Source organism: Cicer arietinum, chromosome 4, assembly GCF_000331145.2.
Source record: "Cicer arietinum cultivar CDC Frontier isolate Library 1 chromosome 4, Cicar.CDCFrontier_v2.0, whole genome shotgun sequence".
Classification (NCBI taxonomy): Eukaryota; Viridiplantae; Streptophyta; class Magnoliopsida; order Fabales; family Fabaceae; genus Cicer; species Cicer arietinum.
In genome coordinates this window covers 26,322,785-26,375,845 of record NC_021163.2, presented here as the reverse complement: position 1 = coordinate 26,375,845, position 53,061 = coordinate 26,322,785, and the positions used below count along the sequence as shown (strand labels likewise).

General features: G+C 31.1%; 5 protein-coding genes across 6 annotated transcripts; 3 read left to right on the top strand and 2 right to left on the bottom strand.

Moving 5' to 3' along the window:
* The first annotated feature begins 762 nt into the window (after positions 1–762).
* LOC101493311 (protein FAR-RED IMPAIRED RESPONSE 1-like) lies at positions 763–2,544 on the top strand. The gene is made up of 2 exons (XM_004497644.4): positions 763–2,059; positions 2,130–2,544. Exon 1 carries the CDS (start codon positions 801–803, stop codon positions 2,043–2,045), a length of 1,245 nt encoding a protein of 414 aa, XP_004497701.3. The 5' UTR covers positions 763–800; the 3' UTR covers positions 2,046–2,059; positions 2,130–2,544.
* Positions 2,545–2,838: 294 nt separating this feature from the next.
* LOC101493633 (uncharacterized) lies at positions 2,839–5,392 on the bottom strand. The gene is made up of 3 exons (XM_004497645.4): positions 5,194–5,392; positions 4,333–5,096; positions 2,839–3,221 (listed from the first exon to the last, which is right to left on the bottom strand). Exons 1-3 carry the CDS (start codon positions 5,390–5,392, stop codon positions 2,859–2,861), a joined length of 1,326 nt encoding a protein of 441 aa, XP_004497702.1. The 3' UTR covers positions 2,839–2,858.
* Positions 5,393–12,088: 6,696 nt separating this feature from the next.
* On the top strand, positions 12,089–13,016 carry LOC101507504 (NDR1/HIN1-like protein 3). The gene has a single exon (XM_004497608.4). The coding sequence runs from the start codon at positions 12,262–12,264 to the stop codon at positions 12,889–12,891; it is 630 nt and encodes a 209-aa protein (XP_004497665.1). The 5' UTR covers positions 12,089–12,261; the 3' UTR covers positions 12,892–13,016.
* Positions 13,017–26,433: 13,417 nt separating this feature from the next.
* Positions 26,434–27,694, top strand: LOC101507813 (NDR1/HIN1-like protein 10). 2 transcript variants are annotated; one of them, XM_004497610.4, is made up of 2 exons: positions 26,434–26,620; positions 26,743–27,694. In XM_004497610.4, the coding sequence occupies exon 2, from the start codon at positions 26,749–26,751 to the stop codon at positions 27,493–27,495; it is 747 nt and encodes a 248-aa protein (XP_004497667.1). In that variant the 5' UTR covers positions 26,434–26,620; positions 26,743–26,748; the 3' UTR covers positions 27,496–27,694. The 2 variants fall into 2 exon arrangements, with proteins under 2 accessions (XP_004497667.1, XP_004497666.1); XM_004497609.4 differs by having other exon boundaries at positions 26,740–27,694.
* A 24,066-nt stretch (positions 27,695–51,760) lies between these two features.
* LOC101493948 (uncharacterized) lies at positions 51,761–52,261 on the bottom strand. Its single transcript, XM_004497646.1, has one exon. The coding sequence runs from the start codon at positions 52,259–52,261 to the stop codon at positions 51,761–51,763; it is 501 nt and encodes a 166-aa protein (XP_004497703.1).
* Between the last annotated feature and the right edge of the window lie 800 nt (positions 52,262–53,061).

Genomic DNA, 53,061 nt, shown 5'->3' with positions numbered 1-53,061 from the left:
CTTATGAATTTTATAATGAATACAGTAAAAGAATTGGATTTGGTATTCGTCGAGAATATGCAAATAAAAGCAAAAAAGACGGGATTTTGACTTCGAGAAGATTCACATGCTTTAAAGAGGGTATTCGATGTGTTGACAAACGAGGTCACCCAGTAGGGGAGCATAGAGCAGAAACTAGAACAGGATGTAAAGCACGTATGGTTATTTCACTTGATCGGAAGATTGGGAAATATAAAGTTGTTGACTTTGTAGCTCAACATAACCACCCTCTTCAACCGCCAGAGTATGTTCATATGATTCGTTCTCATCGACACATATCTGAGGTACAAGCATCACAAATCATATTGGCAGATGAGTCTGGATTGAGACCAAAAGATTTTCATGAATATATGTCCAAGCAAGTCGGTGGAATAGAGACTGTTGGTTTTACAAGACAAGACCTTAAGAATTATCTTCGAACCAAAAGGAAGCAATCACTAAAGTATGGTGACGTGGATGCATTATTGATGTATTTCAAACAAGAAAGTGAAAATCCCTCATTCTTTTATGAATTTCAAATGGATGTTGATGAACAAATAACAAATATATTTTGGGCAGATGCACAAATGATAAATGATTATGGGTACTTTGGAGATGTCATCACTTTTGACACTACATACAAGAAAAATAAGGATTATCGACCATTGGGAGTTTTTGTTGGACTTAACAATCACAGGCAAACAATCATTTTTGGGGTTGCATTGCTATATGATGAAACGATTCCTTCTTTTCAGTGGCTATTTGAAACGTTTCTCAAAGCAATGGGTGGAGAAAAGCCAAAAACCATTCTAACAGATCAAGATGCTGCAATGGCTAAGGCTATTTCTTTAGTTGTGCCAGAAACATTTCATGGATTGTGCACTTGGCATATAAGACAAAATGCTCTAAAGCATGTAAATCATCTATATCAAAAGAGTTCACAATTTTGCTTAGAGTTTGAAGCATGCATAGATCTACACGAAGAAGAGGCTGAATTTTTGAATGCATGGAATTCTTTACTTGTTGAGCATAATGTTTCAAAAGATTCGTGGCTACATATGATTTTTCAATTGAAGGAAAAATGGGCATGGGCTTATGTTCGGAAAACATTCATTGCAGGTATGAGATCTACTCAATTAAGTGAGAGCTTTAATGCTGACTTGAAAAACCATTTGAAATCAGATTTAAATTTAGTACAATTTTTTACACACTTTAAAAGGGTTGTAAATGGAAAACGAAACAATGAGTCAGAAGCTGATTTTGAGTCAAGACATAAACTACCTAGATTGAAAATGAAGAAGGCTCGTATGCTTGTACAAGCCGGAAATGTTTACACTCCAAAAATTTTTGAGGAATTTCAAGAGGAATATGAGGAATATCAGGACACTTGCATAAAGGATTTGAAAGAAGGTTTGTATGTTGTTACAAATTATGATAACACAAAAGAGAGGATAGTAATGGGAAATCCTATGGATCAAAAAGTTGCTTGTGATTGTCGTAAATTTGAGACACATGGCATCTTATGCAATCATGCTTTGAAAGTTTTAGATGCCATGAATATTAAGTTAATTCCCCAACATTATATATTAAAGCGATGGACAAGAGATGCAAGGTTGGGAAGTAACCAAGATTGGAAAGTGAAACATGTTGAATTGGACATAAAAGCCCATTTCATGAAGCGATACAATGAATTATGTCCTCGAATGATTAAATTGACCAACAGAGCTTCAGAATCTCATGAAAGTTACGTATTTTTGTCCAAAGTTTATGAAGAGTCCAATAAAATAATTGATGATATGTTGGCAAAAATTTATGTGAATGAGGAATCAAGTAGAATGATTCATGTATCTATATCAATTGCAAATGATGAAATTGACAACAACTTGGACACTCTTGGTTGTGCAAAAGGCATAAAGAAGCGAGATTGTTCACATCAGAATAAAAAACGACCTAAGTCTTGGGTTGAGAAATTAGCTAGGAAGAGAAATAGATACTCACAAAAAAAAAAGAATCGCAAGAAAATTTAGTGCAATTGTTACCGGTAAGTTTTTCATCAATGTATTCAATTTTTTTAACAATATTCTTTATCTGACTTCTCTTATAATGTGCAGCAACCATTAGATAGGAACCAATTTTTAAGTGAAGTTGACACTAGAATTCAACATCAAGCTACAACTCAAATGACACAATCAAGCCAAGTTGATAATGGAATTCAACATCAAGCTACAACTCAAATGACACAATCAAGACAATCAAGCCAAGTTGACAATGAAATTCAACATCAAACTACAACTCAAATAACACAATTAAGTCAAGTTGACGCATTAAGACTTCACAATTTCTTTTAAACAATTTTTATGAGACTTTTGTTAGGCCGCATGTTCTATACATTAATATTTTGTTAGGAGGCAATTTTATGTTCAATCACTTGGTGTTAGTTTGAACAATCTGGTGTTAGTTCAAAGCACCAATTTATATAAATTATTTACTTTCATATATCATATAATCTCTTGTATTTTTACTTCATATTGGTTTATCACAAAACAAACATGAGAAGCTTTTATATCCATATGTCAGATACACGAGTTTCAATGTTATAAGGCGTGCATTTAATGAATGACGACAATTTAATGCTTGTATACAAAACCTAAGTAAAACCCGAGGACATCTACACAAGAATCATATTGTTCAATTCATCATCATTTGTAATCAATTCATCAAATTGTTCACTGCTAAGCAATTTGTTGACACATGATGTTAATCAACTGGAAAGTGTTGACAGAAACTAGGAATGAGTTGATTTCCCATCTAGGGGCTGCAAAACTGAACCATGATTATGATCAATCCTTCTTGGTGCAGTGTGCATCTGTGCCATGTTGGGTGCAATCATGATAACCCACACTGCGGAGGAAATCTCGAATTTCTTTAGCGCTGCTATTACTGGCCTGCAACAAACGCTCATCTTCCTCATATATAAGATAAGGAGCTCGGCTTCCCTTCCTTGAGAGTAGCTTGGAAGCTCCTTTGAGAACATGATATTCCCATCCCTGAACGTCTATTTTGAGCAGAAGCACACGCTCTGATGTTGGAATCACTTCATCAAGTGGAACAGTACGTACTTGAAAAGCTATTTCTTCATTGGACTTAAATGCCATCTTTGCTCCTGTGGCAGAAACCGCACTATTGTCCAGCCTACCAACCAACTGGTAAATTAAGACCCCAAAAAAAAAAAAACTACATCAGCACATGAATGACAAGAAGTAGCAGCATTGCATGATAAATGGTTTGATTTCCACCCTATAACCATTTCATTTCAAGAAATATAAACTCTTATGGAATCAGACTAGACAACAACTATAATCAAAACAAAAAATACAACAATTTTGTTACATCTTTCTCAATTTTCAAACTATTAAATATTTTATAACCACAATACACACTCCATCTTGTGCGTTATTCTTAAGATGCTTGCATCCAACATACTTGTAACATATCTAATTGCTTGCTATACTTGAACTAGAAGGAACTCTGAGAACATGTGGGAAAAAATAACAGAAAATAGATGCAGAAAATTACATCAAGTGCCAAGTGTTATTAGCAGAAGACTTTTCTTAAACTAGACAGTCAAATGACACTCTACGGTCAATCTTGCCTAGTAGTATTAAGATATGGAATGTCAAACCGGATGGTGAGGCTGATTCACCTTCAACTTTTAGAGAGTTAAGTGTAAGTGGATAAATTATCACACTAGAAAATCAAGGAAATAGGTTCTTATTTTCAGAAATTCATTCATCATTAACCAGACTTGTATGTTCTAAAAATCAAAACAGTTCTATTCTTTTTTTTTTGTTGCCTCATCAGAGCATTTTACACTACTTTCCTCTCCCCACTTTAGATGAATATTTTCTTCTGAGCTCATTAAATTAGGGATTTGGATTACAACCAGTAACTGTGTGCTGAATTTATTAATTTGGGTTATCTGATCTCAAATCAACCGTGAACATTATTTAGTAATAATTTAGTAAAGGTACTAGTATAATGTAAGCTGGCAATCTTAAATCAATGGCCGAGATTAATTAATGCATGTAACTACTACATTTATTTAGTGCATATTTGATCAATATATATTATAGAAGAATCCAACTACATACTAACCCAAGCTTCTTCCACAATCCCTCACTACATTTCAATTCACAAAATCACCACAAACTATAGGAACTAAAATTCATTTCAATCACAGCAAAAACCACAGTTATAAAACAATAAAATTAATTCAGCAAAAAAACAATAAAATGAAAAAACGAGAAATCTAACCTTATGAACCGTAATGTTACCAAGACGATCTGATGCTGCAGCCTCAAACAGAGTAACCAAATCCCCAACTCTATTAAAGTAAATCCCTTCACAAATCTTCTGCAAATTCTCAAAAACAGGCTCAAACGCCAGAACACGGAACCCCATAGCAGCAGCAGCAAAACTCGCCATACCAACATTAGCACCAACATCTACAACAAACCCATTCGTTCCCTCACTTTTAGCCTTCTCAAGAACCTCCTGAATAGTCACCGAGATATCAGGTTTTCGAAAAGGTTTCCCTTTGATTTGTGATGCTTGTACCTCAGATATGTGTCGATGAGAACGAATCATATGAACATACTCTGGCGGTTGAAGAGGGTGGTTATGTTGAGCTACAAAGTCAACAACTTTATATTTCCCAATCATCCGATCAAGTGAAATAACCATACGTGCTTTACATCCTGTTCTAGTTTCTGCTCTATGCTCCCCTACTGGGTGACCTCGTTTGTCAACACCTCGAATACCCTCTTTGAAGCATGTGAATCTTCTCGAAGTCAAAATCCCGTCTTTTTTGCTTTTATTTGCATATTCTCGACGAATACCAAATCCAATTCTTTTACTGTATTCATTATAAAATTCATAAGCCGTCGCCTCAGATTCAAACTTCATTTCCATGTGTGGTTGGCTATTGTCATTACTTTCTGGCACAATTTTGTCATGGATATTGTTCACCCATTTATCTACACAGTCAACTAGTGGATTTGATGATGGATTCATGTTTTCTGAGAATGAATGGAGTTATCCTATTAATATTCCTTGATTGAGGAGAACTTTCCACATTTAAATTTTCACATGAAGTTTCAACAGATTTACATTCACCATCATGTTCCACACTTTCTTTTTCTATTGAGCAATTAGTAGTCTGCTCATGGCAATCCCCATCATCCACTAACCTTGCTCCTTGTTTTAACTGCGGGGTCGAAGGAGCGGGATATTTATCACTCGCCGGAGATTTTAGTGATTCCGACAAAGCACTTGCCTCGGCATTGAATGCCTGATTAATTGAATTCAACCACATTAGGTGAACCACGCGAGGACGAAAGGTGAACGTGCGATAGGAGGGGCGGCGAAGGGAGGAAGGAGTGCGATAGGAGGAGGGGCGGCGAAGGGAGGAAGGAGTGCGATAGGAGGAGGGGCGGCGAAGGGAGGAAGGAGTGCGATAGGAGGAGGGGCGGCGAAGGGAGGAAGGAGTGCGATAGGAGGAGGGGCGGCGAAGGGAGGAAGGAGTGCGATAGGAGGAGGGGCGGCGAAGGGAGGAAGGAGTGCGATAGGAGGGGCGGCGAAGGGAGGAAGAAAAAGGGGTTTTATTTATGTTTTTATTTTAATTAATTAAAACAGATTTTTTGTATTTGATAAGATCTCAACCATTAAAATTTTAGTTGCCACGTGTCACTCATCTAAAGAACAAACTTGACAAGAAATGGAGGAAAAGAAATGGAGGGGATCTGAACTCCTTATAATTCATGGTCCAATGTGTCAACAGCTAAAGTGGACATCGAAATGAATTCTTATAATTTGAGTAAATTATAATTTTAGTATCTGAGTAGAGCATTTATATTTTAGTTTAATTTAATAAAAAAATTCAAAATAATCTCCTATTCATCCAAACATTATAACATTAACTTTTATGTTACATTTGTTAATTGAATGACCTATACATGTATAAGATAGTATAGTATGATGTATCATTCTCACTTCCACATGTATATTTAACTAGACATGGACTAAAATGAAAATAAATTTAAAATGACGTCTAAACAAACTCTTTTTTGTCAACAAATTCCCCATAAACATATTTAAAATCCAAAAAAAAATGGCAAGTTTGATTTTCTATGCCACTAAATCATTATCCCCCTTAAGAACAAAAATATTTATTTTTGTTCTCCATTAATTGTTGTCGCATTCAATACAATCTAAATAAAATTACTAATTTAGAAATATATTCTTTTACCAAATAAATAGCACAACATTGAGACAAAACCTAAAAACCAGTTAAGATTCGTTCAAAAAAGAATTCACAAATTCATCATATCCACACAAAAAAGAATCAATTTTTTCAAGACTTTGTCCATGATAGCAGTGGGTAGTTTGTTTTCTAAGATTTCAATTTTTCAATTGTAACTTCATCCATCTTTTATTCTCTCTACATTTGATACTCATCCCTTTTTTTCCTTCTCTTTTCCATCTCATATGGATTTTACACCTTCAAAAAGGAGAATACTGAAATTGGAAGACAAAAAGAGGAGAGAAAAGATAAAATTTTCTAAGAGTAGCTACAATTAGGAAGTTTTGGAGAGGAATAAAGTTGGAGAAACTAGCAAATGATGAAGCACTTCATAGACATTTAATAGAGAAATTGGGGGCACAATTTTTGGGTTAGAGAAGATGAAAATAAAATGAAAAAGATGAAGAGCTTTTTTGGAAACCATGTTGAATTTACTATCATTTTGGTCTCTGTCTTGTTGAATAAACATGTGGAAGAGACAGTAACACGTTAGATGTCATGTAATCGTTTATGACAACACATTAACAATCAGTTTTACATTTGAGACAAAACTGACAAACGTTTGGTTAAGTCAAATACTAATTTGAATTTTTAATTATGTAAGAGACTAAAATAAAATCGCAATGTACATTCAAAAACCAAGATAGTGGTTTATTATTTTTTTTTTTTACTACGTATATTATTACTATTATCTTTCTTTGGTATTACTTTTATTTCATATAGCGGAGTGATTATACATGTGTTAGTCTTGTATGTTATTAATATAAATAAGTATACATACAAAAGATACATTTGTTTTAAATAGTAATTAAAAAAAAAGTAAAAGTAAATTTGTTATTATTATTAGAAAATATATTTCTTTTATTTATGTGCCTAAACACGGTATATTTGATCATGTGATTATACATTACGTCAAAAATAGCATTTTACAACGCTTTTTTAAGCCTTTTACATATCTTTTAAGCGTTGTAGTATACAGTGTTGTTAAAAGATACAACATCGTTATTTAAAATAAAAAAAGTGTTGTAATAGGTATAAATATAGACCGTTCAGCGCTTCTCTTAGACTAGTTTTACAACGCTTTTATTAGAAAAGCGTTGTAATAGGTGCATATATAGCGTGCTTCTTATACTACTTTTACATTCTCAGTTCAAATTGGGATCAGTTCAAGTTCAAGGAAAATGCCCAGCTAAACGTAGCTTTTTCAAGTTCAAGTTCAGTCGAAGCAGAAAATCAGTATAAGCAGAAAATCAAATACAGTTCAAACTAAATGTTAAATGCTCACTTCTGGCAGGTCAAACAGATTGCTAAGCATAAATTACATGAAATTAGTTCTAGCAGTTCAAGTTACATGAACTTAGTATAAATTACATGATGAGTTTAGATTACATGGCTTATATAAAACACTTAAACACCTTAAGATGTCCTTCTTCTTTTCCTGGTGAGATTCACATGTGTTTGCCCTTTAATGATACGAAACGATTGATTTATCTAAATTCCCTCATCATGATCATCTCTAAGATGTAAACCATTATCAATTGAATCAACTTCACGTGGTTGTGATGTCGCAAAGAAAATATCATTACCAACATCTTCATCGTTATTGTTATCATCACTTATTTTATTGCTCGATAGGACAATGGACCATTTATCATCAGCATGATCAGTGGCATAAAACATTTGTTGAGCTTACGACGCTAAAATAAAAGGCTCATCTTTGTATCTCACCCTATTAAAATCAACAAGCAAGAACCTTGACTCATCAATCTGAACGTCATTATTATTATCGATCCACTTGCAACCTAATATGGGAACAAGAAACATTGTGTAATCTAACTCCCATATGTGTTCGATAACCCCAAAATATGATAGATTTGTATATATTAGGTTTTTGTCTTTTCCACTTAAGATATGCATCACTTTAGCTGCGAGAGTGACTCCGCTATTTTGCATATTGTTTTAATTATCTTGTTCTTTGTTATAAAGTGTGTAGCCGTTAATTACATAACCGGTGTAAGAAAAGACATGTACAATGGAACCATTTTCTAGCCACCTCAATCTCTGTGAAATTGAACCGGGGTCTATATCAAACTTTGAGTTAATGTGATTTTTTAGCCATGTTATAAAACTTCGATTGTGCTCTCGTGTTATCCAATTTTAATTTCTATTGATGTTCAAACTAGATAATTGATCCATGTGTATTGTAACATACAACTGAACCTCATCATCATTGTGCAGAACATATAATTGTGTATACTCCTATTTTGTCCATGATATAGTCATTACTTTCTTTCCTATTATCCATTCTCCTGTTATTTTTCCCGAATGATGTGACATAGGAAGCCCTATGGATTCAACATTGGATAAATATTTAGTACAAAATTCAGCATTGTCTTTGACAATGTACCGTTCAACAATATAACCTTTTACGTACCCTTTTAATATTTTCATATATCGTTCTATCGGATACATCCATCTCATATAAGACGTCCCATAAAGTTGTGTCTCCTTAACAAGATGAACACTAAGGTGAACCATTATATCAAAAAACGAGGGTGGGAAATACATTTCAAGCTCACACAAAGTAACAACAATTTCTCTCTGCAATGTCGGTAATTTCTGAGGATCGATCACTTTACTACAAATTTCCCTGAAGAAGAAACATAATTTAGCTATGGCTCGTCGAACTTTTTCAAGTAAAATGGAACGAATATACCTATTAGTAGCAAATGCTCCAATTGAACATGACAATCATGGATCTTCAAACCATTTAACTTGAGGTCTTTCATACAAACTAAATTTTTAATGTTTGAAAAGTATCCTTCTGGAACTTTAACTTCATGTAGAAATTTACATAAAATATTTATTTTCCTTTCTAGATAGAGTATGAGCGGTTGGAGGTAGATATGTGTGATTTCCTTTCTTTCCGAGACCCAATTCATTTCTTATTTCCATATCGACCAAGTCCAATCTTGCATTGATGTCATCCTTAGACTTTCCTGGAACATTGAGTAACATAGCAATAACACTATCAAATACATTTTTTTTCAATATACATCACATCGAGAAAATATCTTATATAAAATGACTTCCAATATGGCAATTCAAAGAAAATTGACTTTTTCTTCCACCTAATTTTGACAAGTTCTCCCGCAAAAGGTTTTCCAAATTTATTGATCAAACCTTGTACTTTTTAAAATATTTGATATCCAGTCAATGCTAAAGGAGCAATACATTTCTCTGATTTTCCATTGAGTGCATTTCTCCACCCACGATACTGATGACTAAAAGGTAAAAATCTACGATGTCCAAGAAATGCGTTCTTTTTACAGGGTTTCAATCGCATCCAATATGTACTATCTTCACATATAGGACATGCACACTGATCTTTAATGTTATATCCTAATAAATTATCATATGTTGGAAAATAATTAATTGTGTCGAACAACGTAACCCTCAAATTGAAACATTTTTTCTTATACTCATCATAAACTTCCACACTTGTCTCCCATATATTTTTTAAATCTTCAATGAAATGAGTTAAGTATACGTCGATATCATTCCCCGATTGTTTGAGTCCAGAAATTAACAGAGAAAACATCGTAAACTTACGCTTCATACCTAACCATGGAGGTAAACAAATCAACAAAATAACAGGCCACATGTTGTGTGAGATGCTTTGAAGATCATGTGGATTCATTCCATCATTAGAAAGTGCAAGTCGTATATTTCTTGACTCTCTCCTGAAATCAGGATAGTCGTGATTAATTTTTGCCCATTGTGGAGAATCTGCAAGGTGTTGAAACTTTTCATCTCTAATTATTTCATCTACAAGCCATGTCAAATATTTTGAATCTTCTTCACTGCGATAGATGTGCCTAAATCTTGGTATTATAGAAAAATACCACACGACTTTTGCTGAAGTAGATTATTTCTTCTTATATCTAGAGACATTGCATTTCGGACACGCCTTTAGTAATTCATATTCGTTTTGAAATAAAATGCAATTGTTAGGACACACATGAATCCTTTCGTAACTCATACAAATAGAGCATAAAATTCGTTTAGCCTCGTAGGTTCGATTGGGAAGTTCATTATCATCTGGTAACATATCTTTTAGGAGTGGTAATAGTTATATGAAGCTTTTATCAAACCATCCATTAATCGCTTTTAAGTTGTACAACTTTAATATCACCGACAATCTTGTGAATTTAGTATAACCATTATATAATGGTTTCTCTGTATCATTTAACAAACTCTCAAACATTTTAGGACAATCCCGAAGATCTTCTTCAACTGCTCTGGCAATCTCCTCAACCCATTTATGCTCATATGTATTTGTGTCGAAATCATTTGAATCATATGTCGAACCATTCTCAAAATTAGTGTTCCTTTTTTTTTCTCACCATGTCTTATCCAACATGTATAGCTTTGATCAATTTCCATGTCATACTAAATGTCCTTCCAATTGATCTTCTCTAACGCATTTTCCAAAACAATATTTTAAACAAGGACAAATGATTCTATTTGGGCCTTTTGCATTCTTCAATGCAAACTCAACAAACTCCGTCACTCTATTTTCATTCTCTTTTGACAATCGATTGACAAACATCAATTTTCGGTCCATTTTATATGACCTATATGAATGCAGTGTTACGCAAATGATAAGCTATTAATAACACTATACCAATCAATAGTATATATAGTCAAATATTGGAAAATGGAAATCAAGGTCCAAGGTTATGCATACAAGTCTGATTTCAAAATAGAACAGATCGAACAAAATTCAAAAAATAACATATTTTATATGATTTATCAGGTAACAATTTATATGATTTATCAAGGTTATGTCATCTACTATTAGGTAACATTTTATATGATTTATCAGGTAACAGTTTATCAGATATAGTGAAAACAACAAATTAATAAATATAGTACTTGAGACAACAATCACTCAGTAGAAATTCGTGCACAGTAGAGGAGCAGTAGAAAAGGGTTTAGCAAAAAGAGGATGCACAATAGAGGAGTGTTCGTAGGATTAGAGAGATAACCTATTAAATATATTTTTATTTATTTAAAGGAAATGATTTTTTATTAAATATTCATCATTTTATAGTGTTTATAAACAAAGTGTTCTAAAAGACCTTGTTATTATGTAAATGCGCTTTAAAAGCGTTGTAAACATAATATGAGAGTACTATATTTTACATCGCGTGTATACAAAGGGCTCTAAAAAACACTGTAAACATTATGTGAAAGCGCTAGTGACCCTACAACAGCGCTTTCAGCAAAAACAATGTAAACATTATAACCCTACAACCGCGTTTTTGCAAAAACACTTGTCAGAAAAACGTTATTGTATTCTTCATTAATTTTAAAATATTATACAACAACGTTTTTAATTAAAAAGCGGTGTAAAAAATACACTATAAAATATTATTTTTGGCGTAGTGTACGTGAAATTTGTTTAGTTAAACGGATTAAAGTGTGAAAAATAAAATTTAATTTCCAACTCAAATCTCGGATACGGATGTTGTTATTGTTACCAATTGAGTAATTTATAAAACAAAACCATGTATCAGCTCTCATTTTTATATTATTTTTCTTTATGTTTCAATTAATGTAGATTAAAGTGGATAACATTAATAAAAGCGCACACATGTTCTGAAGTTTCAATAGATTTTTCAACGCCCTTAATTATATTATTTTCATACTTATATATACCCCCTCTCCTTCCATTCACCACAAAACACTTCATTTTTCTTTTCCTTCACTCAAATCCAAACATTAAAAAGGCACAAGGCCTAACTTTTCTCAAAAGAAAAAACAGTGACACCACTTACTCAATTTTATAAACATACAAAAAAGCTCAAAATATTTGTATGGCAGTGGCACAACCCAACAACCGCAGTAGAAGATGTTGTTGCTGCCTCTTCAACATAATTTGGAAGCTCCTAATAGCAATCATAATCCTCGTTGTTCTCATAATCCTCATTATTTGGCTAATCGTTCAACCACGCGCTTTCAAATTCAGTGTCAAAGAAGCCAAACTCACGCAATTCAACTACCTTAACAACAACAACACCCTCCGTTACAACCTCGTACTCAACTTCACGGCTCGTAACCCAAACAAAAAACTCAACATCTACTACGATAAAGTGGAGGGACACGTGTCGTACGATGGAACAAGGTTCGCTTCAACGGACGTTATAACGTGGTTAAATTCATTTCGTCAATACACGAAAAGTACGAACAGTATGAACGGCGTTTTTTCCGGGAAACGTGTTGTGGTTTTCGATCAAAATATGGGTTCTGATTTTGAACGGGATAAGAAAGATGGGATTTTTCGGATTGATGTGAAACTATACTTTACGATTAGGTTCAGGCTTGGTGATTTTATTGGTGGGTATACTAAGGGGAATATTAAATGTGGACTTGATGTTCCGTTTGGTTCTAATGGGACAAAGGTCTTTAATGTGTTTGAACCCACCACGTGCGACGTTACTTTTTGAGGGTTTTCATTTCACGTGTATCGCTTAGTTCTTGATTTGTTGTTTGTGCATTTTGTTTTGTTTTGTTTTTTTGGTACAAGTGCCTTTTGTTTTTCTTAATAATATTTTGGATCATTTGTTTGAAATTTTACACGATTATGATTGTGGCTAACGTGGTGTGAAAATTAGCGCATTTTAACCATGGCTAACTTCACATAGGGATTTCCACTGCCTCCCTTGAGAGACCAAAGAACAAATTATTAGTCAAGAATTAGAATGATGACGAATGTTATGTGTACTTCATTCACATAACACACCTAAATATACATATGATTGTTTATCAATTGGAACCTAAGATCAAGCTAGACATAAATACACGAGAATCGTATAAGAGGAAAGGAATTATGATAACTGACTATGGACAATTATAACTAATGCTGACAGCAAGTGATATCAAATCAGGATCGGCATCAATGTTGACATGCACATAATATAAGGATCATAGAATCGGGTGAACAAATATAAAGACGAAAATATTGTGCATAAATTTAACGTTAGAGATAGAGTTTAAAACCGTAAATCATTTTTGTTGAATTTGAGTCTTATTTATTATGCAAAGGTACGAACTTAAACGTTTGACGCTACTTCAAAAACTAAGGGTTGGAATAGAGTTAGTGTTCTGTGAATTGAAGAACGTAAAGAAGAAAAAAATGAAGAAGTCCTACATAACTAATAATGTTTGGTTACAAGGAGAAAGTGATCAAAAGAGAGAAAGAGATGAGAAATAGTATGATAAGAGATAAATATGTGCAAAATAAGTAAGAAATAAAGTAGATTTGAAGTATTGTTTGATACAAGAGAAAAATGAAAGAAATAGAAAAGAGAGAAGTGTTGATTATTTTTTAAAATATGATAATACTCCTAAACCTTCCATGAAAGTTAATTTATTTTTTGTTTGAATTTAATTAAATTTTTTATTAAATTATTTAACTTACTATCTTTCTAGTTTAATTAATTAGAATAATTTAATTTTTTTATTGATTTAAATTTATAATTATTTGAGATAATTAATTAAACTTCAGGTTTAATTATTAATTTTTTATTGCAAATCTATTAATTAATTATATGATGCTTATGTAATATTGAAGTCTAATAGTCGAATCCCCATGAAAAAAGTCTGATAGTTGAATTAAAGTCAAATAATATTTAGAATTCTAATAAATTAAATTAACATTCATTAATTGTGCTAGAAAAAGTTTGATAGTTTAATAAATAATTAAATTAAATTAATAAATGCACTGGAGTAGATGTTGTGATGCAAAATCAGAAGAACACAAAATGGTTTGCATTCACAAAAACAATAATCGATCGATCACAAGGACAAGTTGAGAAAGCAAAAAAAAAAAAAAACACATTTCTTCTTGTTTTCTCAGCAATGGAGAGAAGAAAGCTAAAAGATGTAGAGCCCACAAATTTTGGGTCTTTTTCTACCTCTTGGAAACCAAGTAAGAGAAGTTTATCATTTCACTTCGACTTCTCTCTTCTTTAACTCTCTTTTTTATTTCTCTCAAACCAATCAAGTCTTACCCAATTTTGTCAAAGCTTGAGAATACGCTTAAATGGAGCACTACATGTGTTGTTGTCTAGTCTTGGCAAAGCTAGGGTTGTATTATTTATTAAAGCACACAAAATTTATTTTTCAATGCATGTGATTTTCTTTCTCCGTAAATTTTTTTTTTACACATTTTTTGTGTTGATTGAGTCCTCCTTTCAATTTCACTTCTCCTTGCTAGTTTTCACGTGATCGAGTCTTCCCCCACCTCCCTCCTATGTTGCATGTTAGTTTTTTGTTGATCGATTCCTTTTTAGAGAATTGGTCAAAAATCGCTCTTGCGGAACTTGCTCATATCAAATGTAAAATTCCTCTACAAATAGAGGGTTCACTCAGTTCACAAATCACACCAAAACTCCGAAATAAATTTGAGTTTTCTCTCTTCTTGCTTTTTCTGTTTCGCACCAAATTTTCTTTTTGTCCCTTTACCGAAAAAAAATTCCCTTCAGGTTTTCAATTGATCATAATACCATATTAAAGGTGGCATTAACCGTCATATTTAGACGTTGTAATTCTAGAACAGTTCTCTAAGATACACTAGAATACTAATATAATCTAATTGAGTTGTTTTATCATGGGGTCATCGTGGTTGATAGTTTACCTTGCATAATTTTGGGCAATACAATAAAACATCTTAAAGAGAGCAACCTAATATGTGACTCAACACGGTAACATCTTCGATGGCTGAAAATTATTTTACAAAGTTGTTTTTCGAAACTCAAAAACAACAACTTGAAGATTTTTCTTTCTACCACATTTGTCGAAGAAATTACTAGATATGGTTCGGTTATTTCTTATTTCAACAAATTGTACGATTTGAGTGATGTCACTTCAAATGATGACAACAAAAGATGTTATTTTTCTTAACTATGAAAAAGGTTGCCAACATTTTAAACGATAATATTTCAATTTCTAGAAATAAGTGGACAAATAGAAAAGGATAAGAAAGTTGTTGAATTATCTCTGGGAAAATAATGATTACCTTTGTGAGAATTATATTCTTAATGGACTTGCCGATGATTTGTATGATTACTACAGTTCCAACAATACTGCTAGAGATATTTAGGATGTTTTGAAGAGAAAAAAATATAATATCGAGGAAGCAAAGGCTAAAAGGTATACTATGAGCCACTATCTTAAGTATCAGATAACCGATGACAAATCTGTGGAGACTCAATCCTATATATTTATGAGATAGCTCATGATATCATCTTTGAAGGAATGATTTTAGATGAACAATTTCAAATTGTTGTTATCATTCACAAACAACCCCCTACTAGAAAGGATTTTAGAAATTCTTTCAGGCATTAAACAAAAGAATTTTCACTAGAAAGTCTGATGTAACACCTTGTTACGTGGGTATAAAAATTGAGGTAATAATAAAAAAAAAATTCATATTTATATAAGAGAAGCAACGCGTATTGATTTATAACTTTGTATTTATATTATTTGTATCAATTATTTAGTGTTCTTTATTTATTTATTTCGTTACAATAACAGTTCAACTATTATTGTTAATCTAAATAATAAATAATTTTAATTAATTTAATATTTCATTTCAATGTCATTGTGTGTTGTAGTGGTAGACACAAATTTATTATGTTTTATTTATTAGCTTATTTCATTTTTATAAATACCTATGTTATGTTAATATAAAGGATTATATTTTTAATAGGAGACGGACCTACATGGAGCACGCATGGCAGAGACACCCCTCTTTCATGTAGATCATATATATATATATATATATATATAATTCTTTTAGCCAATATATATACATATTAAGCGATAAGCATTCTAATAGCATAAATTTTAACCTTAAATGTTGATAATATTAAATTGTCTTAGATTTTTATTTAAGAAATATAATTATGTAAGTTAATTATGGTAGTATTTATTTTTTTTAAAATTAAAAATATAATATAATCATACATTTGTATTTTTCTTTTAAAAAAATTCATTACTATTGCATTTATTATTAAATAATTACTGCATTTATTACTATTACATGTTTCCTCTTATATTAAATATAAAAAAAAACGGATAAACAAATATATTTAGTACAAATTTTAAGTCAAATATATTAATTTTTATTAGCTCAACTTTTTTTCATAATGAAAATAGATTGAGTATATATATTGTTTAATAGTTATCTAGTATATATTGTTTAACTATTTTGTTAGAAACATTACATTCATTACAGTGGAATTAAAATCAATTTTTTTAAATAATATCTCAAATTTAAGTATTATAAATAAAAAAATTGTTGTTGAAAGACAATACTCCATTAAAATTGGTCAATTATATTAATTATCAGCAGAGTCATTGAATATTTTACACTAATAATACTATTACATTATTTTACTATTGTTTTTTTCAAAAAAATCAGTATTTTAATTTAATTATACGTAAAATTTGTTATAATTTTTTAGTCGAGCTCCTAATTTATGGAGTTCTAGAATCGCCCTGCTTTTAATATTTGTGTTGTTTGTTTTAAAATTTAAATTTAGATTAAAAATTATATTGTTAAAGAAAAAGTTCTGATCATTGTTTTTTTGATAAATTAAATAATTAATTACCAATAGTTTATTTAAGTTTCCTCTATGTTATACTCCCTCTAGTATTATCTAGAAGCAAAAATCATCATAAATTTTTTATCTTAAATATAAGCCCCGCTAATTCACCTATATTATATATCATTGTTTTAAAAATACTACTTATTAATTCTCTTATTTTCTAAAATAAGTCTGTAGTTTCAATAAATAATTAATGTAATAACTATTATAATAAAATATCATAATTAGAAAGTTTTGCTTCGAGAGGAGTAATAATATTAAATGGTAAAGTATTTAATTTAATTATGGCTTTTTACTATTTCATTTTTAAAGATTGGTCCAAGCATCAGAGTCAATGGTCAACAATGCTTTAAATTTGAATAAAATAAGTTTGATTTAATTGTAGTTTTGATCTTTTTATTTTAGTTTAATTGCGAAAGTAGTCTCCTATTTTATTTCTCCTCAATTTTGGTTCCTCAAACATAATTTTGTTGGATTTTGATCCTTTGATTCCTAATTTTGACATAATTCACAATTCAACAATGTTCATACTTAATATGATAAATCTAATATTTCAATTGAGCAAAATTTCAGGAACACCAATTCAATCACACACACTTGTATCAAATTGCTTGGAACACAAGAAATTAACAAAAGTTGAATTCTGACTATGTAAATCGATTGGGAAATCGATTTCATAACAAGGGAGTAAGGAAATCTTAAGTGTTTGTGAATGTGCAATCGATTAGGCAATCGATTAGCTTAATTAAAATGAAAAACTGCACAAGTCAGTAGCCTCTGATTTGGAGAGTAATCGATTGGTAAATCGATTGAACATTTCACAAATCAAACCTGATGGTAACACATCGATTGGTAAATCGATTGAATGAGTCACAGTGGCACTCCAGTGCTGAGGAAATCGATTGGCAAATCGATTGACAAAGTATCATTTGAAAAATGACCTCAACTGTGACAAATACAATCGATTGGACAATCTATTGTTAACACTTTCATTTTGATAAAGTTTGGTTGCAATCGATTGGGAAATCGATTGAACTAAACACCAGGTAAAAACTTTTCAGGAACTTGCCACCAAAGCGATTGACAAGTCGATTGATATCAAATAGCTGAGCCACTGTTTTGAAAACAATCGATTGGCAAATCGATTGATATTAAAACTGAATCACTATTTTGAATCACATCGATTGACAAATCGATTGACATCAAAAACCTGAGCCACTGTTTTGAAAACAATCGATTGGCAAATCGATTGAAATAAACTTGTTGAAAACACAGTGAACTCTGAAGTTTGGCAAATCGATTGAGTAATCGATTGAAAATAGTTTTATTAAAACAGTTTCCCAGAAATCGATTAGGCAATCGATTTATACAGGTCTGGACATGTTCTGCTGAAAAGTGTTGTTTTAAAGAATCGATTGGTAAATCGATTAGCTTGTATAGTTTCAAGATTAAAGAAAACCAAGATCGCGATAATCGATTGGCAAATCGATTTAGCTCATTTTATAACTTTACAAAATCGATTGGGAAATCGATTTCGTAGTTGGTTTTTCAGAAACTATATAAGATGTCTTTCAATCTTTATTCTCATAACTTCTAAAAACTTTTACATAACTTTTACATAACTTTTTCCTAACTTTCATAATTTCTCTTATGCTCTCAAAAACGGTTCATGGCAACAAACTAACAACTTCATAATTGTGATTACAGATCTCAATACAGTTTGTTGACAATCTAAGAGAAATGATAATGTGCTCAAGAACAATCCATGAATATCCAGATTTGTGAAGAGCAACATTTATAAAGATTGAAGACCCTTTTGTTTTACAATCTTTATTCTTTCTGTAATAAAACTTTGAACGAAATAGAACGCAAGAAAAGCCAGCTCGAAACTGGTGGCTACTTTCTTGGTTGAGAGGATTCAACAAGAAAGAGTCGCACTTTGATTCTGTGATAGGCTGCTGAGTGTCTTCAAGGATCAGAGGGTATTCAATAGGAAAGATATAATTAGAGATTGATAGGTTTCAGGGAGGAAACTGGAAAATCTTTGTAATTGATTCTTTCTATTGAAGGAGAAGAAAATCTGAAATCCGATTGGATTTTCAGGACTGGACGTAGGTTGTTGTGGAACAACCGAACCAGGATAAATCTCTGTGTCTTCTTCTCTAACTCTCTCTCTTTAATTTTCTATATTGCTAACGTTGCATGCCTCAAAATTTAATTTCCGCTGTGCGCTTGATACAGATTAATTTGGTAACGAAAACTGATATATTTTCTTTATTGCGAGGTCACTGATACCAACAATTGGTATCAGAGCCAACTTCTTGAGAGGTAAAACTTATAAGAAGATGGCCTCAACTGACGTTCTGGGAGAAGGCGCTTCGTTAGCTCGACCACCAGCTTTCAACGGTACAGCCTACATGTACTGGAAGCAAAGAATGCTCATATTTCTGGAAGCAAGTGGCATAGATATCCTTGATGCTGTTGAAAACGGTCCGTACATTCCCAAGATTGCAGGAACTGACAACTCAATGATTATCAAGCCTAGAGCCGACTGGTCAGATGATGACAAGAAGAAGGTTGGTTTCAATGCGAAGGCTAAGAACATCATCACGTCCGCCCTATGTGCAGAAGAGTTCTTTAGAGTGTCCAATTGCAAGTCAGCAAAAGAGATGTGGGACATCCTCCAAGAAACTCACGAAGGTACTACTGATGTTAAGAGAGCTCGTGTGAATACGCTCATGCACGAATATGAATTATTTAGCATGAAGAAAGAAGAGTCAATCAGCGATTTGCAAACCAGATTCACACACATAGTCAACAACCTGCATGCACTAGGAAAAGATGTGGATAATGCTGGACGAATCGGAAATGGAAAGCAGGAAAAAGAAAAGTTTGTCTCTGAAGGTTCAAGCAAGGCAATCTAAACCTGAATCCGATAGCTACTCAGATGGATCCAGCAGTGAAAAAGAAGAGACTGAAATCGAATCACTTGTCAAGAAATTTAAGAAGTTTCTGAAGAAGAAAGATAACAAATTCAGAAAACCATCCAGCTCTAAGACTAGTGACATCAAGACAGTTACATGCTACGAATGTGGTAAGATTGGTCACACAAAGTCGGAATGCTACAAACTGAAGAACAAGAATAGAGCTCACAAAGCCAAAAGAGCATATATTGCATGGAGTGACAACGATAACGATGAGTCCTCTGCCTCTTCGGATGAAGAAAAAGTGAATTTATGTCTCATGGCTCACACTAATTCAGAATCTGACAGTGAGGTTAGTTCGCAATTTAATCCAACATATGATGAGCTTCAAGAAGCTTTCAATGAATTGCATGATGATTATGTGAAATCCATAAAACAGTTGTTAAGCACAAAGAAAATGCTTGAACAAATGAATGTTGAACACAAAGAAATTGAAAATTTATGTGAACAACTGAAAAAGGATTCACAAGAAAAATCTGCAAAGTGCATTGAACTTGAAGATACTATTGCATCTTTAAAATCTGATTTATTAAATTTTGCAAATAGTAAAGATAAGCTGAATGTCATGCTTAGCAATCAAAGACATGTTTATGAAAAATCTGGTTTAGGATATACACCAAATATGCATGTCAAAAGAAAAAATAAAAACAGATCTGGTATTGGTTATATGCAAACCAGAAATGTCAAACATGGTCAAAAATCTTTTATTGCTAAGAATATGTATGATATCTTTACTAAGCCAAATCACCATTCATCCTTTGATGGCAAATGTCATTTCTGTTGTAGAAAGGGACATTTTGTGTCTAACTGCAAATTTAAAAAATTAGCCAATCAAGGATGGAAGCAAGTTTGGATAGCAAAAGAATCTGTGTTTAAGACTGACCCCCCAGGACCCAATCTGAATTGGGTACCTAGATCCAAAAATTAATTATGTTTTTGCAGGTGTACTTGACATCCACCAAGCAAGATTGATATTTGAAAGTGGATGCTCAAGACACGTGAAATGAGACAAGTATGAGAATCTTGTCTTTAACATTAAATGAAGATTAAATGAAGAAAGATTGGTCAACATAGTTGTGTTGATGACAGAGAAAAAGAGTCAATGGCAGTTAATCAGAAGTTTTGTTTGGGATTAAATCGATTGAGTAATCGATTTCGAGTTTGCTCTTTGTTTGTTTAAAGAATCGATTTGGGAATCGATTTGGTTAGCCCAGACTTCAGATTTTGTGGAAAATATTTTTGTAACAATCCCGAGCATCGATTTGGAAATCGATTGATTAAGTGTTCAGTATTTGACTTTTGGGACAATCGATTTGGACATCGATTAAGTAACACGGAAAATCGATTTGGGAATCGATTAGGAAAATGACCGTTGCGTACTTTTTTACTAGCCGTTGGACATCATTATTACACAATCGATTAAGGATTCGGTGTAACGGTAAACCAATCGATTGGGCACTCGATTGATAAGGGTAAAAGTATAAAAACGAACAGGTCTAAATCGATTTCTTCACTGTTTCAACCCAGATTTCTATATTTTCTTTCTCTGCTTCATCTTCTTCCTCTGTCTCTGCAACTGATATCTGCAACTATATCTGAACTCTATCTTCACTCATCTCCTCTATTTGCAACCATGGCCCGCGTGAAACAAACACAAGCCCATACTCCTTCACCTTCATCATCTTCAACCAGTGAAACTCCCTCACCGCCACCTACTGTGTCTAAAAGAATTCCGATTCCTACACACAAAATTCTTGCAAAGGACAAGGGCAAGGCTCCTGCTCCTATTCCAGAAAAGATCAAGAAAAGGAAGGAACCACCAAGTGAGAAGTTGTTGGCTGATGCTATGAAAGAAATTGCTCAGAAGAAAAAGAAACCGGTTACTTCACCCCTAGTTAAGAAAACTCCAGCACCTAAAGAGAAGGATGTGGAAGTTATCATTCCAGCAGAGTTTCTTAAACGGAAAATTCATGAAGGCAGAACCCTAGACTTTGGTTTCTTTGATACAGAAGGCTTCACATTCCAGAATCATCTGAGATTTCATGGTCTTGAAGGTTTTCTTTCATCTACTTTGGACAGCTATCCGAGATTGATACGAGAATTTTATGCAAATTTCAAGCTCACTGATGACGGGTTCAAAACTCAGGTTAAAGGTAAAAAGTTATCAATGTCTTTTGAAGACTTTGCTGAGTTGACAGGATTGCCATTTCATGGACAATCAATAGACGGCAGTTCTGATGCGGATGCAGCCGACGAAGGTTGGGAAGCATCGCTGGACAGGCACACTGCAGTGAAAGACATCATGGTTGATGGTTTTGTGGAAACCATCTCTTTGCCAATTGGTCAGATGAAGGTACAGCAACGCATGCTCATGTATACATTAACAAGAATGCTTGTACCTCGATCAGGAAATCATGCTGTTGTTCAGAAGCTTGATATTATATTATTATGGGGATTGTCCAAGGAACTTAAGATGAGTTGGACGTGGATTGTGCTAAGGCACATGTTAGAAGCTTCACACAGTAAGATCATGTTGCCTTATCCGCAGTTGGTTACAAAGGTTCTCAAGCACTTCAAGGTATCGTTGTTGAATGAAGAATCTGCAAAGACTACACTTATCTTCGGCGAAGCGATTGTGAATCAGATGAAACTGAAGAAAGTAGATAATGTTTGGATTAGACCAATGCCAAATGTTGAACCAACTCCTCCACAAGCATCTGAATCAGCAGCTGAGGCTCCTGCCTTTGTTTCAAAACTGATGGAATTTATGGCAGCTCAGATGGAACACAACGCCAAAATACTAGAGTCTAATGCAAGGATGGAAGCTACCTTGACATCTATCCAAACATCCCTGAAATCAGTTGTTCAGGATGTTGCTGCAATTCAAGCGCATCTAGGCCTCAAGCTATCTTTTGAAGACATAGCGCATATTGGTCGACAAGCAACTGAGGAACCACAGCCAGATCCTCTAGATCGGTCTGCGACTCACGGTGAGGAGACACCTGCTGAGGGTAATACAGCGGTCTCTACCTCTCCCCTGGATGATAGTGAGAACCAGCCCACTTTAGGAGATTAGATGGTCAAGTTTCTTATTTGTGTTGTCTTATTTTTGGTTGTCTTGCTGTTTTTGCTGTTTTATGTTTTATTAATATATATGTATGAGCAAATGTATTAATTGTTATCATATAAATACTGCCATACTACATCTGTTGCATATTTGTTTTGTTCTGATCTGATATACAAGTTATATGATTTCATTTCCTATGCTTATGTTCTTTAACATAGGGGGAGGAATTGTTTTCTGCCTTTTTGCCTTAATTGACAAAGGGGGAGAAAAATTATAACTTGATAACTTGATAATATGCTTGTTGTTGCATTATTAAGGGGGAGCATCTGATGTTGTTTGTTTTTGCTCTGATACTTAATAATGTAATGCTGATTTGATACATTTTGACACATGCTCTGATGATCTGTATTGGTACATATTTAATGCTATGAATTGGTTTCTTTGGTATGATTTTGAAATGGTTTGATATGCTCAAGTTACAATTGTATGAATTGTCAATTATGCCAAAAAGGGGGAGATTGTTGGATTTTGATCCTTTGATTCCTAATTTTGACATAATTAATAATTCAACAATGTTCATACAATGCATGATAAATCTAATATTTGAATTGAGCAAGATTTCAGGAACCATAATCAAACCCTACACACTTGGATCAAATTGCTTGGAACACAAGAAATCAACAAAAGTTGAATTCTGAATATGTAAATCGATTGGGAAATCGATTTCATAACAAGGGTGTAAGGAAATCTTAAGTGTTTGTGAATGTGCAATCGATTAGGCAATCGATTAGCTTAATTAAAAATGAAAACTGCACAAGTCAGTAGCCTCTGATTTGGAGAGTAATCGATTGGTAAATCGATTGAACATTTCACAAATCAAACCTGATGGTAACACATCGATTGGTAAATCGATTGGATGAGTCACAGTGGCACTCCAGTGCTGAGGAAATCGATTGGCAAATCGATTGACAAAGTATCATTTGAAAAATGACCTCACCTGTGACAAATACAATCGATTGGACAATCTATTGTTAACACTTTAATTTTGATAAAGTTTGGTTGCAATCGATTGGCAAATCGATTGAACTAAACACCAGGTAAAAACTTTTCAGGAACATGACACCAAAGCGATTGACAAGTCGATTGATATCAAATAGCTGAGCCACTGTTTTGAAAACAATCGATTGGCAAATCGATTGATATTAAAACTGAATCACTATTTTGAATCACATCGATTGACAAATCGATTGACATCAAAAACCTGAGCCACTGTTTTGAAAACAATCGATTGGCAAATCGATTGAAATAAACTTGTTGAAAACACAGTGAACTCTGAAGTTTGGCAAATCGATTGAGTAATCGATTGAAAATAGTTTTATTAAAACAGTTTCCCAGAAATCGATTAGGCAATCGATTTAGACAGGTCTGGACATGTTCTGCTGAAAAGTGTTGTTTTAAAGAATCGATTGGTAAATCGATTAGCTTGTATAGTTTCAAGATTAAAGAAAACCAAGATCGCGATAATCGATTGGCAAATCGATTTAGCTCATTTTATAACTTTACAAAATCGATTGGGAAATCGATTTCGTAGTTGGTTTTTCAGAAACTATATAAGATGTCTTTCAATCTTTATTCTCATAACTTCTAAGAACTTTTACATAACTTTTTCATAGCTTTCATAATTTCTCTTATGCTCTCAAAAACGGTTCATGGCAACAAACTAACAACTTCATAATTGTGATTACAGATCTCAATACAGTTTGTTGACAATCTAAGAGAAATGATAATGTGCTCAAGAACAATCCATGAATATCCAGATTTGTGAAGAGCAACATTCATAAAGATTGAAGACCCTTTTGTTTTACGTCTTTTATTCTTTCTGTAATAAATCTTTGAACCAAAACGAACGTTGAAAATCCAGCTAGAAACTGGTGGCTACTTTCTTGGGTGAGAGGTCTCAACAAGAAAGAGTCGTACTTTGATTTTGTGTTAGGCTGCCGATTGTCTACAAGGATCAAAGGGTTGATAGAAAGCCAGCTAGAAACTGGTGGCTACTTTCTTGGGTGAAGAGTGTTCAACAAGAAAGAGTCGCACTGTGATTCTGTGATAGGTTGACGAGTATCTACAAGGATCAGAGGGTATTCAATAGGAAAGAGATCATTAAGATAGATAGGTTTCAGGGAGGAAACTGGACAATCTGTAATTGATTCTTTCTATTGAAGGAGAAGAAAATCTGAAATCCGATTGGATTTTCAGGACTGGACGTAGGTTGTTGTGGAACAACCGAACCAGGATAAATCTCTGTGTCTTCTTCTCTAACCCTCTCTCTTTAATTTTCTATATTGCTAACTTTGCATGCCTCAAAATTTAAATTCCGCTGTGCACTTGATACTGATTAATTTGGTAACAAAAACTGATATATTTTCTTTATTGCGAGGTCACTGATACCAACAAATTTTGTTTCAAAATTTGATAAAATTTCATTTTTTTGCGTTTATTTAAATCACATGTATCAAGATTTCGTATTGCAAAATTGTACTTGATATCTATAATTATAAATGATGTAGTGCGGCTTTAAAAAATGACATTTCATCAAATTGTGGGTAGACCAAAAATGGAGAGCAAATAAAACGGGGAACTACTTTAGTCATTTAACTAAAATAAGGAGATCAAAACTGCAATTAAGTCAATAAATTTAAATTATAAAACCACATAATCTATATTCTATAGTGGATAGTGTATTTTAAACATTTGTTAATTATTTACCGTAAGTTTTTTTTAGAGATAGTTCTTTTTAGAAATAGTCTCTGCAAATTTTAAAATTATTTGTTTAATCACTAATATTAGTTTATTGGATCACACAACTTAATTTTATCAGGTTGATTAAAAAAATATTATAATTAAAGAAATTGAAATAAAACAAAAACACAAAATCTTTTAAGGTGAAGAATCAAAACAGAAAAGTTACAAAATTTAAAAAGATATTATAGTTGTAGAGATTAAAATTATATATAAATTAAAAAGTAAATATTAGTTAATAAAACTAATAGTGAGTCAAATGAATATAATCATCAATTTTTTTAATGATAAATAAAACTTAAGGATCTTTCCGGGTGAATCTAACTTTTTATATTATGTTTGAAAAGTTATATCTAAAAACAAAATCTATTTAAATAAAATTAGGTACAAATGATTTTTTCATGAAAGTTTGGTCCAAGCCAAAAGCCAAAAGCCAAAAAAACGCTTGAAATCTCAATTAATTAATTTTATTATAAATATAGAGATTTACGTTATTTTGAAGATTGATTCATATCTATCTCTCCTAACTCAAAAGATTCGAAATCTGTTGTTAAAATCAAACGCAATTATTCAACTTCCTTGTACTCATCAAATATTTTCCTTTTATTCCTTCACAATATTTTCCTCAATATCAGTGGTTTCTGTTAAAATTCTTATCCCTTGACGCGCTATACTCGCACTACACTGCCGCACTAACTTGCAAGTTACACAGGTAACAACAAAATTACCTTTATACCCTTCTCTACGAAGCTTATCAATATTTTAATATTTATTTATAAATCACTTTACCAACGTCTTGAAAATTTTGAATCAATTATTTTCTCTTCTCAGCAGAAGATCATGGCCGGTAATCAATTAAACGGCGCTTATTACGGCCCTTCCATTCCGCCGCCGAAATCCCACCGCCGTTCAAGCCGCCACGACGACGGTTGTTGTTGCGGCTGTCTCAGCTGTATCTGCGGTTGCTTCAGAGGCTGTTGCGGCTGCATCTTCAACTTCATCTTAAGCATAATCTGCAAAATCTTAACCACAATCATAATCATCGTCGTAATCCTCGGTTTCCTCTTCTGGCTCATCGTTCGCCCTAACGTTCTGAAATTCACTGTTACCGATGCATCGCTTTCTCAATTCAATTTCACAAACAACAATACACTTCACTACAATCTTGCACTCAACATCTCGATCCGAAACCCTAACAAAAGAGTTGGTATCTATTACGATAACATTGAAACGCTTGCGTTTTATAAAGATGTTAGGTTTGGTTCACAAACGCTTGGAACGTTCTTTCAACGCCATAAGAATACGAGTTTGTTGAATCCTGTTTTTAAAGGTCAGCAAGTTGTTCCTTTGAATTCTGATCAGATTTCGGAGTTCGATAATGAGATGAAAGATGGAGTTTATGGAATTGATGTTAAGGTTTTGCTTAATGTGAGGTTTAAATTATGGTTGTTTAAGACAGGGAAAGTTAAACCTAAGGTTCGTTGTGATTTGAAGGTTCCATTGAAATCCAAGAATGGAACTTCATTGGGTAATGAATTTCAGGTTACTGATTGTGATTGGGATTATAAATGGAGGTTGTTCCGTTAGATCTTTCAGATCTCATATTCAAACCCTCAATTTTCTTGTTATTATTTTATTTTATAAATTTTTTAGGTGAATTTTATATTTGTTAGTTTCTTCATTGGACCGTAGTTATGCTCCTAGAGGGTTTTATGTTATGTTTTAATTTTTAGTATTTATCTTTCTATTGTTGCTATTGATTTACGAGTATTTCTTTTACATTACAGATTACTTAGTCCTCATTAGTCAATTTTTGTCACATTTGTTACTTTGTTAGTTCTTTCTGTTCCTTCTCTTTGTTGCGAAGAAGTTAAGGATTCTGGGTATGCAATTCAGTCATTGTCACTTGTTTCGATTTTGATGTGAAAATAAATTCAATTTCTGTTTCAGAATCATGACTTTCAACATGTTTTAGTCAGGGCTTGTGCATCCCTTACTCAAGTGTTTAAATCAAATGTGTTTTTTTATGTGATGTAAATGTTGATAGAAAATTGAAATCAACTTTAATTTTGAAATATCTTTTGATTATGTTAAATTGAGAATTTTGTATTAAGTGTGTTTGGAAACATTGGGTTTCATAGCACAACTTCACTTCAAAGGAGAAGCTACAAGTAGTAGCATTAGGGTCACCTTGCCTTTGTATGCTCACACCACGTTACCAAACATCTGCTAAAAGTTGATTTGGTTTGATTGAAATGGTGTGGTTTCAAAACAAAACAAACTTCTCCTTTCTCTAGAATACTATGAAGGAGGCCACTTTTTTTATGGAACAATGATAATGATATATATAGACTTCAATTTTCTCCACACTAATTTAATATTTTATTTTATTTTTATTTCTCTCTTTTTATCGCATTATCGATTTATCCCGTCTTTTTTTTTCTCTCAAATTATATACATTTAATGGGGGTGTATACCAAATATTTTTCTCTATGGAATATGTATGTGTTTTATATTTTAAGTTTAGCTTAGTTAAAGTTTGCATACATGTTGCTTATTAAAAATACTCTATAGATTGTCTACTTGGATACAACTTTTAGTGTTTTGTTGGTATATCATAGAGAGTGAGGAGTCGTATTAGGACACCAATTTGAGAGTTCTCTCCAATAATCTATCGGCTTCCAAATATAAAGCGACAGTCTCAAGAGTCAAGACTAATAATAATAGTCAAAATGTATTTGTTGAAGTAAAAATTGCTGTGTTAAATAGATTTAGAAAAATAATATAGGTTTTCTCACTTTTTTATTATTTAATGTGGGAAAGATATTGACTAAGTAGGTGTTTGGTTATATACATTGGAGTGAAGGATATGCACGTTTAAAGAGGTAAGAATTAATTTGTTTGAGTTAAAAGAATATTTAACTCTTGATTCTTAGAATTGTTTCACGCTGTCTTTTCAATTCTAGTTGAATCAATTCTCTATTAAAGATGCGTTATGCATTTTAATTTCTCAATTTTGCCCTTTCATTTAATTTAATTTAATTCTATGAATAGTTATGACTGCTAAAAAATTTAACTCTACGTTTAATTTTATTTTAAAACTGTAATAGCTATTAACGACCATTAAAAAAATATGTAATAGAAAACGGAAAAAGAGACAAAAATTAAAAAATTACGAACTTACAAAGACGAAATAAAATGAAAGTATATATATTTTATTTATGTCAGTTTGCACTTTTTTTATTTTATTTTTGTCAATGTGAGGTCACGTTTTGTTTTATCGTTTTTTTTTCTTCTGTTTCTTCTCTGTTTGTCATATCAGTATTTTTTAATCGTCTCTAATAACAAAAATAATTTTAAAACAAATTTGAACTTACATGGTTACATTTGAAAGAAGAAAAAAATTACAGAGCTGAATTTTACAATAACGCTAATTTACAAGGACTAAATATATATTTAAGTCTTTAATTTATATATATTGTGGACTTAAAAAAAATTAACCTGAAAATTAATTACAATCTTTAAATTAACATAGATGTTTGATTTCTATCAAAATTATTTTTAAAATCAATTATATGAATAGTTATGGTGTTAACAATTCAAGTAATTAAACTCTTATTTTTAAAGGTTTTGCTTGATCTTTAGATTTTTCTATAGAATGGGGAAAGCACCAACACATCTTATTCTAGATGTTTATTTTTTAAGTTTTAAAATACACTTTTAATTTTTTAAGATTAGTTTAATTCTGAATAGGTGTGTAAGTCTTTTTTTTTTTCTTTTTTTTTTTATTTGTTCTCTTAAATGATATTTTATTTGTAACCTTAGTCTTTAAGTTATGGTCAGTTTATAGAAATGTCTTTTTTTAGTAATACCATTAAAAAAATACACGTGCCAGTTACGATGTTAACTTGTGCAATATTGACATGACAAATTTTAAAAACAAATAATTCTCGCATTAAATTTTGATTACACAATCATACATTAATGGTCAATAATAGAAGAAAAAATCATGTGACTTTTTTAAGTGGTCATGTGTGTTGGATTTTGATCCTTTGATTCCTAATTTTGACATAATTAATAATTCAACAATGTTCATACAATGCATGATAAATCTAATATTTGAATTGAGCAAGATTTCAGGAACCATAATCAAACCCTACACACTTGGATCAAATAGCTTGGAACACAAGAAATCAACAAAAGTTGAATTCTGAATATGTAAATCGATTGGGAAATCGATTTCATAACAAGGGTGTAAGGAAATCTTAGTGTTTGTGAATGTGCAATCGATTGAGCAATCGATTAGATCAATTAAAAATGAAAAATGCACAAGTCAGTAGCCTCTGATTTGGAGAAAATCGATTGGTAAATCGATTGAACATTTCACAAATCAAACCTGATGATAACACATCGATTGGTAAATCGATTGAATGAGTCACAGTGGCACTCCAGTGCTGAGGAAATCGATTGGCAAATCGATTGATAAAATATCATTTGAAAAATGACCTCACCTGTGACAAATACAATCGATTGGACAATCAATTGTTAACACTTTCATTTTGATAAAGTTTGGTTGCAATCGATTGGGAAATCGATTGAACTAAACACCAGGTAAAAACTTTTCAGGAACATGCCACCAAATCGATTGACAAGTCGATTGATGTCAAATAGCTGAGTCTCTGTTTTGAAAACAATCGATTGGCAAATCGATTGATATTAAAACTGAATCACTATTTTGAATCACATCGATTGACAAGTCGATTGATAACAAGTAGCTGAGCCACTGTTTTGAAAATAATCGATTGGCAAATCGATTGATATTAAAACTGAGTCACTATTTTTTGAATCACATCGATTGACAAATCGATTGACATCAAAAACCTGAGCCACTGTTTTGAAAACAATCGATTGGCAAATCGATTGAAATAAACTTGTTGAAAACACAGTGAACTCTGAAGTTTGGCAAATCGATTGAGTAATCGATTGAAAATAGTTTTATTAAAACAGTTTCCCAGAAATCGATTAGGCAATCGATTTATACAGGTCTGGACATGTTCTGCTGAAAAGTGTTGTTTTAAAGAATCGATTGGTAAATCGATTAGCTTGTATAGTTTCAAGATTAAAGAAAACCAAGATCGCGATAATCGATTGGCAAATCGATTTAGCTCATTTTATAACTTTACAAAATCGATTGGGAAATCGATTTCGTAGTTGGTTTTTCAGAAACTATATAAGATGTCTTTCAATCTTTATTCTAACAACTTCTTAGAACTTTAACACAACATTTTCATAACTTTCATAATTTCTCACAACGCTCTTAGCTGTTCATAACAACAAACTAACAACTTCATAATTGTGATTACAGATCTCAATACAGTTTGTTGACAATCTAAGAGAAATGATAATGTGCTCAAGAACAATCCATGAATATCCAGATTTGTGAAGAGCAACATTCATAAAGATTGAAGACCCTTTTGTTTTACAATCTTTTATTCTTTCTGTAATAATTCTTTGAACGAAATAGAACGCAAGAAAAGCCAGCTCGAAACTGGTGGCTACTTTCTTGGTTGAGAGGGCTCAACAAGAAAGAGTCGTACTTTGATTCTGTGATAGGCTGCTGAGTGTCTTCAAGGATCAGAGGGTATTCAATAGGAAAGATATAATTAGAGATTGATAGGTTTCAGGGAGGAAACTGGAAAATCTTTGTAATTGATTCTTTCTATTGAAGGAGAAGAAAATCTGAAATCCGATTGGATTTTCAGGACTGGACGTAGGTTGTTGTGGAACAACCGAACCAGGATAAATCTCTGTGTCTTCTTCTCTAACTCTCTCTCTTTAAATTTCTATATTGCTAACTTTGCATGCTTCAAAATTTAATTTCCGCTGTGCGCTTGATACAGATTAATTTGGTAACGAAAACTGATATATTTTCTTTATTGCGAGGTCACTGATACCAACAATGTGTCACTTAAATAACTCTTACTCATCATCATCATCTATACATGGTTGTATGGTAAAGACTTAACTATTTCACCCTCTCACCATAAAACTTCTCTAATTTGATATGCTCTCATCCTTTATATTTAGTCTATATCCCATTTAAGTTTAGTCTTTCTTTTTTTCTCTTTATCATCTTCCACTTAGAATCTCCATATCTTTTTCTTCATATTTCTTTTATAAAAAATTAAAATCAGGATTCTTCTTCCATCCAAAAACACATTGATCTTCATTCTCTTCTTCACCATTATCTTCCTCATCATCATTATCATCAAATCCAAAAATATCAAACATTCATCAAATCCATAAGTTAAAAGAAACAAATTATTGAACAGACAAATCATTTTTTTTCTTCCTGAGATAAATATATCACTACGCCAAAAATAACCTTTTACAAGTTGTTTATAGCGATATAGTATCTAGTGTTGTTAAAAGATACAACAACGTTATTTAAAATAAAAAAGTGTTGTAATATATAGTGCTAAACACTTCTCTTAGGTTAGTTTTTCAAAGCTTTTCTTAAAAAGCGTTGTAATAGGTGCATATAAAGCGCGCTTGATATACTAGTTTTACAGCGCTTTTTGAAAAAAGCGTTGTAAATCTATTCTAAAAAGCGCTGTTTGTTGTACTAGTTTTACAACGTTTTTTACACAAAAGCGCCGTAATAGGTGCATTCTTAATCTAGTTTTACAGCGCTCTCTCAAAAAAACGCTATAGTAGGTGACATTTTACAACGCTTTTTATTAAAAGCGTTGTAAATCTGATTGACATTTTTTAATAGAATTTAAAAAAAAACGTTGGTTTGTATAAACAGGTTTTTAATGTCATTTTTTTTAAAGAAGCGATGTCTTTCATTTTTTTTTTTCAAAATCATATATTAATCAAGCACATATTGACACACTTGAAATTTTTTAATCAAAACAGATTCAATTACATCAGTACTATATTCAGTATATATTCACAGCAACAATATCATATTTACAGCAATTACATATTCACAACAGTAATTAAATATGCACAACAACAATCATGTCAGTAATTAAAATAATGATCAACAATTTCCAGCCTGCCAATTTCTCAACAATTTCTTATTTTACCCTACAATAACAAAAAATAAAATAAACTAATTAAAATAATGATCAGTTCACACAAAAATATACAATATATAATAGTTTACAATGTGAAACTCACCTATTAACAAATTATTTAACTTTTAGTTCGATCACATACTGACACAGTCTTCCTTTATTTCAGTTAGATCACTTTCAAAGTATGTTGAATTGGAGTTGTCAAAGTACTATGCGATATAATATTTGAATATAAATCAGTTAGAATCAAATATATATATATATATATATATATATATATATATATATATATATATATATATATATATATATATATGTAGTTTATATATGAAAATCAAAATATAATGAAAATAATGTACCGTTTTTGGAATTATATTTTGATTCATATCAACAATCTCCTTCATGAATCGCAATATATAGCATCCGCAACCTATGTTTTTAGTTTGACGAGGACACTATAAAATAAAACATGTCTGCCAATAAATATTTATGCATTGATTGTAAATGAAATTTTAAAGGCATAAAATTAAGTTTTATAACAAAAATTTCAAACCTTTATTGGAATCTATGTGATGTTGTCTGACTTATGCTTCGACATTGTAGCACCCATTTGAGCGTGGAAAACTTGTAAAGCATTATCAAAATAAATGTGATTATATATTTAATTACCAAATACATTATTTATATATAAGAAATGGATGAATATTACTTACGTATCAAAGATATTCTTTATATCCGAGTGATTGTTATAATGACCGTGCAATGGATCTAAATAGTATATAATTTCAGATGTGACATTAATGGCAAACAACACCCAATGTTGCCTACAACAACAAAAATTTGGTTGACAAATTTATTTACACAACTGATAAAGTATCATAAATTAAAAAAGATATAGATAAAGAATATATAATTACCCTGAATTATATGGCGCAAGAAATAGTTTATCATTCTCTTTATTTGCCAAAAGTATATCAACTACATATTTTTTTATGTTAACTGGATCGAGTTTAAACATGGACAACTTATGAGAGATAAGAATGAAAATCTATCTGACAATTTACGCATACACACCAACTTTTCATACAAAAACCTTCGATGAAAATATCAAATTAGATTAATTACCAATAAATATGGCAGTAATGCAATTAAAATTAATTACCAACAAATTAGCTGATGGACAGTGATGCAATTACCTAATGTATATGTTGATGGTAGTAGCACTCAGCTCCTTATGATTGAAAAGTTCATATATGTGCTCTTTATCAAGTAATTCTTTATACTCATCTTCAAAAACACCTTTATCCATGTGTATGATACGTGAATCATTATTGTCCATATTCATTTTTGCTTGTATATCAAGACATGACCCAAATCGAGAAAGGCGTGGATGACTTGTTTTAGGAGCAACAACTGATTTTCCACGATTCAGTTTTTGAATTTTTCCAGATTTATTTTTACCATGAAGCTTTTGCAGTGCGGCTAGTTTCTGGAAAATTTATGGTGCGGAGGGTTTTGCTTGAATCTGAAAAAATGAGATTGATCAGTTTGTTAGTTATTATAGTAAGCTAATCATTTCATATTCAATTGATGTATATGTCAAACCTTTTCTGGTGAAGTGACTGATTCGTTGTTAGGAATCTTCTTATCATTCCCTTTAGACTTTGTAATCTAAATAAATGTGAAATTAACATTAACAGCGAAAAAATAACCAATTAAATATAATCAATTATAATCATACAATTAAACATACATAGAAATTAAACATATTGTATCTATGCTAACAAATTTTTGGACCATGCCACGTAACTATCTATTGCTTCTCCCAAAAACTTCATATTTCCATCGTTGTCGAGTATATGCAATGGTGCATGTGGTTCAAAAGCAATCACATGTGACACTTTAACACGACCGATATGGATCAAAATATGATGTAATACTTCTCCCAAGGAATTGTGCAATGTTCATTTTCCAACCATGCGATGAGTAGGGGAGGATAAATATAGCACGCAGGGTGAGACACCCTAAATCAATGGTTAATACATAAGTATGTGGAGCAATTAGGTTGAATGAATTTCTTATTTCATTAAGTAATTAATTACCTCTGAAAGACGTTTATGACTAATGTTGCAACTACCATTTTTACTATCTAGTTGTATTTCACGTTGACATTCCGGAAGTTGCTTTTCCTTATTCGTTTTCGCCAAAATTGCAACTTGATCTATTAGGATTTTCAGCTTATCTAGTACTTCCTCATTAGATGGATTTGTGCGCTTCTCATTTGAAAAATAGCTTTTTGAAGTTACGCCAAATCCTTTACTCCTCACATGGCCAGAATATTCAGGAACACTAAATACCTCACCAAGTATGTCCCTGCAACTAACTTGTTTGTTCTCCTCTTGATTTTCAGAACATTGTTCTAGATTCTCCTAAAATACATGTATGATTAAAAATATAAGTTTAATATCATTTTTAAAATATAATATTAAAAAATATTAATGTGATAATATACTTACACATTGTGTTATCAACTATTTCATTATTAACTGTTCATCATTTTGTCGATCTAAATCATTGTTGGAATCCATTTATCTACACATTTCACACAATATAATTATCAGTTAAGTATAACTTCAACAAGTTCAACATGCAGTAGTCTAAGTAGCAGTATAAGTTCAACATGCAGTTTAGTGACAACAACAAATTAATAAATACAATACCTGACAACAACAATCTCTGAGTTCGCTTAAGTAGGAACAACTAAAAGAGGGTGCATAAATACGTATAGAAAGGGTTCGTATGGAGGGTTCACAGTAGGGTTCCTATGGAGAGGATTCGTAGGGATACTAGTGAAGAAGGTTCGTAGGAATAGTAGTGAAGAGGGATAAGATGGCCAATATGGTTCGTATGGAGAGTAACGAAAATGAAAATGAGGAGGTTTCACACTTTCAAGTTCGTAGAGAGAGTACATAATGAAGAAGAAACTGAAGCAGTTTCTTATTATTAGTTTACTTAAAGACCATATTACAATGCTTGTCCAAAAAGCGCTTTAAAAGATCTAAAAGACCTAACCCTATTACAGCGCTTTCACAACAAGCGCTTTAAAAGACTATATAAAAAGCGCTTTAAAAGACTATATAAAAGCGTTAAAAGACCTAACCCAATTACAACACTTTTACAACAAACACTTTAAAAGACTATATAAAAGCGCTAAATGATATAACCTTATATCATCGCTTTTACAATAAGCGCTTTAAAAAAACTATATAAAAAACGCTTTAAAATACTATATAAAAACGCTATTTGAGCATTTTACAGTGCTTATAGATAAAAAGCGTTGTAAATGATTAAAAATGCTGTATATGAGCATTTTTAAAAGTCGTTTACAACGCTTATAGAACAAGCGCTGTAAAATGTTTGTAATTTAATTTCTTGAAAGCCTTTTACAATGCTTACGAAACAAGCGCAGTAAATTATTTTTAATTTAATTTAAATTATTCAATTTAAGTTAAATATGCTAAATTACAATTTCAGTTTCTGTACAATACCTATATTTAGATTTTTTTTTCCTTAAAATAATTAGTTAAATACCTATAAATCAATGCTAAATTACATGAATAGTTCAGTTTGGGATCAGTTCCAGTTCAAGGAAAATGCCCAGTCAAACATAGCTTTTTAAAGTTCAGTATAAGCAGAAAGTCAAATATAGTTCAAGTTAAATGCTAAAATACTCAGCTCTGGCAGGTCAAACAGTTAAATTACATGATCCTAGTATAATTACATGATGATTTCAAATGACATGGCTTATATAAAATACTTAAACACCTTAAGATGTCCTTCTTATTTTCCTGGTGAGTTTCACATTTGTTTGACCTTTAACGATACGAAACGATGGATTAATCTAAATTCCCTCATCTTGATCATCTCTAAGATATAAACTTTCATCAATTGAATCAATTTCACGTGGTTGTGATGTCGCAAAGAAAGGAACATTACCAACATCTTCATCGTTATTGTTATCATCACTTATTTTATTGGTCAATAGGACAATGAACCATCTATCATGAGCAGGATTAGTGACATTAAATACTTGTTGGGCTTGCGACGCTAAAATAAAAAGCTCATCTTTGTATCCCACCCTATTAAAACCGACAAGCATGAATCCTAACTCATCAATCCGAACACCATTATTGTTATCGACCCACTGGCAACAAAAAATGAGAACATAAAACATTGTGTAATCTAACTCCCATATATGCTCAATAACCCCAAAATATGATAGATTTATATATATTGGGTTTTTTTTCTTTAGCAGTTGAGATATGCATCACTTCAGCTATGAGAGTGACTCCGCTATTTTGCATACTGGTTTGATCATCTTGATCTTTGGTATAAAATATGTAGTCGTTAATTACATAACCCGTGTAAGAAAAGACATGTAAACTCTAACCATTTGCTAGCCACCTCAATCTCTGTGAAATTGAACTGGAGTCTATATCAAACTTTGAGTTAATGTAATTTTTTAGCCATCTTATAAAACTTCGATTGTGCTCTCGTGTTATCCAATTTTGATTCCTATTCATGTTCAAACTAGATATTTGATCCATGTGTATTGTAACATATGGTTGAACCTCATCATCATTGTGCAGAACATACAATTGTGCCTGCTCCCATTTTGTTTTTGATATAGTCATTACTCTCTTTCCAATTATCCCTTCTGCTGCTATTCTTCCCGAATGACGAGACATGAGAAGCCCTATGGCATCAACATTGGGTAGATATTCAGTACAAAATTGAGCAGCTTCTTTGGCAATGTATCGTTCAACAATACAACCTTATGGTCGACTTCTACTTTTTACGTACCCTTTTAATATTTTCATATATCGTTATATCGGATACATCCATCTCGTATAAGCTGACCAACAAAGTTATGTCTCCTTAACAAGATGAACAATAAGGTGAACCATTATATCAAAAAATGAGGGTGGGGAATACATTTCAAGCTCACTCAAAGTAACAACAATTTCCCTCTGTAATGTCGGTAATTTATGAGGATCAATCATTTTACCATAAATTTCCCTGAAGAAGAAACATGATTTAGTTATGGCTCATCGAACTTTTTCAGGTAAAATGGAACGTAAACCTATTTGTAGCAAATGCTCCATTAGAACAAAACAATCATGAGTCTTCAAACCTTTTAACTTGTGGTCTTTCATACAAACTAAATTTTTAATGTTTGAAGAGTATCCTTCTGGAATTTTAACTTCGTCTAGAAATTTACATAAAAAACAATTTTTTCCTTTCTAGATAGAGTATGAGTAGCTGGAGGTAGATATGTGTGATATTCTTTCTTTGCGGGACCCAATTCATTTATTATTCCCATATTGACCAAGTCCAATCTTGCATTGATGTTATCCTTAGACTTTCCTAGAACATTGAGTAACGTACCAATAACACTATCAAATATATTTTTTTTTCATTATGCATCACATTGAGAAAATGTCTTATATACAATGACTTCCAATATGTCAATTCAAAGAAAATTGTCTTTTTCTTTCATCCAGTTTTGACAAGCCTTCCCGCAAAAGGTTTGTCAAATGTATCCAGTTGGTGCTAAAGGAGCAATACCTTCCTCTGATTTTCTATTGAATGCGTTTCTCCTTCAATGATACTGATGACTAAAAAGTAAAAATCTACGACGTCCAAGAAATACGTTCCTCTTACAATGTTTCAACCGCATCCAATTTGTACTCTCTTCACATATAGGACATGCACACTGAACTTTAATGCTATATCCTAATAAATTACCATATGATGGAAAACCATAAATTGTGCCGAACAACATAGCCCTCAAATTGAAAAGTTTTTTTTTATACCCATCATAAACTTCCACACCTATCTCCCACATATATTTTAAATCTTTAATTAAAGGACTAAGTAAACGTGGATATCATTCCCCGGCTGTTTGGGTCCAGAAATTACCAAAGACAACATAATAAACTTACGCTTCTTACATAACCATGGAGGTAGGTTATAAATCAACAAAATCATAGGTCACATGTTGTGTGAGATGCTTTGAAGACCATGTGGATTCATTCCATCAATTGAAATCAGGATACTCGTGATCAATCTTTTCCCATTGTGGAGAATCTGTTGGGTGTCGAAACTTTCCATCTCTAATTCTTTCATTTGCATGTCATGTCAAGTGTTTTGAATCTTCTTCACTGCGATAGATACGCCTAAATCTTGGTATTATAGAAAAATACTGCACGACCTTTGCTGGAGTAGACTCTTTTTTTCTTACATCGAGAGACATTGCATTTCGGACACACCTTTAGTAATTCATATTTGTTTCGAAATAAAATGCAATCGTTAGGACACTCATGAATCCTTTTGTAACTCATGCCAATAGAGTACAAAATTCGTTTAGCCTCGTAGGTTCAACTGGATAGTTCATTATCAGCTGGAAAGTTCATTATGTGAAGCTTTTATTAGACCATCCATCAATCGCTTTTAAGTTGTACAACTTTAATATCGCCGACAGTCTTGTGAATTTAGTATAACCATTATATAATTGTTTCTCTGCATCACTCAACAAACTGTCAAACATTTTAGGAGAATTCCGAAGATCTTCTTCAACTGCTTTTGCAATCTCCTCAACTCAGTCTCACTCATATGTATCTGTGACGAAATCATTTTAAGCATATATCGAACCACTCTCAAAATTAGTGTTTCCTTTTTTTTTTCTCACCATGTCTTATCCAACATGTATAGCTTTGATCAATTTCATGCCATACTAAATGTCCTTCCAATTGATCTGCTCTAATGCGTTTTCCAAAAACGACATTTTAAACAAGGACAAATGATTCGATTTGGATCTTTTGCATTCTTCACTGCAAACTCAACAAACTCCTTCACTCTATTTTGATACTCTTTTGACAATCGATTGACAAACAACTATTTTCGGTCTATTTTATATGACCTATATGAATGCAATGTTATACAAATGATAAGCTATTGATAACAATATTATACCAATCTATAGTATATATAGTCTGATTTTAAAATAGAACAGGTCGAACAGATTTAAAAAAAAGAACATATTTTATACGATTTATTAGGTAAAAATTTATTTGATTTATCAAGTAACAATTTATATGATTTATCAAGGTTATGCCATTTATTATCAGGTAACATTTTATATGATTTATCACGTAACAATTTATCAATTTTAGTGACAACAGCAAATTAATAAATACAGTACCTGAGACAACAATCACTTAGGAGAAATTGGCACACAATAGAGGAGCAGTAGAGGAGGGTTAAGCGAGAAGGTGGTGCACAGTAGAGGATGTTACACCCTAAACCCCAAAATAATATATATAATAATTTATATCATATTTCTATAAAATATGCAGCGGATAAATAAAAATATGTTTCCAAGAAAATAAAAACTTTTATTTTTAATTTAGGATATCACGTTTTGGAAAAATCAAAAGGAACACTTTAAACTTCTTTACTCCTATAAAATAGTGCAATCTCAATAAGCTTGATTTAAGTATAATTACTTGATTTAATTCTAAAAACTTACTAGTATTTATAAGGTTTTCATACAATAAGTCGTTTCAAATTAAATAAGTAAAATACAAATTACAACCCTTATTCCCGGTATCACTCTATTGAGCGGAGTTCCTCATAAACTTGAACTTCAAGACTCATTAACCTATAACAACTGCGATTTCCCAAACGCAGGGCCAAGCCAGTCAAACACAAACAATGAAGGAGGTGAATTTTGAAATCATATTAATAGTATAATATGAGTAAGAATAACATGCAAACAATCATAATAGACCGTATCATAATCACATTACGATATATCCAAATATTTAAGTAAATAGTATCATATTATAACATCAAAGTCACTCAAGTAAAATAATTATCTCATCATAATATGCATCAAATCATCTAAGAGTAATTATTATAACTTTTGAAACACATCAATCACAACAAAACAATCACAAGAAAATGCAATGCTATGCATGAGCTTAGACTCTACTTCACAATGTGGTACCATTCTAACTCTGAAGTACTTGGTTAGGAGGCTTGATACTATGCCACCATCTTGGTGGACGGAAAATTCAAATTGGCCTTGTCCTCATAGATCCCTCAACTCAACCCGAGACACATATACGCGACAGTCGAGGTAAACATGTGTTGCATGGTAGCTCCCAACATTTGGAGTGCTACCTCCAAGTCACCTAGGAATTCCCCACCTGAATACCTCCAAGGTCTAACAATCTTGCTTTTAGGCTCAACAACAGACTACCACAATCATGCTCATTCGGTTGTATTTCCCTGGAATCACTAGTCTTGTCAGACCCTACCTATATGATGATAAAATAATATCCACTTCACAAATTCTCAATATTTATTTTCTCCCCTCGTTGGCCTATGATACTCCAGTAAGACAGTCATCTCAAACACAAATCGAAATCACCATTATTTCATCAACTATGGGGTTACTACAATATTCTCATCATAAAATTTATAACATCACTATCATTAATCACACATCATCACATAAACTCATCACAAGTTTATGGCATCACTATCATCAATCATGCATCATCACTTAAACTTATCACAAATTGATAACATCATAATTATTAATCATACATTATCATCATCACATAAAATTATCTCAACACATCAATCTTTTATTATCACATCATATATACTCATCTAATCACACATATACATAGAATTAATTCGACACCCAATATCACAATAACATCAAATACCACACATTTAAAAAAAATCAAATCAATCAACACGTTACAAATATTTCTATTCTATTTTTAATCTCACAATTTCCACATTAATTATTTATCCCTCAAAGGGCTACTACCATACGTAGCGAGCCCTGGATGAATCGTTGGAAAATACGGTTTTCCCGTTCATCTCATAATATATTATACTCATGAATTCAAACGCTCTCTTACCCCTTAACTTATTTTGACGCTTTCACACACGAATACAATTCCATGAGCAAATAACCTCTGTTCATTGACTCTTTGTCCTTCAATTGATCTAACTCAACAATTTATGGGTAAACGTCAAAAGTAAATTATGAGAAGATACTCTAAAAACTAAATTTGAAATTCGATCAAGGAAATTTACCATAAATCAGAAAACTAATCAGTGGATAACATATCCACTTTTCACACGGTCGTTTTGGCATTGGTTTAACTCAAATTGGACTTACGGTGAATAAGAACAGTGCAAAATAAGGAATTTTATAAACGTAGAAGTCGGATATTTTAGAGAGAAATTTGGATGGTGAAAAATATGAGGAAGTATGTTGATTTGACTTCCGAAATGAATAAAACAACATACTGAAATTTGGACGAGAATGGAGAAAATTTTCCTCTTTCAAGTTGATGCTACCCTCTTTCTTTACGTACATCTACTCTCTCTTTGTGGTACATTTCCTTCTTTCACTTTTCAATTAAATTCTTTTTTTTTTAATTAATTAATTAGAGTTTACTCTTACATATGAGCTTAACCCATAAAACACATTTTACTACTTTCTTTTATTTATTTATTTTTTAAAAATAAAACAAACAATTACCAAAACTATTTTTTTAACACTTTTTTTAAACAAAATTTAATTACTAAAATATTGATAATATTTCAAAACTAATATTTTATAAAATAAAATAAAATAAAATAATTAATCTTTTAAAATACATTAATAATCAAAACTCTCATATTAAAATTAATCACTATAATCATACTTACTTTTTTCAAATACTCACATCAAATTACTACCATCGTTAGAAAATAATTGAAATTATAAAATAAATATAACATTAACACTTTATATTAATTACTAAATCATAATAAATATGTATAAAATCATCACACCATAACAACTATATAAAAATAAAGGAAATCAAACACAATATTACTACTATCTCAAACGCACATAAAAATATTACATTAATTGAGTACGCGTATACACACGTAAAATCGCATAAAATCTTATTTTTCAAAATATTACACTAACATACTATTTTTTTAAATATATAAAATAATAAAATAAAATATTTATTACTTGTATCGCTTATTTAATATAATATGTAACAAACTAGCACATCATAGAAAACATCCATATAACGAAAATTAGTCACATAACTTATCAACATATATTCTAAAATAATTTTAACATCAAATTAATTATTTAAATCCTATTTAATTAATAAAATAGTTTATCATAAAATTTGGAGTGTTACAAAGGATGGTTCACATAATAGAGGAGAGGAGGGTTCGTAGGATTAGGGAGAGAACGTATTAAAAATATTTGTATTTATTTAAAGAGAATGATTTTTATCAAATACACATCATTTTACAACGCTTATATAAAAAGGGCTATAAAAGCATTGTAAACATAATGTGGTAGCGCTATAATTTACAGCGCTGTAAAAAAACGTTGTAAACATTATGTGAGAGCGCTATGTGACCCTACAACAGCGCTTTCAGAAAAAACGATATAAACATTATGATCTTATATGACCTACAACAACGTTTTTTCTAAAACGCTTGTCATAAAAGCACTGTTGTATCCTCCGTTAATTTTACAACAGCGCTTTTATAGTGGAAAATCATGAAGATAGAAATGACTAACAGTTCAAATGAAATATAATTTAAAACACAAATTTGAGAAAAATAAAAAATATAAAGGACCGATATAACAAATGAGTCATACTTAAAAACCACAACAAGTTTCAGTTTTTGAGTTAGAAACTTTCTAAGAATTTTTTTTGTAGAATTTTTATTTTTAATAAAATTAATTAATTTTTTATTTTTATTGTTTGTCATATAAGCATTATTAAGCACATGTCAACATTTTAATAATTACATGACATTTTTTTAACGGAATTAGCAAACAAAATATTTTTACAAACGATATAACATAAATGTTAAAGTTGCAAATGAAATATCACTTAAAACCAAATGAAAAAATAATAATTTTAAAAAGACCTAACACACTCAAAAGATTAAAGAAAATATTTCAACAGTTTTTAAAATCATACAAAACAAATGCCTTATGCGAGTTTTATAAACCAAATTGATTTACCTCCTAGATTTTGGATCAAAATTTATTTCTATTACCATGTAATGTTGTAGCATAACAAAGACAACAAAAAAACTTTTACTTAGGAAATATTAGGTTGTGTATTGAACATCACACTAAAAGGAGATTTAAACTTTATAAACTTAGTTGACAATCGATTGACAAGAAACATAACATGTGCAATTGCATTCACCCAAAACACACTTAAGAAAATTTTCTTGAAAAAGCATGACCCGAGTTACATTTAAAATATGTTGATGACCCGAGTTACATTCCATAACATATTAAAGTTGTTTCTGTCAAATTACCCAATGGATATAGATATTTGAGTATTCCATAAATGTTTGGTTATAGATATTTTTTATTTGTTGTTGACGATAAAAGTTGATTCTGTTGGGTTTTCTTAATGAAATTCAAATTTGAAGCTTCTTTTTTGATTCAGTATTTTGTTAAATTGATTCAAACTCAACACAATACAACTAAATATATTTACTCTGATGTGATGTTAAGAATTGAAAAAAAACTACTCTGATGTGATGTTAAAAATTGAAAAAAAACTTAAAAGAATTGAGTAACCTCGTGATCTTTCTATTTAATTGTGATATCATGAAATTGAGATAATTGATTTTAAAATAAAGATAAAAAGGAATAAATAAACATAAAACTCATTCTATTCTATATATAACTCGTTTGTTATTGTTTTCTTAAAAAACTAGTAAGAGACTAGTGCATTTGTATTCAATTTTTTAATTCGAGAAGTATATAAACAATTACAGAAGTATATATTTTTTCGTTAGATGTTTTTCTCAAATATTAAAATAAATTATAAATGTGTATTGTTAACAACATAAAATTAAGACAATCAAAATATAATATAATAACATTGAAACTTATGCAATCAAATTTTGATATAATAAAAACAAATATTAAGTTCAACTTAAAAATAAAGCTAGTTATTCAACAATACATAGATATTTTAACTCATGATAGTTAATGAATTTATAAACTCATGGTACAATAAAAGATTTTTCAATCATATGTCATACACACAAGTAATTTCCAATTTATTTTAAAAAAAATCAAATTATTCTGATTAAATATCATAGATTTAATACATATTTGATTTTGTAGAACGAAGTCATTGTCAATATAAAATTTCCATCATTGTATTCTAATATACATTGTTTCATATATTAATTAATGGTAAATATTTATCTCGGGGTTTATGAACCGAATGCTTCAACATTTTATGTAGTTACTCATTTTTTAGAAAAACAACTTGAAAAAATTGAAGCGTAAATTAAGCTTAATTAGTGACAAATATTTGTCTTATGTATAGTTTTGATATTAAGCTTAAATTAGTATATTATAATTCACTACTAGAAATTTCGCCTATAGTGACCGATTTAGAGACCGAATATTTTTAAGTCACGCTAGCGACCGAAATAGAGACCGTAATTTTGAACTTAAAAACAAAATATTTTTTTGTCACTAAATCGGTCGCTAATGAAATTTAGAGACTGAAATTGCAACTGAATTTTAGTGACCAAAAATTCAGTCGCTAAATATTACCAATAGAAAATTTGCCTTTCACATTAGCGACCGAAATAAAGGCTGAAAATTTAAACCTTGAACATAAATATTATTTCGTCACTAAATCGGTCGCTAACAAAAGGTAGAGATTGAAATAGCAACTAAATTTTAGCGACCAAAATTATAGTCGCTAACTATTTTTTAATTACATAATTTAATTTTCTTTATTAATAAAAAAAAAAGAAAAATGTGAAATAGTTTTTGCAGAACTAATTAAAAAATAATTAAAAAAAGAAATAAAAAAAAAACAAAAATATGTACTCATGCATTTGAATATGTAGTCCTGTCAAATTTCTTTCTTTTTTAGTTCACTCAAATAAACCTTGAAACCCTATTTCCTTCAACCGTTTTTTCTTAACACCACAACTCAAGCTAATCGACTCCCAGCCTAGCTAGACTTGGTTCAAGTAATTAAGCCCAAGCAACACTTATTCCTTACCGCATTCAATTATTTTGTCCACTTCTCTTTCTTTTCTTTCACAATCAGTTCCTTTTTCTTTCTTAACCCACCACAAATCCTAAAACCATCCTCCATTGCTAATCCCATCTCAAACCAACCTCCGCAACTACGGCGTGAAGCTAACCGGGTCTCTTAAACAGTTAAACTGCAACTGTGACGTGAAGCCCTCATTGTTTGTGGTCTCGACGGCTATCATGAACCAGAAGATAAGGAATTTATATTCTAATTTTCTGATTATGCTTCATTATTTGTGTTTTTTTTTTTGTGTGACCTAATCATTTTGAATTTATTTAACTAAAGGGGGTAAAAAAATTCTGCATATAAAGTGTTTGATAATATGCACTTTTTGTCAAGAGACTGAAATTTGCAACTTGATTTGTTTTAGATTTAATTGTCGGTAAATTATGAATGTAGCTTTAGATTTTCAGACTCTGCTCATGATTCTAATGTTGTCTTTCGTATGTTTTACTAAAATTGAAGAACATAATAACCTGCCCCAATGGTTGCGTTGTTAAAAAAAATATGAATACTAATACGTGTTACTGAAATTTATGGCTGCAGTTGGTAATTAGTAAACTACCTATTTTCTTGGTTTAATTGGCTTCTATGGCATTACTCATTTTTCAAGCACATAAAAGTGTCTTAACCTACCTGATGCTAACTATTATTATGCAATTTTCTTGAGTTTTATTAGTGGATTAACATATTGGAGTTTGATAATCAATAGATTAAAATGAATAATTAGCCAGAATGGTGCATGTGATTAGTAATATGGTTGCATACTGGGCAGACTTAGTAAATTCAGTCGCTGATTTGGTCACAACAGCTAGCAACTAGCAATTTACCTACCGATTTAAATTGGTCACTAAATCGGTCGCTATTGGATTTAATGAGCGAAATATTGGTCTCTAAAAGCGTTTTTTCTAGTGGTAATTATTTTCATCTTTATTTATATATATAAAAAATCTAAATTTAACAAATTGATTAGTGATAAAAATATGTCTCGGGTATGAATTAAACACTCCGACAACTTCTTTATTCTATGTTTTTTTTTATATTTAATAGTGACAAATATGTGTCTCATATTAGTTTTTGTATCATTAACATCTATTTGTCCCGTGTTTTTTATTTATATTTATTTGTGATAAAAATTTTATTCCTTTTTTATATTAATAAGTGATGAATATTTATCCCATACTTTTTTTATATTTATTAATGACAAATATATATCCCACATTTTTAATGTATCAATAATAAATATTTATCCTATGATTTTTTTATTTATCAGTTATAAATATTTATCCAATATTTTTTCAATATTCATCAGTAATAAACATTTATCTTGCGTTATGTTATATTTATCCGCGACAAATATGTATCTCTTATATTTTAATGTATCAATGAAAAATATTTGTCTCATATTTTTTTATATTTAATAGTGATAAATATTTATCACTAGGTTTTTTAATTCTTTGAGATATATATTTGTCTTGTGTATGGTTTTTATAATAAATTATAAATTATATATTATAATTATTTTCATTTTTATTTATATGGTATTCAAAAAATACAAAAATTAAACTAATATATTAGTGAGAAACATTTGTCTCATGTATGAATTGTACTCTAGAATTTTTCTTTTGTGACTTATTTTCATAAAAAGAACGTAAAAAAAATACTAAATTAGTGACAAATGTTTTAATATAATAAAGTATAATTAGTATAATATAATAATAAATTTAGTGACAAATATTTGTTCTGTGTATGTTGTCATAATAAATTCTAATAAGCCTTTTATAATTATTCGTGTTTTAATTTAGAAGAAATAAAAAAAAAACTAAATTAAAGTAATTGATTTGTGAGAATCTTTATCCTATATATGAATTGTACACTCAAACTAATTCTTTATTGACTATGTTTTTTTTTTATAAAAATAAAACATTGATGTGTGAAAAATTATAGTTATTGTACTGTTTGCATTTTTATTGAAAAGATATAACTAAAAAAAATACTAAATATAGTTAATTGATTGACGACAAACATTTGTCTCATGTATAAATTGTATGCTCCAATTATATTTTTAATGACTCATTTTTCTGAAAAATATCGTGAAGAGAGTGAAGTGTAAAAAAAAATATAATTTATATTATAATTATTCACATAAAAATTTATGTTGACAATATTAAAAAAAAAAATTTAATTGATTCTTTAGTGACAAATATTTGTCCAATGTATAGTTATAATTATAATTAGTATTAGTATATTATAATGATTTTCATTTTTTAGAAATTTACGTTGTATCTTTTTCTTTAGTTACTCATTTAAAGAAGATTCTGAACCTTGTACACAGGAATCGAATGATGTGGAATTACTAATGCTCAAAGTAGCCATTGATGGTAATGATGCATCAGTGAAGAAAAGAAGAATGGTTGAAATGTTTGAGAATGAAGAAATTGTGGCATTGGAGATGGATAACTTTGAGTCTCAGCAAATAGGAAAGGTTGTTGCAAATACTAAAGGAAAAAGGAAAATTAGTGTTTCAGGGATATAATCAACTGCTTAAAAAAAGTCATAAAAAAGGAAGTGGATGATCATGTTGCATATTTCTTCTACACTAGTGCCATTCTATTTAATTAAATATGGAATTGGCTATAAACCTATTTCCTATCATGATATTAGAGAGAAGTTATTGAAAAGAGCAGTAGATAGAACTAACACAATGATTGATAAGTTTAAGGCCTAGTTGAAGAGAATCGGTTGATCATTCATCAAGTTACTATAAAGAATGCAAGGCAACTCAAGTTACTATAGTCAAGAAGTCCACAAATGAGAGAGATTTGATTAGGCCTAAATGGTGGGAGATATATGGAGATTATACTCCAGAGTTAAAGAGGTTTGCTATTCGTGTTTTAAGTTTGACTTGTAGCTCTTCTAGATGTGAGCATAATTGAAGTGCGTTTGAAATAGATATTTAACGTATGGCTTTGTTTATAGTTTTTAATTTATAATTTAAATTTATTTATGTTTTATTTTCTTGGTTCATACCAAGAAAAGGAATTAGTTGCATCAAAAAAGAATACATGATTTGGTTTATGTGATGGCAAACATGAGGTTAACAAAGAAATAAACAAGAAATAAGAAATCAATTTCATTTGTTGATATTGAATATGATGATGGATTTTTAACTACCAAAGATGGACATGTTAACCATGATGGAAATGTGACACAACCTACCAATGTTGAAATGAATGCAAGTTGTGCAATTGTCGGTTCAAGCGTCCTCCACCTCCATCTTCAGATAATATAGATACTTATAATTTGATCTTCAATTCTAATATTTAAGAACATTTGTCATCTGGGGAAGATGGAGATAGTGATGAAGATGATGTTATGAGTGATTGAACTTTTGAAGAAATTTGATCTTATTTTTGAATTATTTTAACCTTTAATTTTAGGATCTATGTTTAATGTTTTTATATTTTAGATAGAAAATTATCCTATTTTGGTACAACTTTAAAATAATTGAGTATCACACTCTATTGTGGTGATTTTTAGTAACTTTTTTCTATTGAAATTTTATAATTTTTGATGAATTTATCATCACATATAAGTATATATGTAATGTATAAATTACTTTTTATACTATTTTAATATGAGATAAAGACATACAAGTTTATCAGTCGAGTTTTTCCAAACAAAACGAGTTTATTTAAACTCTTGAATTTGACAACCGTACACACACGTATAGATTTTGATAGTTACGTGGGTTGTTACGACTTTACCAATTTGAAAAAAAGTATCCCAACCATATCAAGTTACCAACTAAACCAATTCACACAAATCACATTAAATGTTTAGTTTCACTTTATGTCCCTTATTTTTCACATTCACAAAAAATATTATTTCCACTTTAAAATTGAAAATTTTAGTCACTCAATTATCACATTTTTACTGTTTGTACCGAAACCTATATATATATTTTATCCTTGAAATGATGATTTTTCACACCAAATGGTGATTTATTGTACCAATTATAAATTTGAAGAGAAAATACTACTTTTTAGGATACAAAATAATCACTTATATGCTAAATATAATTATTTGTGGAGTAAAAACTATGCACTATAAACTATAATACCAAAAGACGGACTTATGACTTATAAACTATAATATATGTTTGGTAACATATATAAGAGTTTATAGCTTATAATTTTTTTCTCAATTTTATCGTTATTATTGTAAAAAAATTCCTATTTTATCCTTTATAGTTTATTTATTATAATATAAAATATCCCTAAAAAATGCCACAATATCCCTCTAAATTTTCAACTGCACTTCTACGTTTTCTCAAAACTCTAAAATATCCCTCTTCGAGTTTTCATCTCCTACTTCCTTTATGTGTTTGGATGTCTACCATAAATTATGGTTCCCATTTTTTTAAATTTCGCACCATACACATTTTAAAAAATACTTATGAGAGAATGTCATTGAGTATCATAGGGTGTGTGTAACAACTCCAAACTCCCAAATAAAATTCAAAAAGGTAGAGGCCCACATTGTATACATTGTTGTCGGGCCCCCAAACCCTAATCAGGTACAGAACACTACCATCCGGCCAAGGCCCACTTACTCACAGAACTCAAACGAATCCTTAAGACTCTGTGTGGAAAGGAATAGAACCGAAAAGAATAGAATGAGACAAAGGATCAATTGTTTGGATATATGGAATGGTTTCTGCGGATATACCATTTTATTCCATTCCACCAATTTCTATTAATCCAAACAGAGCTTAAAACCAGAAAAGGTAAAGAGCCTGAACAAAAATTTGAAGACAGGAATGGAAAAGGAAAAGTGTGCGAGTCTTTTAATAATAAAAGTGCAATGAATAGATGTAGAGAAAAAGGAAACAAGAAGGACGTGACCGTTCAGAAGCGTCACCTTTAACTCAAAAAAAAAAAAAATCAAAACGTAGATATGATCATAATAGCAAGCACTTAATTAAAATCGAAACAGGTAAACCGCATTAAATTTAATAAAATTGGCAGGTCTACTTTTCTCTATTTCGAATCACATTGAATTTATAGTCTATAAACTCAAACGTTTCACTAACAAGCACTTTTCCAATTTTTCACAAATTAAATACACTCATAATTTTAAATTATGGTCGCTGTTGTGTTTCGGTTATATGACAAACTATTATATTATTGAAAAATGTGAAAAAATTTGACCGATGAAACCTACATTGCACTCAATATTACGATGCACTTGCAGCCTAAAATTCAAAAACATGAATATTCATCATTGCCTAATGTAAATCTAATACTACAATTTTAATTAATACTATGTAGATTAGTGAATATTTGAAAACCACTAATATTAACCTGAAGAATTACAGTGAATCAAAAACTATACATTGATAAAGGTTTTAAAAATGATGAAATCAACGTTAGCCACGACTAAACCAAACACACATTGAATGGGAGAAACAAAAACAGAACTAATTTACTTGAGTAATCAAGTTACGAATACCTTTTCATTCCACAACACACACACTCTTGAAGGTGTTTTAGTTTCACTTCATCCATTTCCGCGCATAGGCGAAGATTGTGGTGTGTAATAAGGAGAAGTAGCACACGGCGTAGAAAACGGCGTCGTTTCATTTAACAACTCATCAACCGTCACAACAACTTCATCAAGGACAACACTCTCACTCAACCGCGTGGTGTTCACCGCCACAGTTTTATTCACCGTTACCGCACTACATTCCGTTGAAGAACCATTCTCAGACTCAACTCCTTCTATTTCTTCTTCCTTGATCGTGAAAAGCACTCGCGAAGGACCGTACAAACATTGCCACTTCGCCACGTGGCTCTGAAGCTCCACATCAAGCTCACGCTCCCTTTCACCTGGTGAAGTACACGACGAAGATGGAAGTGAAGGTTCTTGTGGCTCGGCGCGGACACGTGGACGGAGTCTTAAACGGCGTTTCCATAAAACGTATAAGATCTCAACGGCGAGAGCCGTAAGAGTAACGGCCGTTAACACCGTGATGGTAGTTCCGAACTTGTTAAGACCCATCATAATGAAAAAATAAATAAAATGAAACGCACGCACGACACCGTTGTTTCGGTTTTTGATTTTGTTTATTTGGTGGTTGATTTGGCTTTGTCGTTTCGTCACTAAACGGCAAAAGGCTAAATGTAGGGGTGAAATGGTAAAATCAGCAAATGATGATTTTAGGCAAATTATTTACAAAAAGTGAAAAAATTAACAAAGAGAGAGTGATGAAGGGTAGCCAGTGCACTAATAGAAGGAGGTTTGGATTGTCACGTTTTTGCTGGTTAAAAGGTTTAAAGGTGGCAGTGGTAGATGATGGCTTTAGTGGGATGGAAAATGATGTTTCCTCGGAAATGTGGGTGTTATTATTGCGATGTTGCTCTTTCTTTTCTTTGAACAATTTCTATTTAGTAGAAATAAATTTAATAAATTTTAGAAAGAAATGAATCATTCAACAGAATTTAATTATATTTATAATAAATTTTAAATATAAATTATTAGGGTTTTATTTTTTCAAAAATTAAAGGGTTAAAAATAAACAAAATAAACTAAGTTATGTATCAGTTGATAATAAAATTTCGATACATTTTTCAAATTTATTGTATAAGTTATTTTTAATAATTAATAAATTGGATTTTTAATAATAAAAAATTAAATTAAATAATTTTTAAATTATTATTATTAAATAAGAGAAAAATAATTAAATTTTACTTATATTTTAATTTAAAAACATAAATTAATTTTGATTATACTTCACTAAGAATAGGTTAGGTAAAGCTTTGAAAGACTTAATTTTGATCTAGATTAATTTTTTCAGTCTA

Bases quoted from the DNA above. Each gene is read 5' to 3' on its own strand.
- LOC101493311 (XM_004497644.4), top strand. From the start codon at position 801: ATGGGTGGAGAAAAGCCAAAAACCATTCTAACAGATCAAGATGCTGCA.
- LOC101493633 (XM_004497645.4), bottom strand. From the start codon at position 5,392: ATGTGGTTGAATTCAATTAATCAGGCATTCAATGCCGAGGCAAGTGCT. The intron at 5,097-5,193 runs GTGAATGTAAAT...ATTCATTCTCAG, and splicing joins AGAAAGTGTGGAACATGATG to AAAACATGAATCCATCATCA. The intron at 3,222-4,332 runs GTTAGATTTCTC...TTAATTTACCAG, and splicing joins GTAACATTACGGTTCATAAG to TTGGTTGGTAGGCTGGACAA.
- LOC101507504 (XM_004497608.4), top strand. From the start codon at position 12,262: ATGGCAGTGGCACAACCCAACAACCGCAGTAGAAGATGTTGTTGCTGC.
- LOC101507813 (XM_004497610.4), top strand. From the start codon at position 26,749: ATGGCCGGTAATCAATTAAACGGCGCTTATTACGGCCCTTCCATTCCG.
- LOC101493948 (XM_004497646.1), bottom strand. From the start codon at position 52,261: ATGGGTCTTAACAAGTTCGGAACTACCATCACGGTGTTAACGGCCGTT.